Raw genomic sequence first — 72,089 nt, 5'->3', positions numbered from 1 at the left:
CGACGAAGAATATTGTATCCCATCTTTGACGCTTAGGTTCGGTCAGAGACCTCGACCATTGGTTTTATGTTGTCTTGTCCTCGATGATCATGGTGAGTGGTTGGAGGCGGCTGGATGTGTTGAGTCCTCCCCTCCTGCCGGGGTCTGGGCATCAGGATAATGGCGTGACGGATGTGAAGGCACTTCATTCGATGGAACTTTGGAGAGATCCTGAATGTTGCTCGACGATGCTGTCATCACTTTGGCCTCTCCAAGTGCCATAGATGGTGTTATTATCCTGCAGTTCATCAACAATCTTGAACTTTATTCCCTTGTGATTATGCTGTTGATTTCATGTTTTTTTTTCCTGGTGACGGTGTAAGATATATAAGTAGGGAGGCAAGGTTTGCCTGTTATCCTTTTTTGGCAGCATCCATACTGAGTCGATAATGTGACATGTGATTTGTGCATAGTCAAGCCTTTTTTATGTGCTGTAATCCTTGAATTTACATAGAAGGAGTGTATTTTAGACACGCCTCACCTCGTTTTTGGAGAAGATGAGTAAAGCCACAGCAGGGTGGTGGGTGGATCATTGATGTGGGGTGGGTGGTAAGGTTAGGTAAGTCTTCACTTGGATTGCGGAAAGCCCCCAGTTCGAGCTATCTGTATCGTGTTTTTATTTTGTATTTTTGTTACTTTGAGTTTAGAAAATCCGTACTTATCTCTGTCTGGTCAGATCGTTGTGGTTGGTGTCTCTGGAGTTGTTGAAGTAGAAGGAAATGCATGGCAGCACGTGCCTGGGTGTGGTCGGTTAATCCTTGCTGATGTGTTGGAGTGAGAGTCTGTATCCTGGGATCTGCATTGTTGGAGCCATTTTTCAGTTTGAGGGTAAGCTAGTTGGGGGAGGTGGGTGCCCTCCTCCTAGTGGTCTTCTATGGTGGCTTCCTGAGTGCCCTTCTCTTTGAAGTTGGGTCTTCCCTAGGAAGCAGTGTTTTAGTCTCTGATGAGGCTACATTGTTCTGTCCCCGAGTATCGTTTTGTAATGGCATACAGTGCTGGTCTGTGTCTGACATTGTTTGGTTGGTTGGGATGGTTTTCTGGACCAATACTGGAGGAACAAACAAGAGGAACAAATAAGGCCATCCTAGACTGGGTACTGTGTAATAAGAATGGAATCATTGGCAATCTAGTTGTGCGATACTCCTTGGGATCAGCGACCATAGTATGAACACATTTTTCATCAAGATGGAAAATGGCGTTTTGATTCTAAGACTAAGGTCCTGAATCTTAATAAAGGAATCTACAATGGTATGAAGTGCAAGTTGACTATGATCGATTGGGAAATCTTACTTCAAGGGGTGACTGTGGCAAAATTTCAAAGAGTGCATTGGGGAACTGCAACAATTGTTTATTTCTGTTTCAAATGGGAAAGGTGGCCAAACCATGGCTTACAAGTGAAATTAGAGATAGTATTCGATCCAAGGAAGAAGCATACAAATTGGCCAAGAATAAAAACAGTTCTGAGGACTGGGAGCAGTTTAGAATTCAGTAAAGGAGGACCAAGGGATTGTTTGAGAAGGGGAAAATAGAGTACGAGAGTAAGTTTGCAAGGAACATTAAAAACTGACTGTAAAAGTTTCTATAGGTACGTGAAGAGAAAAAGACTGGTGAAGACAAATGTAGGTCCCTCAGTCAGAAACAGGGGAATTTATAATGAGGGGCTGGTTTAGCACAGTGGGCTAAACAGCTGACTTGTAATGTAGAACAAGGCCAGCAGCGCGGATTCAATTCCCGTACCGGCCTCCCCAAACAGGTGCCGGAATGTGGTGACGAGGGGCTTTTCACAGTAACTTCATTGAAGCCTACTTGTGACAATAAGTGATTATTATTATTATTATTATTAAAGAAATGGCTGAAAACTAAATACATACTTTGTTTCTGTCTTCACAATTGAGGACATAAATAAGATGTCAGAAATGTTGAGGAATGAGATTTTAGTGCGAGGGAGGAACTGAACGAGATCAATATCAGTAGAGAAATGGTGTTGGGGAAATTGATGGGATTAAAGGCTAATAAATCCCCAGGGCCTGATAATCTACATCCCGGAATACTTAAGGAAGTGGCTCTAGAAATAGTGGGTGCATTGATGTTCACCTTCCAAGATTCTATAGAGTATGGAGCAGTTTCTACAGTTTGGAGGATAGCTCATGTAACCCCGTATTTAAAAAAGGAGGTAGTGGGAAACATTCTAGAATCCATTATCAAAGATTTTATAGCAGAGCAGTTAAAAAATAGTGGTAGGAGCAGACAGAGTCAGCATGGATTTATGAAGGGGTAATCATGCTACTGGAATTCTTTGAGTATTTAACTAGTAGAGTCGATGAGGGGGAGCCAGTGGATGTGGTTTATTTGGACTTTCAGAATGCTTCTGACATAGTCCCACATAAGAGATTAACATGTAAAATTAAAGTGCATGGGATTAGGGATCATGTATTGAGATGGATAGAAAACTGGTTGGCAGACAGGAAATAAAAAATTAAAATTAACGGGTCTTATTTCCAAATGGCAGGCAGTGGCTAGTGGGGTACCGCAGGGATCGGTGCTGGGATTCCAGCTTTCACAATATATACTCATGATTTAGGTGAGGGAATAAGATGTAATATCTCCAAATTTGCAGATGGGTGGAAGGCTGAGGAGGCAGAGAGCCTCCAGTGTGACTTGGACAAGTTGAGTGAGTGGGCAAATGAATGGCAGATGCAATATAATTTGGATAAATGCGAGGTTATCCACTTTGATAGCAAAAATGGAAAGGCAGACTATTATCTTTTCAAAAATAAATTTAGAGTACCCAATTAATTTTTTCCAAAATAAAGGGAAATTTAGTGTGACCAATCCACCTGCCCTGCGCATGTTTGGATTGTGGGGGCGAAACACACGCAAACACGGGGAGAATGTGCAAACTCCACACGGACAGTGACCCGGGGCCGGGATCGAACCTGGGACCTCGGTGCCGTGAAGTAGCAGTGCTAACCACTGCACCACTGTGCTGCTACGACAGACTGTGAGAAATGAACATTCTGTGTTGTTTTTGTGTTGTTTTTACATGTATAAACTCTGGTTCACAATTAAGATGTCAACAATGAAGCATGATGGGAAAATTAACATGTCAAGTTCTGAGTAAGCTATAGTGAGCGAATTATTATAACGATGTACCAGGATGATCTTCGGGGAAGAACGGGATGTACAATAACAGAACTTGCTAAGCAAGGGGGAGATAGCATGTGCAAGCAGGGGGCCTCATTCTTATCTTTAACTGCCGGTCCAAGGATGTACCAGGAGCGGATAGAAATCACTATGCAAGGGGAGACCAAATAAGGGATCACTAATAAGGGAACTGCCCTTTCTATACTGTGTGGGATGTGTTTCTCAGGGATGGGTTCCCACGGATTGTATTTTCATGGATTGTATATAACAAAGTGATGCTGTGTGAATTCTTTGTGTCTGCTATTGCTTACTGGAGGCACCCGCTCTTGCAAGATCGATTGAAATAAATACTTCTTCAGAATTTGACTAAGTGTAAATTATTAACAGGTGAGCAGTGTTTCTCACACAGACTATTATCTGAATGGCCATAAATTAGGAGAGGGGAATGTACAATGAGACCTGGGTGTTCTCATACACCAGTCATTGAAGGTAAGCATGCAGGTGCAACAGATGGTAAAGAAGATAAAAAATGGTATGTTGGCCTTCATAACGAGAGGATTCGAGTACAGAAGCAGGGATGTCTTGCTGCAATTATACAGGGTCTTGGTGAGGCAACACCTGGAATATTGTCTGCAGTCTTGGTCCCCTTACCTAAGGAATTATGTTATTATTCTAGAGGGAATGCAGCAATGGTTTACCAGACTGTTTCTTGGGATGGCAGGACTGACGTCTGAGGAGATATTGAATATATATATATATATGTTGCAGTAATATTATCAAAGAACCGAGGTTCAGGTATCCAGACTGCATCTGCTAAAGCTGCAATTAAGAAATGAAATGAAATGAAAATTGCTTATTGTCACAAGTAGGCTTCAAATGAAGTTACTGTGAAAAGCCCCTGGTCGCCACATTCCGGCACCTATTCGGGGAGACTGGTACAGGAATTGAACCGTGCTGCTAGCCTGCCTTAGTCTGCTTTCCAAGCCAGCGATTTAGCCCTGTGCTAAACCAGAGATCATAAAAGGAGAGGTCATGATTAACTTTAACCATTTACTTGTTTACCAGGAGAGGCCTAAAGTAACCTTTTTATGAATGCTGGAATTTTCTGGAGAGTAGATCATTTGTGACATTGTGTTTAGACTTAGGTAAGCAGATCATGGGATCTGAGTGGGATGGAGATATTGTAATTAATGGGGAAAAAACATACAGAAGCAAGGAGTTTTAGCTGCAGGGTTTAGTCTGACAAAGACTGAGGGATCTGCAGGCTGTTTCTGAAAGGGTTGCTCTCTCTTTCCAAGCAGTCTTTCCAAGAAACTACACAAAAGTACAGCAAGTATCCCTGTGTTTGCTAACTCTATTTACCAGCGGCTTTCGACCTGTAATGGACTTTGCTTAATTGGAGAGATTGTGTAAATTAGTAAAGTGTTTCCTTTTATTTTAAGAATTGTTAAACTGTTAATTGAAAAGCTATTTTCTGTGATGTTAATGTGGTTACTCCTGTGTTCATAATAATGTTTGTTTTGACAGAAAAGATCCCCAATTGTCAGTGGAATCACTCCTCGAGTGGATCATAGAATTTACAGTGCAGAAGGATGCCATTCGGCCCATCGAGTCTGCACCGGCCCTTGGAAAGAGCACCCTACTCAAGCCGCCTCCACTCTATCCCCATAACCCAGTAACCCCACTTAACCTTTTTGGGCACTAAGGGCAATTTAGCATGGCCAATCCACCTAACGCGCACATCTTTGGACTGTGAGGGAAACCGGAGCACCCGGAGGAAACCCACGCAGACACGGGGAGAACGTGCAGGCTCCGCACAGACAGTGACCCAAGCCGGGAATCAAACCTGGGTCACTAGAGCTGTGAAGCAACTGTGCTACTGTGAAATATCCTTCCTCATGGTATTACAAATTGAAAAATTATTGTGGTTTCACCAGTTTCCTAATTATAAATTGGAGTCTGGTCCGATACTGTAACATTCTCCTTACTTGGGTAGGCAGCGTCCGATTTGGTTTATTGGGTTACGACGGATTTCCCTTATCGTATCAGGGACAGGGTATCTGGCCCCTCCCAAGATGCCCAATTGATGGGTGTCTTGATGATTCCTCTTCTCCTTGGTGATGGGGTCTTCTTGGTTAAGGACAACGTGACTCTGCTAGTGTCGGTGAGGTTGGCATTCTGCCTTGGGTACAGTTAGAGATGAGTGAGGCCAGTTGGCAAATGAGTCTCGGCATATTCTCGGTATCCAGGGTGTATTGACTTCTATGAGCAAGCGTGTGTGGGACTGGGCCAGGTCCTGTACTGTGGTTGGTATCCTGTTGTCCCCTTATGTTTGGGACTTTCCTTTTTAGCCAGGATATCGTAAGAGGCTAAGTGAGGTTATGAATGAGCAGCTTCTTCCCTCTTTTATCATGTGGTGAGGGGGTATGCGCCACGGGATCATGGACTCATGGCTGTGTCCTGGCCCCTTTTATCCTGAGACCCTCGCTCCTGGTGGCTTTCCTTTATAATCCTGTCTCGGTTAATGTGTTGGGAGGCGCTAACCGTATTGACTATCGTCTGAATTTATTGTATGAATATTTGCTCTCCCTTTCTGTATCATTCTGCACTGTGCCAGAGTTCGGGGTTTTGTTGCACCTGGTGGTTATATATAAAATATCCTTTTGGGAACTATTGTCCTCACAAATCTTTTCAGTAAATTTTTATTTCTGTTATTATGGGGTTAACAAATCCGTGACTGGCTCCTTCAATAGTACAGGCAGGTGTAATATCTTAGTAGAGGACGTCACAGAGTGTGATTGGTGCCTCTGGTGTGACTGGAGTTGAGGGAGATATGTTCTGGTGCTGGTCAAGCATGGCGCGAGGATCATATCCTGAATTCATAGAATGATAGAATCCCTACAGTGCAGAAAGAGGCCATTCAGCCCATCGAGTCTGCAGCAACACTTTGAACGACTACACTACCTAGGCCCAATCCCCGTCCTTTCCCTTCAACGCCACCCTCAGGGGCAATTTAGCATGACCAATCCAACTAACCAGCACATCTTTGGACTGTGGGAGGAAACTGGAGCACCCGGAGGGAAACCCATGCAGACACGGGAGAAAGTGCAAACTCCATACAGACAGTTTCCCTGGTCAGAATCGAATCCGGGTCCCTGGTGCTGTGAGGCAGCAGTACTAACCACTGTGCCACCATGCTGCCCCGTTGCAAGCAATCACCACTGTGTGCCATTTTACCATGTTGTCATGGCCTTACCCTCCTTTCCCATGTTTTCTAGTGATGCATATGGAGGCACCAAGTTGGGTTTAGTGGTTCCACTGAGCCAACTATATTGTTGTTCTTCTGTACTCCTCTGTATCTACGTATGCTGAGTCAACTTTATTGCGCAGTACCAATCCTGTGGTTTTGTTGCGTTATTTATTCAAATTTTTTTGTTGAAAATTCGGAATCACTTCCAATGGTAACACGCAGTGAGCTTTTCAGCCCTCCAGCCAAATGGACACTCTGCATTTCACGAACTCTGGCCCCTTGGACATCCCCAATTTTGACTGCTTCATCATTGGTGACTGTGGCTTCAGCTCCCTTGGCCTTAAATTCCTGAATTACCTCCTTAAACCTTTCTTCCTCTTCCTTTCCTCAATGCTCCTTAAAACCCCATGAGTCCTAATGTCTCCATCAGTTTTTGATTAGGCTCTTGTGAATTGTCTTGGGACCTTGAGATGTTTAACAACATTAAAGGCAAGTCATAAGTACATGTTGTGCTGAATTAACAGGCAAACACTTAACTGGCTCGTGTTAAACTTCCTGTAGTCTGCTCATCTAATGGAGCGATTAACTCATTTAAAATAAATGAATTAATATGTAAGATGTAATTTCAAGGCCTTCAAGATTTAAAGACTGGTTAAGGTTGGCCACCATCTTATTGGGACAGCAAACAGTTTCTCCAGGCTTAATTAAAAAAATGTTTGAAATCTAAAATTAAAAACTGTTGGAAAGAATAATCCAGGCCAGTCAGCATTAGTAAACAGGAGCAAATTTACCTTTAGGGTCTGGACCTTTTTTTATACTTGGAGATTGGAAGTTAGATGATCTTTATAAAAATAAGGTAGGAAAGGGAAGAGCTAAGGATGCTAAGAATACTAACTCCCACCATAGAGAGCAGTTAATGGCTGAAATATATTTATTGGATGCCGCTTGTAGTTCTGTGGCAGCAATCTCACCCCTTTCATTAGGGTGGACTTCTATTTTAGGCACATGAATAAAAAAGCCAAGGCTTCCATTTCTATCCAGTACTGAGGGTGTGCTCCACTGTTAGAGATGCCATCTGTGGTAGCGAGGCCCCTTTAATGGGGTGGGCTCAACAGACCACATGACTTGCTCAGTGTCAATTGTGGAGGAGCGGGCGAACCCTGGCCAATGGGGAGTTTACGCGGGGTTCTGGTAGCAGGATCCCTGGCAGTGTGGACCAGGGACCCAAAGTGTTAAGACCTGCTGTATAGTGTTCTGTGCCTGTTACTTTTAAATATATTTTACAAAGTGCTTCACAGGAAAGATGTGGGCAGCACAGTGGCACAGTGGTTAGCACTGCTGCTTCACAGCACCAGGGAGCCGAGTTCAATTCCGGCCTTGGATCACCGTCTGTGTGGAGTTTGCACTTTCTCCTGGGGGAATGGGGAATCCTGCGATGGGAGCCACTGCTGTTTGTCAGTCTAACAACCTGTCCCAATGCATACAGATGTTGAATTCTATGGCAGGGACCTTGGACCCAGAACTGCTCTCATGGTGCTGCTTGGCAGCCTGGGTGGCGAGACGCCAGAGACGGTGGCAGGAGCAGCGTCAGCAGATGCTCGAGGCGGCAGACCATGTGACGGACCCTGCCCCACATCCTGGGGACCCGGCCACCCATCAGGCCAGGGAGGCACCCAGAGGGGGAGCCCCGCGACTACCCAGGGTGCTCTTTCAGAGGGTCGGTGCAGACCCGGTGGGCCGAATAGCCTCCTTCTGCAATGTAGTATTGATTCTAGGATTTCAAACACTGAGCCACAGTCAAAAACTTTGAAAAATAGGTTTCAAGGAACATCTTAAAGCAGGAAAGAGGCTTCGCAAAGAATTTCAAGAGTTCAGGTCTTTGACAAATTGACGCAAAGCCAGCAATGGTGGAGCGATGGATATTGCGGATGTGCAAGAATAGAGATCATGGTTGGTTGTAGGACCGGAGGAGGTTACTGTGGTAAACACCACTAGTGATATATTGTATGTATTACAGCACTGCCCGTATATTATAGGTACGCTGGTAAATCCCTGCCTGCTGGCTCCTCCCAGCAGGCGGCATATAAAAGTGTATGCTCTCCTGCGCTGCTCCCATTCTGGTTCCAGCTGCAGGAGGCACAACATCTTGTGCAATAAAGCCTCGATTGTTTCACCATTCTCGTCTCGTGGTAATTGACGGTACATCAGTTACCGTAAGGGAAGGGTGAGGCCATAATGGGATTTGAAAACAAGGATGAGGATTTTAAAATCAAGGTGCTGCCAGATCAGGAAAAACAACAACGTTCAAGCTCAAAGATCTCTGAGGATTATAGGGCTTGAGGGGGTTACAGACAGAAGAAAAGGCTCTCCGCTGCCTCTTCACTTTGCTCTGTGACAGGAGTAAATATTCCCGGCACTTTTATCTCTTCTTCATTCCTTCTCCCCCCTCCCTGTTATGATGCGCTCGTGGCTTTCAGCCTCCAGTTCTGGCAACCAGCCTGCATTCAAATTGTTAACTTTTCCTGTGTGTGTTTCCACATTTCCTGACCTGCGTTTTAATGTTTTCTTTAAACATTGTACATCTGCCGAGGGCAAGATATTTGTGCAGTTTGTGCAGGCTCAGTGAGTTGAAATGCACGCGGGATTAAGTTGCTTTTAGGAACAGTTATTCAAACTCCACCACTTTCGACTCTTTCCCCCCCTCCCCAAATTTTTCTTTGAACTCCTCCGGTACCATTCCCCTGTGGAAGCTGTAATTGTCCTTAGTTAATGTTAATCCACAGATGCAACTAAAGGAAATGGCAAAATAAATAAAAGGATGTTTCTCCTACCCCAAGGCATCCAGACATGAACTTCATATGGGCCTATGTACAGAGAGGCGGGAAGATTCATCCTTGGCATCTACTTTGCCTTTTAAATTGCGGATAACAGATGACATCCCTCGATTACATTAAATTTAGAGTGCCCAATTATATTTTTCAAATTAAAGGGCAATTTGGTGTGGCCAATCCACCTAACCTGCACATCTTTGGGTTGCGAGGGTGAAACCCACGCAGACACGGGAAGAATGTGCAAACTCCACACGGACTGTGACCCAGGGCCAGGTCCTCAGCGCCGTGAGGCAGCAGTGCTAACCACTGTGCTACCATGCCGCACTCCATTACATTCTTGAAAAGGCTTTCAGTTTTGTTTCTTTCAGTACAATACATTCATGAAGTTATTCGCGGCTACTTATCATAGAATTTACAGTGCAGAAGGAGGCCATTCGGCCCATCAAGTCTGCACCGGCTCTTGGAAAGAGCACCCTACCCAAGGTCAACACCTCGACCCTATCCCCGTAACCCAGTAACCCAACCCAACACTAAGGGCAATTTTGGACACTAAGGGCAATTTATCATGGCCAATCCACCTAACCTGCACATCTTTGGACTGTGGGAGGAAACCGGAGCACCCGGAGGAAACCCACGCACACACGGGGAGGATGTGCAGACTCCGCACAGACAGTGACCCGAGCCGGAATCGAACCTGGGACCCTGGAGCTGTGAAGCAATTGTGCTATCCACAATGCTACCGTGCTGCCCTGGATAAGAATATTTCTAGATGAAACATATTTATTTCTTAGATCATAATATCCTATTAATATCTGTAAATGCAATCATTAACTTTGTCAGCACCATTGTTCTGAGCCTTTTGTAAACCTAACAAAATAACAATGCTGTGTTGTGCTTGACTTGGCCCTGTGAGTTTTCTGTTTCTAAGAAACGGCCTCCATATCCCCCCTACTTATTGTGCAACCTGATCCTCTCTAACAATATACTACTGCTGGCATAGCCTTAATCTGTCACAATCAATACTGGTCCTAGCACATTCTTAAATTACCCTCTGCTTTTCACAAACCCAAGTTATATTTACTGAAGAATCTGGGATAGATTTGATATGTCCTCAACAATGGTTGATATTATTGGGCTGAAATTCTATCTATAGGTAATTGGAGTTCCACAGTGTTCACTGCAATGTCTACATTGTTTGGTGCTATTTGCAAAAGGGCTGAGGGCCGAGTAAAAGCAAAACGTCAGCAGAGAGACCCGTCCGAGCCTCATTCAGGGAGTTTAAATATGATATTAGATTGAAAAGAGAAGCTGACAATCTTGCAAAAAATAGTAGCAAGCTTGAGGACTGAGAATGTATTAGAAACCAGGAAAGGGCCATAAAAGTTGATAAAAACGGGAAAATAGAATGAGAGTAAACTAACCAGAAATATAAATGATGTGCAGATGCCGGCGTTGGACTGGGGTGAGCACAGTAAGAAGTTTTACAACACCAGGTTAAAGTCCAACAGGTTTAGAACATAGAACATAGAACAATACAGCGCAGTACAGGCCCTTCGGCCCACGATGTTGCACCGAAACAAAAGCCATCTAACCTACACTATGCCATTATCATCCATATGTTTATCCAATAAACTTTTAAATGCCCTCAATGTTGGCGAGTTCACTACTGTAGCAGGTAGGGCATTCCACGGCCTCACTACTCTTTGCGTAAAGAACCTACCTCTGACCTCTGTCCTATATCTATTACCCCTCAGTTTAAAGTTATGTCCCCTCGTGCCAGCCATATCCATCCGCGGGAGAAGGCTCTCACTGCCCACCCTATCCAACCCCCTGATCATTTTGTATGCCTCTATTAAGTCTCCTCTTAACCTTCTTCTCTGCAACGAAAACAACCTCAAGTCCATCAGCCTTTCCTCATAAGATTTTCCCTCCATACCAGGCAACATCCTGGTAAATCTCCTCTGCACCCGCTCCAAAGCCTCCACATCCTTCCTATAATGCGGTGACCAGAACTGTACGCAATACTCCAAATGCGGCCGTACCAGAGTTCTGTACAGCTGCAACATGACCTCCCGACTCCTGAACTCAATCCCTCTACCAATAAAGGCCAACACTCCATAGGCCTTCTTCACAACCCTATCAACCTGGGTGGCAACTTTCAGGGATCTATGTACATGGACACCTAGATCCCTCTGCTCATCCACACTTTCAAGAACTTTACCATTAGCCAAATATTCCGCATTCCTGTTATTCCTTCCAAAGTGAATCACCTCACACTTCTCTACATTAAACTCCATTTGCCACCTCTCAGCCCAGCTCTGCAGCTTATCTATATCCCTCTGTAACCTGCTACATCCTTCCACACTATCGACAACACCACCGACTTTAGTATCGTCTGCAAATTTACTCACCCACCCTTCTGCGCCTTCCTCTAGGTCATTGATAAAAATGACAAACAGCAACGGCCCCAGAACAGATCCTTGTGGTACTCCACTTGTGACTGTACTCCATTCTGAACATATCCCATCAACCACCACCCTCTGTCTTCTTTCAGCTAGCCAATTTCTGATCCACATCTCTAAATCACCCTCAATCCCCAGCCTCCGTATTTTTTGCAATAGCCTACCATGGGGAACCTTATCAAACGCTTTGCTGAAATCCATATACACCACATCAACTGCTCTACCCTCGTCTACTTGTTCAGTCACCTTCTCGAAGAACTCAATAAGGTTTGTGAGGCATGACCTACCCTTCACAAAGCCATGCTGACTATCCCTGATCATATTATTCCTATCTAGATGATTATAAATCTTGTCTCTTATAATCCCCTCCAAGACTTTACCCACTACAGACGAGAGGCTCACCGGTCTATAGTTGCCGGGGATGTCTCTGCTCCCCTTTTTGAACAAAGGGACCACATTTGCTGTCCTCCAGTCCTCTGGCACTATTCCTGTAGCCAATGATGACATAAAAATCAAAGCCAAAGGTCCAGCAATCTCTTCCCTGGCCTCCCAGAGAATCCTAGGATAAATCCCATCAGGTCCCGGGGACTTATCTATTTTCAGCCTGTCCAGAATTGCCAACACCTCTTCCCTACGTACCTCAATGCCATCTATTCTATTAGCCTGGGGCTCAGCATTCTCCTCCACAACATTATCTTTTTCCTGAGTGAATACTGACGAAAAATATTCATTTAATATCTCGCCTATCTCTTCAGACTCCACACACAATTTCCCATCCCTGTCCTTGACTGGTCCTACTCTTTCCCTAGTCATTCGCTTATTCCTGACATACCTATAGAAAGCTTTTGGGTTTTCCTTGATCCTTCCTGCCAAATACTTCTCATGTCCCCTCCTTGCTCGTCTTAGCTCTCTCTTTAGATCCTTCCTCGCTACCTTGTAACTATCCATCGCCCCAACCGAAACTTCACACTTCATCTTCACATAGGCCTCCTTCTTCCTCTTAACAAGAGATTCCACTTCCTTGGTAAACCACGGTTCCCTCGCTCGACGCCTTCCTCCCTGTCTGACCGGTACATACTTATCAAGAACACGCAGTAGCTGATCCTTGAACAAGCCCCACTTATCCAGTGTGCCCAACACTTGCAGCCTACTTCTCCACCTTATCCCCCCCAAGTCACGTCTAATGGCATCATAATTGCCCTTCCCCCAGCTATAACTCTTGCCCTGCGGTGTATACTTATCCCTTTCCATCATTAACGTAAACGTCACCGAATTGTGGTCACTGTCCGCAAAGTGCTCTCCTACCTCCAAATCCAACACCTGGCCTGGTTCATTACCCAAAACCAAATCCAACGTGGCCTCGCCTCTTGTTGGCCTGTCAACATATTGTTTCAGGAAACCCTCCTGCACACACTGTACAAAAAACGACCCATCTATTGTACTCGAACTATATCTTTTCCAGTCAATATTTGGAAAGTTAAAGTCTCCCATAATAACTACCCTGTTACTTTCACTCATATCCAGAATCATCTTCGCCATCCTTTCCTCTACATCCCTAGAACTATTAGGAGGCCTATAAAAAACTCCCAACAGGGTGACCTCTCCTTTCCTGTTTCTAACTTCAGCCCATACTACCTCGGAAGAAGAGTCCCCATCTAGCATCCTCTCCGCCACCGTAATACTGCTCTTGACTAGCAGCGCCACACCTCCCCCTCTTTTGCCTCCTTCTCTGAGCTTACTAAAACACCTAAACCCCGGAACCTGCAACATCCATTCCTGTCCCTGCTCTATCCATGTCTCCGAAATGGCCACAACATCGAAGTCCCAGGTACCAACCCATGCTGCCAGTTCCCCTACCTTGTTTCGTATACTCCTGGCATTGAAGTAGACACACTTCAAACCACCTACCTGAACACTGGCCCCCTCCTGCGACGTCAAATCTGTGCTCCTGACCTCTATACTCTCATTCTCCCTTACCCTAAAACTACAATCCAGGTTCCCATGCCCCTGCTGCATTAGTTTAAACCCCCCCAAAGAGCACTAACAAATCTCCCCCCCAGGATATTTGTGCCCCTCAGGTTCAGATGTAGACCATCCTGTCTGTAGAGGTCCCACCTTCCCCAGAAAGAGCCCCAGTTATCCAAAAATCTGAATCCCTCCCGCCTGCACCATCCCTGTAGCCACGTGTTTAAATGCTCTCTCTCCCTATTCCTCATCTCACTATCACGTGGCACGGGCAACAACCCAGAGATAACAACTCTGTTTGTTCTAGTTCTGAGCTTCCACCCTAGCTCCCTGAAAGCCTGCCTGACATCCTTGTCCCCTTTCCTACCTATGTCGTTAGTGCCAATGTGGACCACGACTTGGGGCTGCTCCCCCTCCCCCCTAAGGACCCGGTAAACACGATCCGAGACATCACGTACCCTTGCACCTGGGAGGCAACATACCAAACGCGAGTCTCTCACGCTCCCACAAAATCTCCTATCTGTGCCCCTGACTATAGAGTCCCCAATTACTAATGCTCTGCTCCTCTCCCCCCTTCCCTTCTGAGCAACAGGGACAGACTCCGTGCCAGAGGCCCGTACCCCATGGCTTACCCCTGGTAAGTCGTCCCCCCCACAAGTATCCAAAGCGGTAAACTTGTTTCTCAGGGGAACGACTGCAGGGGATCCCTGCACTGACTGCTTTTTCCCAGTCCCTCTTACAATTACCCACCTATCTCCAATCTTTGGTGTAACTAATTCCCTGAAGCTGCTATCTATGACCCCTTCTGCCTCCCGAATGATCCGAAGTTCTTCCAACTCCAGCTCCAGTTCCCTAACTCGGTCTTGGAGGAGCTGGAGATGGCAGCACTTCCTGCAGGTAAAATCAGCAGGGACACTAACTGCATCCCTCACCTCAAACATCCTGCAGGAGGAACATTGCACTCCCTTCCCTGCCATTCCTCTAACTTTCTACCAAGATCTGGCTAACAACTAAATTAAATTTTTATAAAAAATAATAATATAATAAAATATGGTACTTACCTCAGACCAATGGGTTTTATTATTAGGTTAGAGGAGGAGGGCGGGTGGGAGACACTACACGTGTAGTGTCTCGGGTTTCCTCTCCACCTGAATTTATTGGTGAGGGTCTTCCCAGACGTCCGCGGGTCGACTTCCTGTTCCCGCCTAAAAAACTAATTAAAAAAAAAGAAGAAAAATTCTCAGCTCCTGCTGAAATTGACTAACCAGCCAGCTCCACTCCCGCCGAAATCGACTGGCCTGCCCCTGCAAAGACAAGTGCTTTTAAAGGTTGACTTACCTCCCAGCAACCTCCTTCCGCAATGCTCCCGCTGAAACTGACTCACCAGCTGTTCTCACGCCGAAATCGACTGGCCTGTCCCTGCAAAGACAAGTGCTTTTAAAGGTTGACTTACCTCCCAGCAACCTCCTTCCGCAATGCTCCCGCTGAAACTGACTCACCAGCTGTTCTCACGCCGAAATCGACTGGCCTGCCCCTGCAAAGACAAGTGCTTTTAAAGGTTGACTTACCTCCCAGCAACCTCCTTCCGCAATGCTCCCGCTGAAACTGACTCACCAGCTGTTCTCACGCCGAAATCGACTGGCCTGCCCCTGCAAAGACAAGTGCTTTTAAAGGTTGACTTACCTCCCAGCAACCTCCTTCCGCAATGCTCCCGCTGAAACTGACTCACCAGCTGTTCTCACGCCGAAATCGACTGGCCTGTCCCTGCAAAGACAAGTGCTTTTAAAGGTTGACTTACCTCCCAGCAACCTCCTTCCGCAATGCTCCCGCTGAAACTGACTCACCAGCTGTTCTCACGCCGAAATCGACTGGCCTGCCCCTGCAAAGACAAGTGCTTTTAAAGGTTGACTTACCTCCCAGCAACCTCCTTCCGCAATGCTCCCGCTGAAACTGACTCACCAGCTGTTCTCCCGCCGAAATCGACTGGCCTGCCCCTGCAAAGACAAGTGCTTTTAAAGGTTGACTTACCTCCCAGCAACCTCCTTCCGCAATGCTCCCGCTGAAACTGACTCACCAGCTGTTCTCACGCCAAAATCGACTGGCCTGCCCCTGCAAAGACAAGTGCTTTTAAAGGTTGACTTACCTCCCAGCAACCTCCTTCCGCAATGCTCCCGCTGAAACTGACTCACCAGCTGTTCTCCCGCCGAAATCGACTGGCCTGCCCCTGCAAAGACAAGTGCTTTTAAAGGTTGACTTACCTCCCAGCAACCTCCTTCCGCAATGCTCCCGCTGAAACTGACTCACCAGCTATTCTCACGCCGAAATCGACTGGCCTGCCCCTGCAAAGACAAGTGCTTTTAAAGGTTGACTTACCTCCCAGCAACCTCCTTCCGCAATGCTCCCGCTGAAACTGACTCACCAGCTGTTCTCCCGCCGAAATCGACTCAAGGTTTGTTTCGATGTCACTAGCTTTCGGAGCGCTGCTCCTACCTCAGGTGAATGAAGAATCCAGATACACGGAACAGCCATGGGGACCAAATTCGCACCCCAACACGCCAACATCTTCATGCACAAGTTTGAACAAGACCTACTCACCGCACAGGACCTTCAACCGACATTATACACCAGATACATCGATGACATTTTTTTCCTTTGGACCCACGGCGGAGAATCACTGAAACGACTACACGATGACATCAATAAGTTCCATCCAACCATCAGACTCACCATGGACTACTCTCCAAAATCAGTTGCATTCTTGGACACACTCGTCTCCATCAGGGACGGTCACCTCAGCACGTCGCTTTACCGCAAACCCACGGATAACCTCACGATGCTCCACTTCTCCAGCTTCCACCCTAAACACATTAAAGAAGCCATCCCCTCTGGACAAGCTCTCCGTATACACAGGATCTGTTCAGCCGAGGAGGAGCGTAACAGACATCTACAGACATTGAAAGATGCCCTCGTATGAACGGGATATGGCGCTCGACTCATCGATCGACAGTTCCAACGCGCCACAGCAAAAAACCGCACCGACCTCCTCAGAAGATAAACATGGGACACAACTGACAGAATACCCTTCGTCATCCAGTACTTTCCCGGAGCGGAGAAACTACGACATCTTCTTCACAGCCTTCAACACGCCATCGATGAAGATGAACATCTTGCCAAGGTCATCCCCACACCCCTACTACTTGCCTTCAAACAACCGCGCAACCTCAAACAAACCATTGTTTGCAGCAAACTACCCAGCCTTCAGAACAGTGACCACGACACCACACAACCCTGCCATGGCAATCTCTGCAAGACGTGCCAAATCATCGACATGGATACCACCATTGCACGTGAGAACACCACCCACTAGGTACGCGGTACATACTCATGCGACTCGGCCAACGTTGTCTACCTCATACGCTGCAGGAAACGATGTCCCAAAGCGTGGTACATTGGCGAGACCATGCAGACGCTGCGACAACGAATGAACGGACATCGTGCGACAATCACCAGGCAGGAATGTTCCCTTCCAGTCGGGGAACACTTCAGCAGTCAAGGGCATTCAGCCTCTGATCTCCTGGTAAGCGTTCTCCAAGGCGGCCTTCAGGCCGCGCGACAACGCAGAATCGCCGAGCAGAAGCTTATAGCCAAGTTCCGCACACATGAGTGCGGCCTCAACCGGGACCTGGGATTCATGTCGCATTACATTCATCCCCCACCATCTGGCCTGCGAAATCCTACCAACTGTCCTGGCTTGACACAATTCACACCTCTTTAACCTGGGGTTACCGCCGGCGTAATCGGCGGGCCCTTCGGCTGCTTCCGCGCTCGCTACGTGATCATGCACCGGTGCCACACCCTCCTGTTGTCCCTGATGTCGACTTTGTGGAGCTTCCTGCCACTCTGCCTATTCCTTTATCGCCCGTGGCCAGGCCCATTCCTCAGCCAGTAGATCCTGACCCATCCTTGAGGCGGTCAACCCGAATTCGTCGCCCACCTACTAGGCTGGATTTATGAGCCTGTTTGCACATTGGACTCACTGAATTGTTGTGCAACAATGTTAACGTGTTTCTCTTTTTGTCGTTCCAGGAGTTCTCTTTCGATATTTGATGATTGCACTTGTTTTGTTTGTGGTACAACCTCGTTGTTATGTTGCACCTGACACCTTCCTATGTATATAGTTTAGCCTCATGTACATGTTGTAAATATTGCACACACATACTCAGCCGCACTCAGTATACACCAATATTTATTACCACATAGGCACATATTCTTGTGAAAAGGGGGGTCGTCACGATATCCATATTAACATATCATGGTGCAGTCACACACACACATTGATGGACAGGTCGACGGACCAATCAACACACACGCAACATCACAGCCAATCACCAATGAGAGCACACGCACTATAAAACAGGAAACACCACAGTTCCCGCTCATTCCACCAGGAGATAGCTCAGAGCACAGAGCTCACAGCGTGCCACTCAGACATACACCATGTGCTGAGTGCCTCTCTAAGATAGTGCTAGGGCTGGGTCCACAGGTTAACTGGTGAAGTAGGAACCACAGCCAGAAGGTAACAGTTGTTATTATACAGAATAATAAAACAGAGTTGTACCATCTACCACCGTGTTGGTTCGTTTGTGTATCGGAACACCCAACACGACATACTGGTCAAAGTATCTGAGATTTAGCAGATGTAACAAGAATGCAAGCACGTGCATTATCTTCATCTGGTGATGTGGAGATGCCGGCGTTGGACTGGGGTGAGCACAGTACGAAGTCTTACAACACCAGGTTAAAGTCCAACAGGTTTGTTTCGATGTCACTAGCTTTCGGAGCGCTGCTCCTTCCTCAGGTGAATCTGGTGGTCGCACATGAGCTGTATGTGGAGTGAGTGGAACCCCTCTCTGTTAACATAAGGCATTCCCAGATGGCCGGTGAACGCAGGGAAACATGCATGGCACCTATTACCCCCTGGACCTGGGGCAGCCCGATGATGGCGGAGAAACCTGCAGTCCGGGCATCTTTCTGGGCTTTGTCAAAGATGATGTAGTTTTCTGCCCAGGCAAACAGGACATCCACATGAGTCCCCACCCGAAACCTGGATTGATCCTGAGGCGGACATGTTCAGGGCTGCGGTGACCCCGAAGGCCACCAGGAGCAGGTGTCCTCCTGCTCCTCCATGTGGAGCCAAGCCTGCGAGGACATGACACAGATGCCGCACTATCTCCTTGTTGAGGCAGAGCCTTCTGCAGCACACGCTGTCCGTCACCTGTTGGAATGACCAGCGACGCCTGTACACCCTGGGCTGTCACAGGACTCCCTCTCAGGGTCTCTCTCTGGCCGAATGGGCGGCTGGGTCCTCAGGGAGTGGGCTGAGTGCGGCACATGGTCCGCCGCCTCGAGCATCTGCAGCCGCTGCTGCCGCTGTCTCTCGCATCTGGTCTGGTCGCCCGGACCATTAGGGCAAGTTCTGGGTCCAAAATCCCTGCGTTCAATATCTGTAAGACATTGGGAGAGGAAGTTAGACTGGCAGACAGGGGTAGTCCCAACCCCGGTACCCTCCAATCCCCCATTGATTCACCCCCCCCCCCCCTCGGCCCCCTGGAATGCCCTGCCACGCATACCCAGCTGCAGCAGGCCCTCCTCACCGGAGCCCAGACCCTGTACCGTGGTCACCCGCTCATAACATCACCAGGACCGGGCGCTGGTCCCTTCCCCATGGCACTCACCCACCCTACGGCGGTGGACATGTCCCCAGAACTGTGTCCCATTCCCCTGAGTGTTTGGATTTTGGCTGCTGTGTGTGTGATGTTGCCTCCCGCAGTGTTCAGGCACAGTGTCCGGGCATCACGGTTTGTTTGGGATTCTAGGCGATGACTCCCATATGTTACATGGCTCGCCCGCCCACAGGAATCTACTTGGGATTAGTGAAATGCTTACTTAACCACGATTGGCAATTCCCGATTAGCAATCGCCTTCAGCCGCATAGCCAGAGGCCTCGGCAGTCGGTGGGGGTTACGGGTGGTCGGTGGGGCAGACGGGCAGGAACAAGGATTGTCCCCAGAATGGGTACGCACGATCCAGGGGTTGGCATGGTGGTGACCTTCCCATGGCAGCCCACCCCTGCGGAGGGTCCCCCATCCCCAACCGAGGCACCCTCCCCCGCAGCCGAAGGTCGTCGTCCCCCAGCCGAGGGTCCTCCACCCCAAGCCGCGGGTCCTCCGCCCTCCAGCCGAGGGTCACCCACCCCCAACCGCGGGTCCCCCATCTTCCAGCCGAAGGTCCCCCATGTCGTGTTGGGTGTTCCGATGGACAAACGATCCAACACAGGAGGAGATGGTGTAACTCAATTTTATTATCAACTGTAACACTACACTGCTAACTTGGGTACGTGCATTACCAGCTAAACTGTGGACCCTGTCCTATTACTATCTGGGTGAGGCACTCAGCACATGGTGAATATCTGAGAGGCAGGCTCTGAGCTCGGTGCTCGGAGCTGGCTGCTGCTAGAATCCCTGGGAACTGTAGTGTCCCCTGTTTTTATAGTGCGTGTGCTCTCACTGGTGATTGGCTGTGATGTTATGTGTGTGCTGGGTGGTCCTACTGCATGTCCATCAGTGTGTGTGTGATTGCACCATGATATGCTGATCTAAATATCATGACATCCCCCCTTTTCGCAAAGAATATGTGCCTACATGATAATAAATAAAGAAGTGTAGTGAGTGCATCTAATCATGTGTGTGCAATATTTACAACAATATGTATATGTGGCTATACTATATACACAGGAAGGTGCCAGGTGCAGAAAATAACTATATTACACCAAGAACGAAACAAATGTTATTAACAAACGATAACAAAATCCTAAACAGTATGGCAAATGTCAAAAACAGTATGTCAGAACAAGTCAGTGAGTCCAATATGAAAAGGTTCATAAATTAAGTCTCTCAGGTGGGCGACGAATTTGGGTTGACCCCCTCAAGGATGGGTCAGGATCCACCGGCTGAGGAACGGGCCGGGCCACGGTCGAGTGAGGAGGGTGCAGGGTGTCCGGAAGGTCAACAAAGTCCATGGCAGGAGGGCGTGGCACCGGTGCAGGATCACGTAGCGAGCGCGGAACCAGACGAAGGGCACGCCGATTGCGGTGGCGAATAAAGCCACCAGGCAGACGAACCAGGAACGAGCGGGGAGCTATCTGTTGGAGAACCTCAGTGGTTGCTGACCAGCCGCCCTCCGGAAGGTGTATGCTGACATTATCTCCAGGCGCCAGGGCAGGAAGATCAGTCACCCGAGCATCATGTGTCGCCTTCTGTTGCTCACGCTGTTGCTGCATCCACCGAAGTACCGGAGCATGGTCGAGGTCTGGGACGTGAATGGACGGCACAGAGGTCCTGAGGGTGCGACCCATAAGCAGCTGGGCCGGCGATAGGCCCGTGGACAGTGGGGCCGAGCGATAGGCCAGCAAGGCGAGGCAGAAGTCAGATCCTGCATCAGCAGCCTTGCAGAGGAGCCTTTTAACGATGTGGACGCCCTTTTCTGCTTTGCCATTCGACTGAGGATGCAGAGGACTGGACGTCATGTGTGTGAAGTTGTATGAGCTGGCGAAGGAAGACCATTCCTGACTCGCAAAGCAGGGGCCATTGTCTGACATCACGGTGAGCGGAATGCCGTGGCGAGCAACGGTTTCCTTGCAGGCCCGGATGACAGCCGGTGACGTGGTGTCGTGCGGGCGTATGACCTCTGGATAGCTGGAAAAGTAGTCGATGATGATGATGTCCCTGCCGAGCGCATGGAACAGGTCCACGCCCACCTTCGACCAGGGGGACGTGACCAACTCATGGGGCTGAAGGGTCTCACGGGGTTGTGCCGGCTGAAACGGCTGACAGGTGGGGCAATTGAGCACAGTGTTAGCAATGTCCTCACTTATTCCCGGCCAGTACACAGCCTCTCAGGCCCTCCTCCGGCACTCCTCAACGCCGAGATGGCCTTCGTGCAGTTGTTCTAAGACATCTCTGGGTTGTTGCCCGTGCCACGTGATAGTGAGATGAGGAATAGGGAGAGAGAGCAATTAAACACGTGGCTACAGGGATGGTGCAGGCGGGAGGGACTCAGATTTCTGGATAACTGGGGCGCTTTCTGGGGAAGGTGGGACCTCTACAGACAGGATGGTCTACATCTGAACCTGCGGGGCACAAATATCCTGGGGGGGAGATTTGTTAGTGCTCTTTGGGGGGGTTTAAACTAATGCAGCAGGGGCATGGGAACCTGGATTGTAGTTTTAGGGTAAGGGAGAATGAGAGTATAGAGGTCAGGAGCTCAGATTTGACGTCGGAGGAGGGGGCCAGTGTTCAGGTAGGTGGTTTGAAGTGTGTCTACTTCAATGCCAGGAGTATACGAAATAAGGTAGGGGAACTGGCAGCATGGGTTGGTACCTGGGACTTCGATGTTGTGGCCATTTCGGAGACGTGGATAGAGCAGGGACAGGAATGGATGTTGCAGGTTCCGGGGTTTAGGTGTTTTAGTAAGCTCAGGGAAGGAGGCAAAAGAGGGGGAGGTGTGGCGCTGCTAGTCAAGAGCAGTATTACGGTGGCGGAGAGGATGCTAGATGGGGACTCATCTTCCGAGGTAGTATGGGCTGAGGTTAGAAACAGGAAAGGAGAGGTCACCCTGTTGGGAGTTTTCTATAGGCCTCCAAATAGTTCTAGGGATGTAGAGGAAAGGATGGCGAAGATGATCCTGGATATGAGCGAAAGTAACAGGGTAGTTATTATGGGAGACTTTAACTTTCCAAATATTGACTGGAAAAGATATAGTTCGAGTACATTAGATGGGTCGTTTTTTGTTCAGTGTGTGCAGGAGGGTTTCCTGACACAGTTTGTTGACAGGCCAACAAGAGGTGAGGCCACATTGGATTTGGTTTTGGGTAATGAACCAGGCCAGGTGTTGGATTTGGAGGTAGGTGAGCACTTTGGGGACAGTGACCACAATTCGGTGACGTTTACGTTAAGGATGGAAAGGGATAAGTATACACCGCAGGGCAAGAGTTATAGCTGGGGGAAGGGAAATTATGATGCCATTAGACGTGACTTGGGGGGGATAAGGTGGAGAAGTAGGCTGCAAGTTTTGGACACACTGGATAAGTGGAGCTTGTTCAAGGATCAGCTATTGCGTGTTCTTGATAAGTATGTACCGGTCAGGCAGGGAGGAAGGTGCCGAGCGAGGGAACCGTGGTTTACCAAAGAAGTGGAATCTCTTGTTAAGAGGAAGAAGGAGGCCTATGTGAAGATGAGGTGTGAAGTTTCAGTTGGGGCGATGGATAGTTACAAGGTAGCGAGGAAGGATCTAAAGAGAGAGCTAAGACGAGCAAGGAGGGGACATGAGAAGTATTTGGCAGGAAGGATCAAGGAAAACCCAAAAGCTTTCTATAGGTATGTCAGGAATAAGCGAATGACTAGGGACAGAGTAGGACCAGTCAAGGACAGGGATGGGAAGTTGTGTGTAGAGTCTGAAGAGATAGGCGAGATACTAAATGAATATTTTTCGTCAGTATTCACTCAGGAAAAAGATAATGTTGTGGAGGAGAATGCTGAGCTCCAGGTAAATAGATTAGATGGCATTGAGGTAAGTAGGGAAGAGGTGTTGGCAATTCTGGACAGGCTGAAAATAGATAAGTCCCCGGGGCCTGATGGGATTTATCCTAGGATTCTCTGGGAGGCCAGGGAAGAGATTGCTGGACCATTGGCTTTGATTTTTATGTCATCATTGGATACAGGAATAGTGCCAGAGGACTGGAGGATAGCAAATGTGGTCCCTTTGTTCAAAAAGGGGAGCAGAGACAACCCCGGCAACTATAGACCGGTGAGCCTCACGTCTGTAGTGGGTAAAGTCTTGGAGGGCATTATAAGAGACAAGATTTATAATCATCTAGATAGGAATAATATGATCAGGGATAGTCAGCATGGCTTTGTGAAGGGTAGGTCATGCCTCACAAACCTTATCGAGTTCTTTGAGAAGGTGACTGAACAGGTAGACGAGGGTAGAGCAGTTGATGTGGTGTATATGGATTTCAGCAAAGCGTTTGATAAGGTTCCCCACGGTAGGCTATTGCAGAAAATACGGAGGCTGGGGATTGAGGGTGATTTAGAGATGTGGATCAGAAATTGGCTAGCTGAAAGAAGACAGAGGGTGGTGGTTGATGGGAAATGTTCAGAATGGAGTTCTGTCACAAGTGGAGTACCACAAGGATCTGTTCTGGGGCCGTTGCTGTTTGTCATTTTTATCAATGACCTAGAGGAAGGCGCAGAAGGGTGGGTGAGTAAATTTGCAGACGATACTAAAGTCGGTGGTGTTGTCGATAGTGAGGAAGGAAGTAGCAGGTTACAGAGGGATATAGATAAGCTGCAGTGCTGGGCTGAGAGGTGGCAAATGGAGTTTAATGTAGAGAAGTGTGAGGTGATTCACTTTGGAAGGAAAAACAGGAATGTGGAATATGTGGCTAATGGAAAAGTTCTTGGAAGTGTGGATGAGCAGAGGGATCTAGGTGTCCATGTACATAGATCCCTGAAAGTTGCCACCCAGGTTGATAGGGTGGTGAAGAAGGCCTATGGAGTGTTGGCCTTTATTGGTAGAGGGATTGAGTTCCGGAGTCAGGAGGTCATGTTGCAGCTGTACAGAACTCTGGTACGGCCGCATTTGGAGTATTGCGTACAGTTCTGGTCACCGCATTATAGGAAGGACGTGGAGGCTTTGGAACGGGTGCAGAGGAGATTTACCAGGATGTTGCCTGGTATGGAGGGAAAATCTTATGAGGAAAGGCTGATGGACTTGAGGTTGTTTTCGTTGGAGAGAAGAAGGTTAAGAGGAGACTTAATAGAGGCATACAAAATGATCAGGGGGTTGGATAGGGTGGACAGTGAGAGCCTTCTCCCGCGGATGGAAATGGCTAGCACGAGGGGACATAGCCTTAAACTGAGGGGTAATAGATATAGGACAGAGGTCAGGGGTAGGTTCTTTACGCAAAGAGTAGTGAGGCCGTGGAATGCCCTACCTGCTACAGTAGTGAACTCGCCAACATTAAGGGCATTTAAAAGTTTATTGGATAAACATATGGATGATAATGGTATAGTGTAGGTTAGATGGCTTTTGTTTCGGTGCAACATCGTGGGCCGAAGGGCCTGTACTGCGCTGTATTGTTCTATGTTCTATGTTCTATAAGCCGGTGCATGCTGTGCGTGATCATGATGCGGTCCAGCTTCAGGAGGACACCATCAATGACTGCCAAGTCGTCCCGAATGTTGTAAAACTGTGGGCATTGTCCCTTGAGCCACCCGTCCATCATGTGGCGCATCACACGTTGCAGAAGGGGGTCGGTCGCAGTCTCACGTCGAATGTGGGCCAGGCGTGCATCAGTGGCCGGCAGATTGGCAGAAATGAAGGCTACATGTGCGTCGACTTGTCAAATGAACCCCTCATGGTCGGACGGCGTGTTGACTGCCCTGGACAGAGCGTCTGCTATGATGAGGTCCTTACCCGGGATGTAGACAAGTTGAAAGTCGTACCTCCGGAGTTTGAGCAGAATGCGCTGGAGGCGAGGGGTCATATCATTCAGGTCCTTTTGAATGATGCCAACCAGTGGGCGATGGTCAGCCTCCACAGTGAACTGGGGAAGGCCATACACATAGTCGTGGAACTTGTCAACTCCAGCCAACAGGCCTAGGCACTCCTTCTCAATCTGCGCATAGTGCTGCTCTGTGGGGGTCATGGCCCGTGACGCAGAGGCGACTGGGGCCCATGCTGAGGCGTCATCCCGTTGCAGGAGGACCGCCCCAATGCCGGACTGGCTGGCGTCAGTCGAGATTTTCGTCTCCCTTGCTGGATCGAAAAACGCCAGTACCGGGGCGGTGGTGAGCTTGACCTTGAGCTCCTCCCATTCACGCTGGTGGGTGGGAAGCCACTGGAATTCAGTTGTCTTCCTGACAAGATGCCGGAGAGCTGTAGTGTGGGAAGCAAGGTTAGGGATGAACTTCCCCAGGAAGTTGACCATTCCAAGAAAGCGTAGCACCGCCGCCTTGTCTAGGGGCTTCTGCATGGCCGTGATGGCTGCCACCTTGTCGGCATCCGGCCGCACCCCCAACCGGGAGATGTGGTCCCCCAGGAACTTAAGCTCAGTTTGTCCAAAAGAGCATTTGGCTCGGTTAAGACGCAGGCCCTGGTCCCGTATCCGTTTAAAGACGCGCTGGAGGCGACTGATGTGCTCCTGTGGTGAGGTGGACCAAATAATGATGTTGTCTACATAGACGCGCATCCCTTCGATGCCCTCCATCATCTGTTCCATGATGCGATGGAACACGTCAGAGGTCGATATGATGCCAAATGGCATCCTATTGCAGCAGTATCTGCCAAATGGAGTGTTGAAAGTGCACAGCTTCCTGCTGGACTGATCCAATTGAATCTGCCAGAAGCCCTTTGAGGCATCAAGCTTGGTGAATATTTTTGCCCGAGCCACCTCGCACGTGATCTCCTCACGTTTGGGTATGCGGTAGTGTTCCTTCATTATGTAGCGATTTAAGTCTTTCGGGTCTAGACAGATCCGGAGCTCGCCGGAAGGCTTCTTGACGCACACCATGGAACTGACCCATGCAGTTGGCTCCATTACCCGGGAAAGCACTCCTTGGACCTGAAGGTCCTGCAGCTGCTGCTTGAGGCGGTCCTTGAGGGGTGCTGGGACCCTGTGTGGTGCGTGAACTACCGGGGTGGCATCCTGTTTAAGCCGGATTTTGTACGTGTCGGGCAGTGTGCCCATGCCCTCGAAAACATCCTGGTTGTGCGTGAGGATTGAGTTGAGCTGCGCCCTAAATTCTGCATCTGGGAAATCGGACGTGCCTTCTGGAGAGAGAGAGTGTACACACCGAACGAGGTGGAGGATTTTGCACGCCTGTGCGCCTAGCAGAGAGTCCTTTGAGGAGCCCATGATTTCGAATCGTATTATGGCTTTACGTGAGTTGTGTGTCACTTCGAGCTGGCACGACCCCGTGGCGGGGATGACGTTGCCATTATAGTCAATGAGTTGACAGTTGGATGGCAGTATAGGTGGTTTAACCTTCAGGGTCTGGAATGCTGACCATGCGAGGAGATTGCCGGAGGCACCAGTGTCCAGGCGGAATCTGATTTGGGATCGGTTGACCGTCAGGGTGGCACACCACTCATCGTCCGGATCAATGCTGTGCACTGACAGCAGCTGGTGCTTTCGACTCGGGGACAGCGTGTTCTTGTTGATGACAGCAACGCGGAAGGGCTCCCTGTCCTCAGTGTCACTGGTCTGTGTGATGTCGGGATCGGACTCAGTGAACGTGGGTTGAATTGCCTGAACGTTTCTGCGAGGCTGGTTAAACGGGTATGAGTTGACAGGTTGAGTTGCTCGACAGCAGGCAGCATAGTGGCCCAACCTGCCACAGCGTAGCCATTGTCGCGCTTTGGCAGGACATTGCCGTTTTAAATGGGCGGAGCCACAGTTGCCGCACGTCGTGCATTCGTTGCGCCACCGCGCATGCGCGGTGCGGTTTTGCATAGCGCGTTCCTCTGCGTTAATGTCCCCTCTTTTGGCGCGTACAAGCGCGGGAGGCCTCGGAAAGAGCGCGAAATGGCCGGCCTCCTCCAGGCCGCGGCCCGGGAGGTACTTGATCGTCTGGACCCGGCCGCCTGGATATGTGAGAATCGGCTGGTGGAGTTCTCATGCAGGACACAGGTCTCGATGGCCGTCGCTAGGGTGAGTTGCTTGACCCTAAGGAGCTGCTGGCGCAGGGTGTCCGACATGACCCCGAAAACTATCTGGTCGCGTATCATTGAGTCAGAGGTGGTCCCATAGCCGCAGGTCTGCGCGAGGACGCGGAGGTGTGTTAAATAAGACTGGAAAGGTTCGTCCTTACCCTGCAGGCACTGCTGTGACAGGTACCTTTCGAAGCTTTCGTTTGCTTCAACGCTGAAGTGTTCGTTGAACTTCGGGAGCACTGTCTTGTATTTGGTTTTGTCCTCACCGTCCGCGAATGTAAGGGAGTTAAAGATGTGGATGGCGTGTTGCCCCGCCGTGGAGAGAAGAAGGGCAATCTTCCCGGTGTCCGATGCATTCTCCCTGTCTGTGACCTCGAGGAAGAGTTGGAAGCGCTGTTTGAACAGTTTCCAATTGACCCCGAGATTGCCAGCGATTCGGAGCTGCGGCGGCGGGTTGATGTTCTCCATGGTGCAGGACGGCGGATTGCTGATACGTTGCAGGTAGGTCTCACAGGCGCTGGTTTGCGTCCACCTCTGGTATCATGTCGTGTTGGGTGTTCTGACGTACAAACGATCCAACATGGCTGGAGATGGTGTAACTCAATTTTATTAACAACTCAACTGTAACACTACACTGCTAACTTGGGTACGTGCATTACCAGCTAATCTGTGGACCCTGTCCTATCACTATCTGGGTGAGGCACTCAGCACATGGTGAATGTCTGAGTGGCAGGTGTCATGATATTCAAACACACATCACAACACACACATCATGATAGACAGACCAACAGACCAATTAGCACACATAACACGACACACGACAGCCAATCACAGACAAGAGCAGACACAGTATAAGACAAGAAACACGACACCTGCTGGCCAGTCCATCTGGAGACAGGACAAGGCCAGGGAGCTCGGTGCTCTGAGCTGGCTGCTGCTAGAATCCCCGGGAACTGTAGTGTCCCCTGTTTTTATGGTGCATGTGCTCTCACTGGTGATTGGTTGCGATGTTGTGTGCGTGCTGGTTGGTCCGACTGCATGTCCATCAGTGTATGTGTGATTGCACCATGATATGCTGATCTAAATATCATGACACCCCACCTGCCTCCGAGCACTGGGCGACAACCCCAGCACCCCCGGGCTTTTTGCCTGTGAGCAAAGATGGTTACTCACCTCCTCGGCTCCCCACAGAAGCCCTTCCGCCAAGTTCACATTTCTAAAAAGGAGTACTAATCGGCGCCAGCGTGGGGAGGCCGATCAGTGACAGGAGGCCGTTGGATATGGGGTGGCTCCCATTAATTGTATGGAAATAGGGCTTAAGTGGTGATAATTGGTTTCTCGGCACGTTATGGCGGGATCCTGTTTTTGCCTATGGGATCGGGCTGGTTGCATTGCAAACTGTTTGGCGCCTGGTGCGGTTCTTGTTTTCTGCCTCTCCCACTATTCACCGACCTCATTTTGCGAGAGCGAGAGCGCAACGAGGCCGGAGAATCACAGCTATAGTTGGCAAATGTTACACTGCTTTTTAAGAAAGGAGGGAGAGAGAAAACAGCAAAGCACAGGCTATTTAGTCTAACCTCGATAATTGATAAAAAGCTGGATTCTATTATTAAGGAAGTATTAACAGTGCACTTAGAAAAGTTTTATATAATTAGATCAAGTCAACATAAAGGGAAATCCTATTTGAGTTTATTAGGTTTTAGAGGATGTAGAGTTGTGGTAGTACCAGGTATTGCGGTACCTAAGAGGCTGATGACCATTGGTTAGACCCAGGAGTCTACCATTGGCTGTTGTTACGTAGCTCCGCCCTGACAGGCGGAGTATAAGAGATGGTGCCGTCCCAGCAGCCTTCACTTTCAGTACCGAAGCTGCTGGGGAACAAGTTCTAGTAGATTAAAGCCTTCAGTTATGAAATCACTTTGTCTTGAGTGTAATTGATTGCGCATCAATTTAATCTACTAGAATTAAGCTGGAAGGATGGATCTCCGAATCAAACCGGAGTGACTTCAACTCAGCCCCCACGCGGAGAAATCGGCTGCAATATTTAAACACTGGCTGGCGTGCTTTAAAGGCTACCTCGAGACGGCCGTCGGCACCCCCTCAGAAGGACAGAAAACGTATCTCCTGCGCTCAAAGGTCAGCCCTGGGATCTACCCCCTTATCGAGGAGGCGGAGAACTATGATGCCTCGATCGAACTGTTGGAAGGACATTATATCCGCCCTGTAAATCAGGTTTACGCACGTCACCTGCTTGCTACTAGACGGCAAAGCCCCGGGGAATCGTTGGAAGATTTCTACCGGACACTACTGGTGCTGGGCCGAAACTGTGGCTGCCCGCAAGTTTCGGGGAGCAAGCACACAAAACCTTTAATCAGGGATGCTTTCGTAGCAGGTATGAGCTCCTCAGATATCCGCCGAAGACTCCTAGAAAGGGACACCCTGGGACTTAGAGAGGCACGGGCCCTGGCAGGGTCCTAGGACGTTGCCTACAAAAACGCGCAGTCCTATGCGCCCGACCGTGCGGTGGCCCCCTGGGATGCGTGGCACCCCGCAGCGGCAGCCCCACAGACCTTCCCCCTGACCCCGCAGGCCTGCGCTACGAGGCGGCCCGCTAACGCCGCCGGGCCCCGCTGTTTCTTCTGCGGGCAGGCAAATCATCCCCTCCCGCGCTGCCCGGCCCACACCGCCACCTGCAAAGGCCACTTTGTGGGGGTCTGCCAGGCCCGCGCCGTGGCCGCGGTCTCCAGCAACTCCGGACTGCCGCGGCAACCCCCCCTTCAGGCCCCGACCGGCTAGTGCTCACCACCACCCCCCTATCCTAGGGCCACGTGCGGCCCACGGGCATGGCCATCTTGCCCCCCGGACACCACGCTGGACGGGTGGGCGCCGCCATTTTGTCCATTGACGCCGACATCTTTTTCATCCCCAGACACCATGTGCGACCCATGGGTGACGCCATCTTGGATGGGGCCCCAGGCCCCCAGCACGGTTGACTACACGCTGCCCGATCAGAACTCGCAACTGCTTCATCTGGCCTCGGTGACACTGGACCAAAGTCGACCCTGGACACTTGCAACAGCTACAACGACGGTCTTCATCAACGGCCACGAGACGTCTTGCCTGATTGACTCTGGGAGCACGGAAAGCTTTGTTCACCCCGACATGGTAAGGCGCTGTTCACTTCTAACCCACCCAGTAAACCAAAGGATCTCCCTGGCCTCCGGGTCACACTCTGCGGAGATAAAGGGGTTCTGCCTAGCGAACCTCACTGTCCAAGGCAGGAAATTCAACAATTTCCGCCTGTATGTCCTGCTGCACCTCTGCACGGCTACCCTCCTGGGGCTGGACTTCCAATGCCATTTGCAAAGCCTGACCTTTAAATTTGGCGGCCGTATACCTCCCCTTACTGTCTGCGGCCTCGCGACCCTGAAGGTCGACCCGCCTTCCCTGTTTGTGAACCTCACCCTGGATTGCAAACCCGTCGCCACCAGGAGCAGGCGGTACAGTGCCCAGGACCGGACCTTCATCAGGTCAGAGGTCCAAAGCTGCTGGGGGAAGGGGTCATCGAAGCTAGCAACAGTCCCTGGAGAGCTCAAGTAGTGGTGGTAAAGACCGGGGAGAAGCATAGGATGGTCATTGACTACAGCCAGACCATCAACAGGTTTACGCAGCTGGATGCGTACACTCTCCCCCATATAGCCGATCTGGTAAACAGGATCGCACAATACAAGGTCTTCTCCATGGTGGATCTCAAGTCCGCCTACCACCAGCTACCCCTCCGTAATAGTGACCGCAAGTACACTGCCTTCGAAGCAGATGGGCAGCTCTATCAATTTTTAAGGGTTCCCTTTGGTGTCACTAATGGGGTCTCGATCTTCCAGCGAGAGATGGACCGAATGGTTGACCGGTACGGCTTATGCGCAACGTTCCCGTATCTGGATAACGTCACCATCTGCGGCCATGACCAGTAGGACCACGACACCAACCTCCGCAAATTCCTCCAGACCGCGAAAATCCTTAACCTGACATACAATAAGGATAAATGCATGTTTAGCACCGACGGTCTAGCCATTCTAGGCTTCGTAGTGCGAAATGGAGTTATAGGCCCCAACCCTGAATGCATGCGCCCGCTTATGGAGTTCCCCCTCCCTCACTGCCCCAAGGCCCTGAAGCGTTGCCTCGGGTTTTTCAGTTATTACGCACAGTGGGTCCCCAACTACACAGACAATGCCCGACCCCTAATCCAGTCCACAACTTTCCCCCTGTCGACGGAGGCCCGCCAGGCCTTCAGCCGCATCAAAGCAGACATTGCAAAGGCCACGATGCGCGCCATTGACGAGTCCCTCCCCTTCCAGGTCGAGAACGATGCGTCCGACGTGGCTCTGGCGGCCACCCTCAACCAAGTGGGCAGGCCCGTGGCCTTCTTCTCCCGGACCCTCCATGCTTCAGAAATTCGCCATTCCACGGTCGAAAAAAAGGCACAAGCCATAGATAATGCACAGCAGGGCAAGATTAAAAACCACAAGATCTTGCGGTGGAGGATAGAACTCTCCACCTTCAACTACGAGATCTTGAAACGTCCGGGGAAGCTAAATGAGCCTCCTGATGCCCTGTCCCGCGGCACTTGTGCCATTGCACAAGTGGACCGCCTCGAGCCCCCCACGAGGACCTCTGCCACCCGGGGGTCACTCGTTTCTTCCACTTCACCAAGACCTGCAACCTGCCCTACTCCATCGAGGAGGTCGGGACAGTCACCAGGGATTGCCAAATCTGCGTGGAGTGCAATCCACACTTCTACCGGCCAGAGAGGGCGCACCTGATAAAGGCTTCCCGTCCCTTTGAGTGCCTCAGCATGGATTTCAAAGGCCCCCTCCCCTCCACCAACCGCAACACGTATTTCCTGGACGTGATTGACGAGTACTCCCGGTTCCCATTCGCCATCCCCTGCCCAGACGTGACCACAACCACCGTCATCAAGGCCCTCCAGGGTATCTTTACACTGTTCGGTTTCCCCGCGCACATACACAGTGATAGGGGGTCCTCCTTTATGAGCAACGAACTGCGTCAATTCCTGCTCAACAAGGGCATCGCCTTGAGCAGGATGACCAGTTACAACCCCCGGGGAAATGGACAGGTGGAGAGGGAGAACGGAATGGTCTGGAAGACTGTTCTACTGGCCCTACGGTCTAGGAATCTCCCAGTCTCCCGCTGGCAAGACGTCCTCCCGATGGCCCTCCACGCCATCCGGTCGCTGCTCGGTACAACCACAAATCAGACACCTCATGAACGTTTCCTTGTTTTCCCCAGGAAGTCCTCCTCCGGGACCTAGCTCCCAACCTGGCTAGCGACGCCCTTACCCATCCTGCTTCGGAAGCACGTGCGGGTGCACAAGTCGGACCCGTTGGTCGAGAGGGTCCACCTGCTGCACGCTAATCCCCAGTACGCCTACGTGGCATTCCCTGACGGCCGGCAAGATACAGTCTCCCTTTGGGACCTGGCGCCCGCCCGAACCCCACGCGCTCCCGAACCATTACCCCCACCCCCACCCCCCCCCCCCCCCCACAGCAGTGGGAGGGGTCAGTACTCCCGCCACTCCTGCCTAGGCCCGCCCACCCACCGACGCCCCCTACAGGCGTCCCCCCCTCCCCCCGTGTCAACCGTTTGCCCCAACAGCGCCGCCTAGGGGTGACAAAGCTGCCAGGGAGGCCAAAACCACACTCCCGGAGTCGCAACCTCCGGGACCCCCACCAGAATCACCACCGAGGCCCAGACGCTCCAGTAGGACGACCAGGCCACCCGATCGACTGATTGCTTCGCTGTGACTTTAACTGTGAACGAACACTTTGTAAATATCCTCGACTGCACGGTACCTCCATACCTGATCATACCATGTTAAAGGCGACTGTTACCACTGGCTACCGCCCCCGCTGGACTGTTTTTTAACAGGGGGTGAATGTGGTGGCACCAGGTATTGCAGTACCTAAGAGGCTGATGACCATTGGTTAGACCCAGGAGTCTACCATTGGCTGTTGTTACGTAGCTCCGCCCTGACAGGCGGAGTATAAGAGACGGTGCCGTCCCAGCAGCCTTCACTTTCTGTACCGAAGCTGCTGGGGAACAAGTTCTAGTAGATTAAAGCCTTCAGTTATGAAATCACTTCGTCTTGAGTGTAATTAATCGCGCATCAAGAATAGATAAAGGAGAGCCAAAAGCATTCGATAAGATCCCACACAAAATATGGGCTCATAGAATCGGGGTAAATGATAGCATGGATAGAGGATTGGTTAATGGACAGGAAGCAGAGAGCAGGTATAAATGAAACATTTTCAAGTTGTCATTCTGTGAATAGCAGAGTACCACAATTAGGGTCAGCGTTGGTGCTTCAGTTATTTACAACCTAAATTACTGACTTAGATGAAGAGACACAGATCAATGTAGCTAAGTTTGTTGAGGGTACAAAGGTGGGTGGAAAGATAAGGGGCGGAATTCTCCATTTCTGAGACTAAATGTTGACACTGATGCAGAATTCATGGACTTTCACGACAGCAAAACTGGTGCCAAACCGGGATTGATTCAGCAACTATGGAGGGGCTAGCTCCGGCGCCATGTGGAACACAATCGATTCCAATGGAAAATGGTGCAGGATTCGCTGGGTCCATGATTGGCACATGTGAGGCTGACAAGCTGCAGCCGCATATACACACTTCACTCCCCATACACACCATCCCAGCCAACGGCAGCACGGGAGCACAGTGGTTAGCACGGTTGCTTCACAGCGCCAGGGTCCCAGGTTCAATTCCCGGCTTGGGTCACTGTGCAGAGTCTGCACGTTCTCCCCGTGTCTGCGTGGGTTTCCTCCGGGTGCTCCGGTTTCCTCCCACAGTCCAAAGATGTGCAGGTTAGGTGGACTGGCCATGCTAATTTGTCCTTAGTGTCCAAAGAAAAAGGTTAGGCGGGGTTACTGGGTTACGGGGATAGGGTGGAGGTGTGGGGCTTAAATGGGGTGCTCTTTACAAGGGCCAGTGCAGAATGGCCTCCTTCTGCAATGTAAATTCTATGTTCTAGGTAACAAGGTGGCACTGGTGGTGCTGGAGCGTGCCCATACAGCTGAAGGGTTGGTTGGGGCCAGAAAGCCTAGAGGAGTGGCCTGGGGGGGTCACCTATACGACCCGTGGCCCTGAATTCACAGTGGGCTGTTAGCGGCGTGCGCAGCTGCATGGCTGCCTTGCAGGCTGCGGCAATGGTGTTCCCTGCCCATCCACCCTGACCCCACAGCCCACCTCCTGGCCACCCCCCTCTACTCCCCCAACCAGCAGCACAACTGTCAGTAAACTACAGCGATGATGGGCACTTTCCTACCCTCTCTCCCCCAGCTGCCACAACGCCAGTTTCACGATTTTTAAAAGCGCAAGTGAACCGCGTCATCGAGAACTTAGCCCAGAGGCGGAGCATCGCGGAGGCCGCAGAGAATACCGGGTCGGACCTGCTAATGACATGCAAACGGTGTTTACTGTACATGCATTCCAGGCCGCATTAACGCCTCTGTCGAGGAGACAGAGAATTGCAATTTGATGTCAAATTGGCGCCTGCTGCGATTTTGGTATCGGAACCTATTCCCCGCCCAATTCCGTTTCGTGATTTCGCCGTCAGCCAACTCTGAATTTTGACCGAATTAAGCAGGGTATTCAGACTTTGGATTTAACGGACACCCAGGCCAGGCTGGCCACCTACACGGGGGAATCGTTGGATATCGCTGGTACTGTGACACCAGTGGTTTATGGGCACCAGTCGGTGCGCCTCCTGCTCATTGTGGTAAAGGGCCAAGGCCCCAGCCTGTTGGGTCATGGTTGGTTGCACCATCTGCAGCTGAGGTGGCAGCACATCCTCCAGATGGGGTCAGGAGGCCTGGGCGAGAGATTGGGCAAGTACCCCGAAGTGTTTCAACCCGGAGTGGGGAAGATCAAAGGGGCCGTAGCTCGCGTGCAGGTAGACCCGGAAGCCCCGCAGCGATATTTCCAGGCCCATCCGGTCCCCTATGCTTTTCTGGAAAAGGTAGAAACCAAGGTCAGTTGATTGAAGACCTTGGGTATCATCAGGCCCTTACAGTTCGCTGATTGGGCAGCGCCGGTGGTACCGGTACTGAAGCTGGACAAAACGGTCCATTTGTGCGGGGATTACAAATTGTTGGTAAACACAGCTTCGTTTTTCAGCAGGCGAAGAAGCAGTTGACGTCTTCAGGGTTACTGAGCTATTACAATCCCGCCAAACCTTTGCTCATAACATTCGATGCTTCCCCCTCTGGGATTAGGGCCGTTATGTTCCACCGGATGGAGATTGGAAGGGAACATCCATTCGCCTTTGCCTCCCGTATATTGGCCATAGCGGAACAGAGGTACACACAGATCGAGAAGGAAGGTCTAGCGATGCCCTTCACAGTAAAACGTTTTCACCAATATATCTATATGTCACTATTATTATGGACCTTTGCTCGGACCTCTCAAGGAGGATACGGTGATTCCGCCCATTGCCTCTGCGAGGGTCTAGAGCTAGACCCTGTTATTAGCCGCCAACTGGTATTCTTTTGAACATAGACCACAAACTCAAATCACGAATGCCAATGCACTGAGCCAGTTGCCTTTACCAACTGGCCCCTTATCAACCCCCAGGGCAGTCATGGTGGTCGTGACTTTGAACTTCATGAACGCCTTGTCTGTCATGGTATCTCAGATCCGTGAATGGACCCAGATAGGTTTGATCCCATCAAAAGTGTGGCATGTGGTGCTATGCGGAGACAGCATCTACATCTTCCAGACGAGCTACGGGCATTTTCATCCAAGCTGTCTGAGTTCAGTGTGAAGGAAGGTATCTTGCAGTAGGGTACGCACATCGTCGTCCCAGGCAGAGGGCAGGAGTTGATCTTGAGGAACTTATACAACGGACATCCAGGATGTCCAAGATGGAAATGCTGGCACAAAGTTACATATGGTGGCCGGGTCTAGATGCGGCCATTGAAAAAATGGCCCAATAATGCTCTGTTTGCCAAGAGCATCAGATCAGAATCTCCCACTGGCCATGCTCCTACATCACACAGGGCTCCCCAGGGTTTGTAGGCGCTAACTGGTAGTGCTGAAGACAGCTGGTATGTTAGGATTGTTTTTGGTAGAACTGAGAACATTAAAGATAATCTGATAGAAAGTCTGGAAAATTATGAGAAAATGAACTGGTTGTTTGTATTGTTTAGGAAAACAATTGTGCGGGGGACTGAGTTTTGGGGAAACCATGAGTGCAAATTGATGGGCCGCCTGTTTCAGCAGAATGGAATTCTGCTCAGGTATCGCCCCACTGATGCTCACTGCCCAGACTTCGGCTGTAGAATTTACATTTGGTGAGTCATTTGGGGGAGAGAGTTGGAAGAGATTTACTAAAAATCCAAAGTAGTTAAGGCCTGGCTCTCACTAATGAGAGTATAAAGCTTTTCATTGTTTGTTTTGAAGGCTCCGGCTGTGGGCCCAAAATTCCCAGTGACGTAAGTGCCAAGTGCAAACGGCTCTTAAACATTCTCATTCCCAAAGTTTCAAGATTGCATTGTACACTTTTAATTGTTCAGTTAAAAAATATATATATGAGTAAAGGAGGGATACTGTAGAGTAACCTATTAGCATTCATCTTAAAGAGCGCAAGAGATAGGGAGAATCAGAATTGCTTGACAGGTCACAGAGTTTACTGGAATCCTTTGAGGAAATTAATTTACCCAGTGAATTTTTCAAATAGTATGTTTGTATTCATACATGCAAGAAACAAATGAAAAAACACACCTTGAAGAGTTTCTCATGCTTTTTTGACAAATTCCTTTCAATAGTTTACACTTGGAATCCTGTTGGACCTGATTCTTCCCCAATGCACATATCCTTCAAAACTTTGCTCATGTCACATTATAAGATCAGAAGGCGACTTCACTTTTAGTGCTCCAGCATCACAGAAATTTTAAATTCCATTTAAGATATGATGGTGTAATTTTCTCAATTCCCCACTGAACATTTCACCCCGCTTAACTCTGACACTGCATTGAAGGGAGTCTCCACCATTTTGCAGATCACGCTGCTAAAGGGAAGGGTCATGATTAATTGCAGAACTTATTTTTAAACAGTTTTTTTTAGAGCACCCAATTAATTTTTTTTCCAATTAAGGGGCAATTTAGCGTGGCCAATCCACCTTACCCTGCACACCTTTTGGGTTGTGGGGGCAAAACCCACGCAGACATGGGAGGATGTGCAAACAGATGAGCACATGAACAGTGACCCAGGGCCGGGATTCAAACCTGGGACCTCGGCGCCGTGAGGCAGCTGGGCTAACCCACTGCGCCACCGTGCTGCCCTCCTGCAGACCTTAGTTTTGTTACTGCACATGTTGATTAAGTTTCTTCACAACCTTTTGATGCACTATCAATTACGACGAGACGAGAGTAGAATGTAATTGAGGCTTTATTACAGCGATGTGTGGCCTCCTACCGCAGCTTACGAAATGGCTGCTGTTCGGAGAGCACACACATTTATACTCCGCCTACTGGGCGGAGCCAACAGGCAGGGATCTACCCCTGTACCTGTAGTACAGGGGCCTTACCGTAATACCCATACATACAATATAATACAACAGTGGTGACTACCACACTTTTTTATTTCACTTGTGGCTGGTTTTGCTTTCGGCCTATCTGATTTTAACAGCTGCAATCACAATCTCGCAATCACAATTCCTTAGGGGAAACCTCGCTATTCCACACAATCTCCCCCCCCCCCCCCCCTCCCCACACACACACACAACCCCAGTACCCCAGGCGGGATTCTGCATTCCCCGCGCCGGGTCAAAAACAGCGCCGGTCGGAACATGCAAACAATTAATTTGCAATTAATGGAAACAATCTCTACCACCAACGCCCTTATAGATCCTTACAGATTCCTGACTGTTTAAACTGTTGACTGCTGCCAGCATCTTTGAAATGCTCTGAGGTCACCTGATAATGTTGATATCCATCCACCAGGCCCATCCTAGAGACCTTCATGTATCAGCAGTATAACCAAGCGGATAGGCGGGTGTTGTGTTAGGTACACTGGGTCTAACACTGGCTGCAACTGGATGCAGTTTAGATCAGAAAGATACTCCAGACCTTGAAGTTAGTTCAATCAGGTTTATTGAACTAATAGCACAGTTAGCACAGTTCTCTGTGAGTTCGACTCTGCTAACCTAAGTGTGGTTACTCTGTCTGACTGAACCAGACTAGCCCTTAGCCACGTGCTGGAGGTGTGATACTGTACATACACCCTGACTCGCTACATGTTGGAGGTGTGAGATTGTAACAACACCCTTGACTGACTCTCTAGATGTTCATCAGTGGAAAGAGGCGGAGTGTGAGTGCCTCGTGTCTTTTATAGTCAGATCCCACCCCTGAGTGTCCTGCCTGCTTATTGGTCATGTCCTGTTCTCTGTGTCCATTAGCTGCTTGTCTGTATATCATTATGTGTGTGTCTGTATATGCCAGTACGGGTGCAGTGGTGAGCTTGGCTTTCAGCTTGGCTTTCAGCTCCAACCACTCTGCCTGATGGGCCGCCTTCCACTTGAAGGCAGTGGACTTCTTCACTAGGTTTCGTAGGGCCGTGGTGTGTGAGGCCATATTTGGGATGAACTTGCCCAGAAAATTGACCATGTCCAGGAAGCGCAATACAGCCTTCTTGTCATCCAGGACCTTCAGGGCTGCGATGGCCTTGACCTTGTCTGTGTCGGGGTACATGCCCTGCTGAGAGATCTGGTCTCCTAGGAACTTGAGTGTCGACATGCCAAAGCAACATTTGGCCCTGTTCAGCTTCAGGCCATTGGCATGGACACGGTGGGATACCTGCTGGAGACGGGAAACATGCTCCTCAGGGGTCGTGGACCATATGATGATGTCGTCCACGTACACACAAACCCCTTCGATGCCCTCCATCATCTGCTCCATGATGCGATGAAATATCCCCGATGCCGAGATGATGCCGAACGGCATATGGTTATAGCAGTACCTGTGTTGAAGGTGCAGAGCCTTCTGCTGGACTCATCCAGCTGGATTTGCCAGAATCCATGTGGCGCTTCTATCTTCGTGAAAAACCGTGCATGTGCCACCTCACTGGTGACTTCCTCCCGCTTCGGTTCGGTTACCCTGGAAATGATCCCCTGCTGCTGCAGCTCCTTGAGCTGTTCCTTCAGGCGCTCCTTCAGTGGACCCGGGACCCGGCATGGTGCATGGACCACTGGCTTGGCATCAGGTCGCAGTAGAATCTTGTACCGATATGGCAAAGTGCCCATCCCATCAAACACATCTGGATACTGAGCGAGGATGCCGTCAATGGCAGCTTGAAGATCCACGTTGGAGGATGTCGTTGAATAAACCCGCTGCACCAGGTTTAGCTTTTTGCAGGCATGCGCGCCCACTAAGGATGCCCTGTCCGGCTTGACAGTTTCTAACTTTAGCCGTGCATGGGTACTCCGGTTGGAGACGAGTAGATGGCAGGACCCCAGTGTCGTGATGGCATTACCGTTATAGTTCAGGAGCTGGCAGGCTGCTGGAAGGACCTTGGGGGGCTTCTTGATGCGTTTGAAGTCTGCCTGGGAGAGGAGGTTGGCAGAAGCACCTGTGTCCAGCTTGCACAGGATGGAGCAGCGGTTGACCTGCATCACCGCACGCCATTCGTCCTCCGAATCCACAGTGAGGATGGACTGAATGCGAGATGAGTTAGGTGTGGCATGTTCACGTATGGTAATGATGCCCATTCAGTAGGCGGACTCCAGGCACTCGTCCTCTGGGTCCGTTGTACTGCCAGGATCAGAATCCTGTAATTGTCGTTTCACATTCTGGATGTGCCGTCGCTGGAATTGGGAGCGCTGGCCTCCGACTGGTGGTGCAGACCTGCACAAGGCTGCATAGTGTCCAGGCTTCCCGCAGTTTAAACATCGCCTGCCTCTTGCGGGGCAGTGTCCCTTTAAGTGGGCGTTGCTACAGTTAGGGCACGTCATGACGTCGGCGATGTGACGTGGTGTACGTCGTCGCACATGCGCAGTGCGGTCGGCAGACGTCTGCACCTGCGCAGTGTGAGTGTCGGCCGCTTCGTTATCCCGTTCGCATCGCGCATGCGTGGGGCTCCGGGAAAAGCGCTGGAGATGGCCGCTGTCTTCAATGCTGAGGTGCTGCATCCGGGAGATGGCCTGCACACTCACTACCTCACGGGAGGCAAGTTTCTCATTTTCAGCCGATTTGTATTGAGAATACCGATTTTTTGCGTGCTCATGCAATGTACATGTTTCAATCGCGACTGGCAGGGTCATATGCTTGATTTTTAAGAGCTGTTCTCTCAGAGGATAAGAGTGAGCTCAAACATGATTTGGTCTCTGATCATGGAGTCAGCAATATCACCAAAGTTGCAGGACAGCACTAGCAGGCGGAAGCTTGTTAAGAAGGCATTGAAAGATTCATCTTTACCTTGAAGACGTTGTTTGAATATGTAGCGCTCGAAGATTTCATTGGTGTCCACTTCACAGTGACTATCGAACTTGTCCAGGATGGTCTGAAACTTTGTCTTGTCCTGGCCTTCGGTGAAATTAAACGAGTTGAAGAGTTCGATGGTTTGATCACCCGCTGTTGAGAGGAGAAGCGCGATCTTTCTTGCATCAGACACACCTTCGAGGTCTGAGGCTGCGGTGTACAGCAGAAACCTTTGCTTGAATATCCGCCAGTTGGCACTGAGATTGCCGGAGATCCTGAGCTGGTGAGGTGCCTGAATCTTCTCCATGGTGCCGGGATACATTTGCTGGTCGTCACGGAACGGACTGAGGTAAGCCACCTTGAATTAGTAGTCTCCTGGTATCATGTCGTGTTAGGTACACTGGTCTAACACTGGCTGCAACTGGATGCAGCTTAGATCAAAAAGGTACTCCAGACCTTGAAGTTAGTTCAATCAGGTTTATCGAACTAATAGCACAGTTAGCACAGTTCTCTGTGAGTTCAACTCTCTTGCTAACTTAAGTGTGGTTACTCTGTCTGACTGAACCAGACTAGCTCTTAGCCTCGTGTTGGAGGTGTGAGATTGTAACAACACCCTTGACTGACTCTCTAGATGTTCATCAGTGGAAAGAGGCGGAGTGTGAGTGCCTCGTGTCTTTTATAGTCAGATACCACCCCTGAGTGTCCTGCCTGTTCATTGGTCATGTCCTGTTCTCTGTGTCCATTAGCTGCTTGTCTGTATATCATTATGTGTGTGCCTGTATATCATGACAGCGGGGTCATGTTCAATCGCCGGACAATTGGGTGTTGCCACTCCTCATTGCACTCCTTACATGTCCAGCTCCACAGCAGAAGAAGCATGGGATTAACAGAGCTAACCCCACATAAAGGCACCAGTGCCCTCTGGAATTCTCCCTGGCACACAGCCCCTCTCAGAGTGACACCCTCACTGGTGAGACCAACAGCTAACCCACTCCTAAAGATCAGGTGATGCCTCCAGGCCCTGCAGGTGAACTACAGCCCATTGGCATCACAGGGTAGGAGTGTATGGATCCTGGACCTGCCCAGGAAACCTGAACAGCTCCGTCACAACCTATGTATTAAACCCAGGCTCCAAATCACACTTCAGCCATGTTCCCAGCAAAGGTACACACCCCTCAGTTACCCCCATCCATAGGATGTGCTTGCACTCCAGGCGCATAGTATAGAGCTGCATGTCTGCAGAGTAGGAATGTCTCCATCAAACAACCAACCGCCACCTATTGACAGGATGACACAAGGCTCACTCAATGAGAGCACGCGCAGTAGACCCCACTGGGAGAATCAGGAGAGGGCCACAGAGTCCATCGCTAACACCACCGGTACCCCATTTGGCTGGGATGGGTGAGGAGAGAGGCTTCCCACATGAAGGGCCAGGTATAAGTCACTGATAGGGACAGGGCAGCAGTGACAAGTACATTATCTAGAAGGGGCTGGGGGAGGGTGGTGGGGAATGGTGAGGGTAGCTGAGAAGTTAAACTCAGGGTGACCATGTAATTTGGATGGTCAAGGGAAGCATCACCTCGCTGACAGTCTCTGTCTCTGACCCCTTCCCCCCGCACAGAATTGGAATTTGGAACTCAGTCTGCCATGCTAGATATCTACCTGGCCTCTGCTCCTGGAGCAGATGCGCGGTGGCGAGAGCACATGGGCCAGCCCAGGGAACACTCTGCATGACAGGAGCCTGCCCCAGAACAGCAGGGGCCAGGCCAATGAGGCTCATGTGCCACCAGGCCGAGGAGGAGGTACAAAGGTGGCGAACATTAGGCCACATTATGTTTATTTCCAGATTTCTTCAAAACTAAATTCAATTTCTTGAACATTTGAGGTGGAATGTAAATTCATGTTCAGCGGGTTATTAGTTCAGAACGCTACACCAGTAACGACACTATAGTAGACCCAGTTTCTTGAATAATTGCAGAAAATACTGGATCTACTCACAGGTGCAGAGAGAAACAGGGCTACCGTTTTAGGCCAATGACCTTTTATCAGAACTGCACAAGCTTAGAAGTGTCATAGGCCTGAGATTCATGAGAGGCCTATGTGATACAGATGGGGCAAGACTGACCTATGAGTCTGAGAGAAATCACCTGAGCCTTAAGAGTGCATTATCAGATTGTGTCAACAATGCAGTTTTCTGATCTGACAGGGGCTGTGTGCCAAAAAAGGTTTCATCAGCTACTGGTGCATCTGTTACTTATGTCAACTAGGCTCATTCATCTGCTGTGGAGCTGTGAATCAAAGGAGTTCAATGAGGTGTCCCAACATCTGGGGATCCTGAAATTAACCATGGCCTCACCCACATTTTGAATGGAGCACTATAAGGGTTTCCGGATGAGCGGGGTGCATGGAAATCTACATGAACAGGAAACGTCACAACTCTTGCATGAAACTGACAACAATCACTGCTATAACCAGTCAGGTGCCTGAAAGTAACATCTAAGGAGTGAGTTTCTAGTCTTTAATAATAATAATCTTTTTTGTCACAAGTAGGCTTACATTCACACAACAATGAAGTTACTGTGAAAATCCCCTAGTTACCACATTCTGGTGCCTGTTCGGGTACACTGAGGAAGAATTCACAATGTCCAATTCACCTAATAAGCACGTCTTTCAGGACTTGTGGGATCGCACCATGAAGTGGTTCAGCCACGACACCCCCATCCTGGAGGAGGACCCCCTGCGTTCAACCCCTGCCCCACCGACACAAGCCACTACCCGCAGGCCAGCAGGCAAACCCCGGATCTGCAACTCAGAATAAATTTGGAAGGGCACTTCCCTCCTTCCTCCCCCTAAGAGGTGCTAGGACCCTGTTTTTAAGGACTTGCAACAAATTACGCCTGGGTGACAGGCGGGGGGGCGTGAGCATCACAGGAGGCCACTGAATTGGCTTCCCTGGACAGCCCAGTGGCGCAGTGGTTAGCACTGCAGCCTCACGACGCCGAGGCCCCAGGTTTGATCCAGGCTTTGGGTCACTGTCCGTGTGGAGTTTGCACATTCTCCCCGTGTTTGCTTGGGTTTCACTCCCACAACACACAAATGTGCAGGCCACACTAAATTGCCCCTTAAATGGAAAAAATGAATTGGGTGCCCTAAATTTATTTTTAAAAAAGAATTAGGCTTCCAACCCAATAACTGCATTCAATCGAATGCAAATGAGGTCTTCGCATTTTCCCAGCGGGTCTAGGCAGGAAACCTCTTGGGTCCGGCGGGCAGGGTGGGCTGGGAGACTCACAACAGTTTGGACGCCCAGCGTGAAACCCGTCTTTTGCCTGATACCCGATTCAACAGTCTGTTGTGACTACCGCCGCTAGCTAGCAGACCAGAGAATCCACATTGAATTTCATTCGAACATTGCTGTAGGCAGAGGGCAGAGAGGGCCATGCGATAGCAAGGTGTAGAATTATAATTATCGGCAACCAGAAGTTTTCTGACTGAACGATGGTGCGGCACAAAGTTGTCACTCAATCTGCAATTGGTCTCCCTGTTGCACAGCAGACTGCATTGTGAGTAGCAAATACAGTATACTAAATTGAGAGAAGGACATGTAAACCACTGCTTCAGCTGGAAGGAGTGCTCAAGGTCTTGGACAGAAGGGGGGGATGATATAGAAGGGTAGGTGTTGTATCTCCTGTGATTGCATGGGAAGGTGCCATAAGACGGGAATGAGGTGTTGGGGGTGATTGAGGAGGGAACTGCCCATTCAGAATGCTGAAAGGGAAGGGTGCCCACATTAAAAGGTACACTAAAAGCTTATTGCCCACTTCTGTATTGCATGTGGCCGATAAAACCCGTGTGCCAATAAACTTTGTTGGAATTTTATTTTTGTTGGCACCCTCTGAAAATTACCAACAGCATTATTAGTTACTGTGGGTAAGATAAGGGTGCCCACATTAAAAGATACACTAAAAGCTTATTGCCCACTTTTGTATTACATGTGGCCAATAAAATCTGTATGCCAATAAACTTTGTTGGAATTTTATATTTTGTTTTGCAATATCCTCTTTTAAGAAAGCATCATTACTTGGTGTTGCATGGAATCAGCATTAGTTTCTGTATCGTGATTTAATTATCATGGTTGTTTTTTAAAAAAAAAGATTGCTGAAAGGGGAGGAGAAGGAATGGTATGTTTGGTGGTGGCATCATGCTGGAGTTGGTGGAAACGATGGAGGATGATCTTCTGGAGGCTGGGGGAGTGGACAGTGAGAATAGGGGAACCCTATCAAAGTTCTATGGGGTGGAGAAGTGCGGAAAATGGGATTGACGCAATTGGGAGTCCTGTCAGCCACATTTCCCCACTTCCGTTCCTCTCACTAAACCCAGCTTTCCTTGGACTCAAAGCTGTTGCATTGTCATAAAAACTCAATTGCTTCAGTTTGGAACCGGACATCATTATCAAATTTGCTGAAAAGGGAAACTCTGTTGTTCTCTGAGGAAAAAACCTCGACCTGGCTGATGTTGAATGCCAACCATCAGATTTCTCCTCCTATCTTCCTCTAGGCCTCATTCTGCCCGATTACTCACTCTCTACCCGCCTATATTCACGACCCTTCTGATGTTCCCACAGCATTTGGCAATTTGTTTCAGTCACCCCCAAATGCCTTGTTTTCACCAAGGACGTCCCACCCCCATCAACCTCATTCCCCAAATTTTACGGTCTGTCTTCCCTTTTGGCAACTTTTAAGAAGAATTTTCAAAGGAATTTGTCCCTTCTTGGATATGAGATTTATCTCTTTTGTTTGTCTCTCCCCAGAGCGGTTGGGGAGTGCGGGTGGGCGTGGTGAGGAATTGTACAGTCAGGATGCTTCATCCATCGTGGTATAGGAATACTTGATTGACTAGCTGGTCTTTTCCCAATTTGTATGTCTTTCTGTCTGTCCCTATTTCTGGTAACAAGTTTTCCACAGCTGTCTAACATGAACCCGGTCTTCTGCAGTTTTCTGGATTGTGCTTCTAGTCATTGTATTTCTTGCAAAGGTCCTATCGTTTCTCTTTGTATTTCCAAACACAACTTTAAAAAAAAATGTATTCATGAGTGCTGCTGGTTAGGTCAGCCTTTATTGCCCATCCTGAATTGCCCTTGAGAAAGTGGTGGTGACCTGCAATCTTGAACCATTGATTGCATTCCATGTTGTTTAGGTACACCCATGGTGCCTTAGAGAGGATGTTCCAGGATATTGACCCAGTAACAGTGACATAGTTCCAAGTTAGGATGGTGTACGGTTTTGAGTGGAACTTGCAGGTGGTGGTGTTCCGATGTATCTACTGCCCTTGTCCTTCTAAGTGGTAGAGGTTATCGCGACACCCTGGGCTAGTGCGCGGTCAATTCCAGCCCCACTTGACCCACAGTCGCAAAACAGGTGAAATTAGATTTGATTTAAAATACCTAAGGTCCTTGGTTGAGCCCAATAAACTTTTTATAAAATACATTTTTTTCGGGATGTGGGCTTCGGCAGCATTTGTTCTCCGTCAATAATTGCCTTTGAGAAGGTGGTAGTGAGCTGGCTTCTTTAACCGATGCAGTCCATGTGGTGTAGGTGCACCCACTGTGCTATTGGGGAGGGAGTGTTACTCCTTCCTTTTGACTTTTCTCAACTTCTGACTTTGACGCAAACCTTATAAATTGTCTCTTGCTAATCTTTCCATTTCCATTTCCAAATATTTTCAATTTTTCAAGTTTCCTCATATCAATTTCCTTTTAAAAAGCCGTTTCTTCATCTTTTTTCTGCATCTCCATTTTTAAAAATTCTCTCTCATGCATCCAAATTCTCTCCAGATTGGTTTCCCCATCAGAAAGCACTTCTGATGCTACACTATGTGGGCTACATGCTTGTGGGCTCTCCTTTGTTTCTATCAGACCAAGCACTCAGCGATTACATCATGGGCAGGATTCTCCGCACCCCGATGGCGAAATCGCGTTCGGCAACAGGGGGAGAATCCGCTTTTGCGCATGAAATCGGGATCGGCGGCGGTTTCACAATTCTCTGCCCCCTGAAAACCGGCGTACTCCGCACCGAGTATCACTGCCTCAGGCCATTGCCTGAGGTCCGCCCCGCTATTCTCCGTCCCGGACCGGCTGAATTCCCGTCGCCGTGGACCACTCATGGTCCCACCGCCCGTGTTCCTCGCGTGGCGGCTGCAGACTCAGACCGGGACCGCAGTCAGGGAGGGCCGATTGGAAGGCGGGGGGGGGGGGGGGGGGGGGGCTTCATTGGGGACTAGGGGCTATGCAGGCGGTTCGGGGCGGGCCAGCGGCCGATGCGGGGCACTCTTTCGGCGGTCCAAGTCCGCGGGCTGAGTCCGCCATGGCGCGGCCGCTGGAGGCCGCCGCCGTGCGCATGCGCGACTTCTGACCCGGACGTGCGGGGGGGGGGGGGGGCGTATCGGCAGCTAGATCTGCAAACTCCACGACAGCTGCCTGCTCGCACCAGCAAAACGGGGAATCTGTGGCCTATTAACGCCAGTTTTCCTGGCGTAAAAGACCAGTTTTCACGCCGGCGTGGGGTCTTAGTCCCAAAAACGGAGAACCCAGCCCCATATATTGCTATCTTCTTAGCTTTAACCATCACCTCTAATTTTAATTCACTTGCCAATTCAATTGACATATCTTTTTGAACCCCTTGTAAATAAACCAAACACACATCCTCCACCTGAAGAAAGGCCTTGGTAGCTTCTAGAGCCATCCTGCTTCGTTATTTCAAACCAGGTGCCTCTTCAACAAATACTGTCCCCGCCACTGCCTCGTGTTCCAAAGATCCCAGGACTGCGCTCCCAAATGATGTCACGACACCCTGGGCTAGTGCGCAGACAATTCCAGCCTCACTTTAAAAAAATATATTTTTTTATTCTCCTCCTTTTTCACATTTTCTCCCGCATTTACACCCATCAACAATAAACAATAATCAGCAACAGATATGTCAATCCCCATAGTAACAACGATCCCATCCGCCCACCAACCCCCAAACATCAGCCCGCATGTTTACATAAACAAATGACAAAAAGGAATCAGGGATTACCCGTAGTCACCCTTAATCTACCTGCACCCCCAGATACCTAAAATTAGTCCCTGCTCTACGGAATGGCAGCCCCCCCACCCCTGTCCCCACCACCGGCCGAGACACCACAAAATACTCACTCTTGTCCAGGTTCAACTTGTACCCCGAGAAAGACCCAAATACCCGCAGTAGCTCCAATATTCCTCCTATCGACGCACTCGGCTCCGACACATACAGCAGCAAGTCGTCGGCATATAAGGACACCCTATGCTCTATGCCCCCCTGCACTATTCCTTTCCATGCTTCCGAACTTCTCAATGCGATGGCCAGCAGCTCAATCGCAAGTGCAAACAGCAGGGGGGACATAGGACATCCCTGTCTCGTCCCACGGTGGAGAGAAAAGTATCTCGAACTGATATTATTTGTGCGGACACTCGCCTTCGGTTCCTTATATAATAGCTTTACCCAGTTCACAAACCTTGGTCCAATCCCAAACCGCTCCAGCACTGCCATCAGGTACCCCCATTCTACCCGATCAAACGCCTTCTCGGCGTCCACCCCACAACTACCTCTGTTTCCTTTCTTTCCGCCGGTGCCATAACAACGTTCAAAACCCTCCTAATGTTCGAAAACAGCTGCCTCCCTTTCACGAACCCCGTCTGATCCTCCCCTATCACCTTCGGAAGGCACTCCTCCAGCCTACCCGCCAGTACCTTCGCCAACACTTTTACGTCCACATTCAGAAGTGATATGGGCCGATACGGATCCTTATCTTTTTTTAGTAACAGGGAAATCGATACCTGCCCCAAGGTTTGCGGCAACACCCCCTTCCCCATCGCCTCCTCAAACATCCCCACCATCAGGTGTGCCAACCTATCCTTAAATTTTTTATAATATTCCACCGGAAACCCATCCGGCCCTGCCACCTTCCCCGACTGCATCCTCCCAATCGCATCCTTTATCTCCTGCTCCACTATTGCTCCTTCTAATGTAGCCCTGTCCCCCTCCCCTAGCCTCGGGTACTCCAACCCATCTAGAAATTCCTGCATCTCACGGTCTCCCCCGAGTGTCTCTGACTTGAACAACCTCTCATAAAACTCCTCAAAAACCTTGTTAATCAGCACTGGGGCCACCACCAACTTCCTTGCCCTATCCTTCACCTGAAGAATTTCCTTTGCCGCTGCCTCCCTCCGGAGCTGACTGCTAACATGTTCTCCATGTTCATAAACTGCACCCCTTGCTCGTCTCAGTTGGCGCACCGCCTTCCTGGTGGACAGTCGGTCGAAGCTCGCCTGTAGTTCCTTCCTCTTTTCCAGCTTCGCCGGGTCCCCATCCTCTGCATACCTCCTATCTACCTACAACATCTCATCTATTACCCTCTGCCGCTCCAACCTCTCCTCTTTATCCACCCTGGCCTTAAACTAAATTACCTCACCTCTCACCACCGCCTTTAGAGCCTCCCAGACGACTGCCTTCGACACCTCACCCGTACAATTGAAACCTGCATATTCCTTAATTACCTTTTCAATTTTCTCACAGAATACTTGGTTCCCCAAAAGCCCCACATCCAGTTTCCACCCCGGTCTCTGCGCTGCCCCCTTCTCTAGCACCATATCCACCCAATGTGGAGCGTGATCTGACACTGCAATTGCAGAGTATTCCGACCCCTTGACTCCAGCCAGCAAAGCCTTCCCCACCACAAAAAAGTCGATCCGCGTGTATACCTTATGGACCGCTGAAAAAAACGAATACTCCCGTTCCCTTGGGTGCAGGAACCTCCAAGGGTCCACCCCTCCCATTTCCACCATTAGCCCAGCCAGCGCTTTCGCCCCCCCTGATGGGACCAGCGAGTGTGGCCGTGATCTGTCCAACTTGGCTCCTGCACCAAGTTTCAGTCCCGTCCCCCCACAATCGGCTCATGCGTGTCCAAGTCGGGAATAGCCCCAAACACCTTCCTCGCGAATCCCACATCATCCCAATTGGGACCGTATACACTTAACAGCGCCACTAATCTCCCCTCCAGTGCCCCTGTCACAATCACATATCTACCCCCCTGATCTGCCACCACCTTCTCCATCTGGAAGCGTACGCTTTTGCTGACCAGCACCGCTACCCCTCGAGCCCTTCCATCAAATCCGGAGTGAAACACTTGGCTAACCCAGCCCTTTTTAAGTCTCACCTGGTCCTTCACCCTCAAGTGAGTCTCCTGCAGCATTGCTACATCGGCTTTCAAACTTTTAAGATGTGCAAGCACCCTTGACCTCTTGACCGGATCTCCTAGCCCTCTCATATTCCACGTGATTATCCTTACTGGGAGTCTCTCACCACCCCCCCCCCCCCCCCCCCCCACCTTTCTTATCCACCATCACCATACCACCGAGCCCTGCCCCATAAGCCTGACCTGCCCCTGTCCATTGTTAACATCGAACCCCTTCCCCCCTCCCAAGAACCCCCCCTACAAAAACATCCCCCAACATCCATCCCTCCACCCCCTCTTGCTCGCCTCGTAGGCCCATTGAAGCCTGCTATCCAGGCTCCAATGTCCGCAGTCCTCCTCTCACCTCACCCCCGTTCACTAACTGACTTTAGTTAGCTAGCGCGGGTGGCTCCCCCCGCCAAGACCTCTCGCCCCCTTTCACCCAGTCCCAGAGAAAGAAACACCAAAACAAACCCAACAATCCAACCCCTACAATTCACTAACATAACATTTAACCGTCGCAACACAGAACGCCATAAACTTGAACTCTGTAACAATGCAACGAGAAGTAAATTTCAATACAAATCAGTAAAAAGGAAGTTGTAACATTTGTACATTTTCCAGCCGCTCAAACACAGTCCACAGTCTCTCTTTCAGTTCCGCTCTTCACGTCTGTCCCAAGCCTTCTGCCCTCACGAACGCCTCAGCTGCCTCCGCTGTCACAAAATAAAAGTCTTTGGCATTATATGTTACTCTCAACTTCGCCGGGTACACCACACTAAATCGCACCCCCTTCTTGTACAAAGCCGCCTTCACTCGCCTAAACGCCGCTCGTCTTTTTGCCAACTCCACCGTCCAGTCCTGGTAGATCCGAACCGCAGTACCATCCCACAGCACCTCACGCTTCTGCTTCGCCCAGCTTAATACTTTCTCCTTCATGCAAAACGTATGGAAGCAGATAATTACTGCCCTTGGAGGCTCGTTCACTTTGGGCTTCGGCCTTAATGCCCGATGAGCTCGGTCTAGCTCGTACAGGGTGGGGCTCTCACCCTCCCCCATCAGCTCCGCCAACTTCTTAGCGAAGTATTGCGTTGGCCTTGGGCCCTCTGTCCCTTCGGGCAAGCCCACAATTCTCAAATTGTGCCGCCTTGAGCGGTTTTCCAAGTCTTCCAGCTTTGCTCGGAGTCCTCTGTTAACCTCCACCACCCTCCGCAACTCGTCCCCCATCGAGGTGACCTGGTCGCTGTGTCGTGTCACGGCCTCCTCCACTTCCTTCATCTTCTCGCCCTGCTCTCTCACCTCGGCCGATGCCTTTGCCACCTCCACCCTGATCGGGCCGATTGCCTCCTCCACCAATGACCTCAACACGACCGCCATCTCTTTCCTCAGCACCTCCATGTGCCTTACCAAACGTTTTTCCAGCTCCACCACCATCACCTCGGTCATCTTCTCCACCGTAAGTAGTGCGGTCCCGCCTTGCAGTTCGGCTTCTGCCATCCTGTCAACACTTTTGCTTTTGCTCGTCTTCTCCTTCGGCGGCGACCCCACATTTCCTCCTTTCTTCGACGCTGCTTTTTGCATCCTTTAGCGGCTTATTGTTTTTTATCTTCTTTCCTTTCTCCTCTCTCCCCCTTCACCCTCCTGCCTTTCATCAATCTGACATTCTTCTTTTTTGAAAAAAAACTTTCACCAAACTTCCTTAAATCTTCTTTCTTTCTCCTCTACATTCACCTGGGACCAGGCTTCAACCTTCTTTCTTCTTCCTCGGTGGGAGCCATCCGACGTGGAGCACCCTCCCTACATGGCGCCCTGGCCTCGGGCCTGCCGCCTCGGCCTCCTCGTGGCTCTGCCTCCGCTGCTCTGACCTGCCGGGCCCGGCGCCTCAGCCCCCGCCGCCCGACACCTGCGCGGGATTCTTCGCCGGTTTTTAAACCGGCCCCGTTGGCTGCTCTTGGCGGCCCCCAAAGGCCGACGATAGATGGGGAGTGCGTGAGGACTCGGGGATTTCCCCGAAATCGCCGCGAATCGCGGCCACCGGCGGGAGCTCTTGTTATTGCGGCCGCCCTGCTCGCCCACGCCACCGGAAGTCAATTCCAACCTCACTTGATATGGGATCGCAACACAAGTGAAATTAGATTTTATTTAAAATACCTAAGGCCCTTGGATAAGCCCAAATAAACTGCAGTCACCAGGTTTGCAACTATGATATGTCTGGTATTATAATTAAACAGTAAGAAAATGTAACTATCTACAACCCCTTTCCCAAACCCTCCTTTCTAACTTGCCCACTCTCTAGACACACACACACACATACAAGGGAAACAATGCAGAGGTAAAAGGGTGGTGGAAAGGGAAAGAAAATATTAATAAAAATAAAAGGATAAGCATCTTTAAAAAAAAATTTAGAGTACCCAATTATCTTTTTTCCAATTAAGGGGCAATTTAGCATGGCCAATCCACCTAGCCTGTACATCTTTGGCTTGTGGGTGTGAAACCCATGCAGACGGAGGAGAATGTGCAAACTCCACACGGACAGTGACCCAGGGCCAGGATTCGAACCTCAGTGCCGTAGTCCCAGTGCTAACCACTGCATTGCCGTGCTGCCCTGAGGATAAAGATCTTTGATGCACTGGCTGACCTCCAGTCAATACGTTTCTGAAGTTCAGGCATTTGTTTGGTACTTTTCTCTTCAAAATTTGCGATGGTTTTCTCTGGCAAGGTTGTCTACCTTCTCTGCAGACTCAGCACCATTTCAAGTTTATTGCAAAGGATGCGGCCGACACTCACTGCTTTCAGAACAATAAGGCAGTTCTTTCACTTCCAAGCTCTAAACATTTCTTTTTTAAAATAAATTTAGAGTCCCCAATTCATTTGTCCCAATTAAGGGGCAATTTAGTGTGGCCAATCCACCTATTCTGCACATCTTTGAGTTGTTGGGGCGAAACCCACGCAAACACGGGAGAATGTTCAAACTCCACACGGACAGTGACCCAGAGCCGGGATCGAACCTGGGACCTCGGCGCTGTGAGGCAGCATTGCTACCCACTGTGCCACCGTGCTGCCCCCGGGTCGAAACATTTCTGCCCAGTTCTCTCAGAAAGCATCACAGGAACCAATCACTGAGCATTGTCAGGTAGAACACTGGCCAACCCACCGCTTACCATTTAACCAATCGGACCAATCCCTTCCAAAGCTGGTTCCTCAGATCCACTCGGTGTTGAAGTCGGACTTCTCCTTTCCAAAAGACAAAGCCAGGGAACATGTAAAGGCACATCCCATGGATCCACAGACCGAAACAATTAAAAGAAATGGAACAAAGGAAATAAACAGGAAGGACTTTTACAAGTTCAATGTTTAGAAAGTGCTGTCAAAGGAGGTGATTTTCTGCAGTGCATCTAGTAGATGGTACATACTGCTGCCACTGTGCACTGGTGGTGGAGCGAATTAATGTTTAAAGTTGTGCATGGGGTCTCAATCAAGTGGGTTGCTTTGCCCTTTAGGCGTTTGCCTCATGACTTAATTTGCTACTCTATAAAATGTTCTTGCCTCAACAGAATTTGCCTTTTGAATGTCGTTCACAGGGCTAATCCATTTCCCATTCCTCGACACCCTCCTCCTTAGCTCATCTTCCACATTCGCCAGGCCATTCATTACTACATCTGTCGCCCACAACATGAGGTCACCAGCAATCGCTTTCCCCTCTCCTCCCCCTCCTCCACTTTGGAGAGGGCAGTTCCCTTCAGGATATCTTCATTTATTCTTCCACTACAGCGAGCCCTGCTGCCTTTCTGTTGGCAACAGATGTAACATCTGTCCATTCACATCTTCCAGTGGCACTGTCCAAAGCTGCAAACAAATGTTGTGTGTGAGATGTAATTTACGAGTGCGTCGTCCAGTCTGGAGTTCATGGTGAGGTCTCCCCTACACTCAGGAGACTACTGTGGACTGGCTGACCACTTTGCTAAGCACTTTCTTTCTATCCATAAATTTGGCCCTGATCTCCCTGCAGCGTACCTCTTTCACTCCCCCCAATTCCCACTCTCTGCCTTGTGGAGACTGCTCCGACTAATCTCAAACATCAGGGACATTTTATCTTCCTTCTGCTTATTCTTCAGCCATCTGAGCTGAACTATGATTTCAGTGACTTCAGATCCTAGCCATACCCCTATTTTCCATTTCCAGGACTTGCTTTGGTATGGGATGGGTTTAAACCCTTCGTCAGAACATTGATTGTGTTAGAGATCTGGAAGATGAATCTTCACCTGTGTTTCTCTGACATTTTCCGCATTTTATGCTGTCATTTCACATCTTGTGCATCTTCTGACATTTTTCCCCCTATTCCCCCATTTTTTGGGTTGCTTATCTCCATCTTGACTATTTGCACCTTCATTATGTTTCCGATGTTGCATTGCCTCATGCTCTTCCAATTAATCCACCAGATTTGTTTGCCAGATGATGCGACAATCAATTCACACGAGACGGAGAGTTGAAGTGAACAGTGGTTTTAATCAGCTAGAACTGTGCCTGCCTGCGACTGCTCTGCACTGAGAGCCGCCTGCAGGGCAGCAGCTCTATATACCTCCCCCAAGGACACCAACATGATACAGTGTGATGTAATGTGATACAATCGTCCATTGATGGAGCCCACAAGGGCAACAACATAGTACAATGCAATACAATGGTGAATGGTTGCCGTGATACATTCATCACACCAGATACACAACCCAGCAATCAATGCTCAATGATTGGAAGGTGTGTTTTCACTTCTTATCGCCTTCAAATCAAGCAAGCAGCTTGCTCATCTTCATACTTTCAGTTTTGATGAAACAGCTACAACCAAATGTTTGGTCTATTTTATTTTACACGCTGAAGAATTTGCTGCTTATTTCTGGCATTTAACTAAAATTTCCAGCATTTGTTTTCTATTTATCTGTACTTCTCCATTTGTGTGCTTTGGGCAGTCAAATTATAGTGTGTAACTGACCTAAGATAATTAAAGGCTTGAACAACTTTGCTGTAGAAATCTGCAACAACTATCCTGCATATGAATCTATTTTCCTGCTGTAATCTTGGAACTGTGAAGAGGACGATGTAGAACTTCAAAGGAACATAGCCGAGTGGTGAAGTGGGCAGATAGGTGGCAGATGAAGTTCACTGCGGAAAAGTGTGAGGTGATGCAGGACAGGGCGAGAAAGCAGTTAATAAAGCATATAGTATTCCGGGCTTTATCATAAGTAAAGTAGGCTTGCATTAACACTGCAATGCAGTAGGGCAGCACGGTGGCGCAGTGGTAGCACTGCAGTCTCACGGCGCCGAGGTCCCAGGTTCGATCCCGGCTCTGGGTCACTGTCTGTGTGGAGTTTGCACATTCTCCCTGTGTTTGCGTGGGTTTCGCCCCCACAACCCAAAGATGTGTAAGGTAGATGAATTGGCCACGCTAAATTGCCCCTTAATTGGAAAAAATTAATTGGGTACTCTAGAATTAAAAAAAGACACTGCAATGAAGTTACTGTGATAAGCCCCTAGTTGCCACATTCGGGCGCCTGTTTGGGTACACCTGTGGTTTTATTTTGAGCAAGGTTGTGCCTACTAAAGAGTGTTCAGCAGAGTAGGAAAACAGTACCATCCATATAATGATAGAGAGTCACATGATGGTAGACTGTGAGTATTATCTGGAAGGAGCCATCACAGTCACAGCATCCATGAATGGCTGCTCCTTTGATATGTACATAGTTATGTGTTAACAATGAACAGTTTCTGTTTAACTAAGTAAGCTTCCTGACCTTTCCTTGAAACAGCAAAGGTTACTAAGCTACTTCTCTTTCATGCCATTAAAAGATCTTAATCATAGTAACAAAACCATGGGTGAGATGGTGGCATGGTGGTAATTTCACTGGATTAGTAATCTAGAGTCCTTCCTGTATCGTTGCAGTCCATGTGACATAAGTACACCCAAGTGCTGTCAGGGAGGGAGTTTGAGGATTTTGACCCAGCGACAGTAAAGGAATGGTGATAGATTTCCAAGCCAGGATGGAGGGGATTTTCCAGGTGGTGGTGTTCCCTTGTCTCCCTCGTCCTCCGAGCTGGTCGCAGTGGTGGGAATGAATGCTTGAATAACAGTGTTTTGTCATGGATGTCGTGGGGTTGAGGTTCTTGAGTGTTGTTGGAGCTGCACTATCCAGGCAAATGGAGAGTATTCCATCACATTCCTGGCCTGTGCCAAGTAAATGGTGGACGGGCTTTGGGGAGCCAGGAGGTGAGTTACTCAACACAGGGTTGCCAGCCTCTGACCTGCTCTTGTAGTCCAGTTCAGTTTCTGGTTGATGGTAAACCCCACAATGTTGATAGTGGGGGATTCAGCGATGGTAATGCCATTGAATGTCAAGGGGTGATGGATAGGTTTTCTCTTGTTGGAGATGGTCATTGCCTGGCACTAATGTACCACAAATTTTACTTGCAACTTGTCAGCCCAAGCCTGGATTTTATCCACATCATGCTGCATTTGGACATGGACTGATTCAGTATCTGGGGAACGATGCTGAACATTGTGGAATCACCAGTGAGCATCCCCACTTCCGACCGTATGATGGAATGAAGGTCATTGATGAATCAGCTGAAGGTGGTTGCACCCGAATAACTCCTGCAGTGATTTCCTGGAGCTGAGATGACCTCCAACCATCACAACCATCTTCCTTTGTGCCAGGTATGAATCCAGCCAGCAGTGACTTTCCCCCCAATTCCCATTGACTCCAATTTTGCTAGGGCTCCTTGGTGCCACACTCGGTCAAATGCTGCCTTGAGTTCAGCTCCTTTGTCCATGTTTGAACCAAGGCCATAAAGAGGTCGGTTCCAGATGTTCATCGGCAATGAAGAACCACAAAGCATCCAGCATGGGTCTGACCTTCCATCTGTTACCCCTGATCCTCTCTAGCCTGTTCAGTTGAAATCATTTATACATGTAAATATCTCATAAGCATTAATCAGGTTGGAGAGCCGGCCGCCCAACAGGCCGAGGAGGAGGAGGTGCCAAGAAGGCGCCGCATGAGGACTCGAATGTACGGGCAGCGGCTGTCATTCGAGGACCTGCCGGACAGGGCATGCCGTCGAAGACTCTGGCTGAGCAGGGGTACTGTGCAACATATCTGCCAGATCATTGCGCACCTCACAATACAGGGGTATGGAGGAGGACACCCGCTCTCGGTGGCTATTATAAAACATACAGTGCAGAAGGAGGCCATTCAGCCCATCGAGTCTGCATTGACCACTTAAGCCCTCACTTCCACTCTATCCCAGTAACCCAATAACCCCTTCTAACCTTTTTGGACGCTAAGGGCAATTTCGCGTGGCCAATTCGCCTAACCTGCACGTCTTTGGACTGTGGGAGGAAACCGGAGCACCCGGAGGAAACCCACGCAGACACGAGGAGAGCGTGCAGACTCTGCACAGACACTGACCCAGTGGGGAATCGAACCCTGGCGCTGTGAAGCCACAGTGCTAGCCACTGTACTACTGTGCTGAGGTGATAGTTGCCCTAAACATTTACGGCACGGGGTCCTTCCAGCCGCCGAGTGGAGACCTTTCCGGGATCTCACAGATATCAGTGCATCCGCACCGGCATGGAGGCCCTAAATATCCAGTCGGTACAATACATTCACTTCAATGAGGACCAAGCCCACCAGGATGCCCAAGCTGCGGGGTTCACCGCCAACATGCCGCGGGTCCAGGGGGTGATCGATGCGTGCATGTCCCCCTACAAGTGCCTGCAGATGACAGGCCGCTCTACACAAACCGAAAGGGGCTCCACTCGATGAATATGCTGTTGACATGTGACCATCAGCTGCGCATCATATACATCAATGCCCAATACCCGGGCAGTGTGCATGACTCCTTTATCCTGGCACATTTGACATTCCTGACATGTTCGAGAAGCCCCCCCCCCCCCCCAACCCCCTCCCCTCATCCCCTCTGTAGTCACTGAGACAGGCCTCATCTGACGAGGTGGATGCAGGGAGGGGGAGGGGGAGGGGGAGGGTGGGCAGGACATGGGACCCATGCAGGCACAGGAGGGCCAAGGCCAATGTGCATGGGATGATCTGATCGCCTCCAGGTTCACCAGCCACCCCTCCTCCTGCAACCCCCTCCATGATACATACCTGCCACACTATGGGATGCGGGCTCTGGGTTGGCAGTAACAGCGGGTCTGGTCAATAGGATGGAGGATGATGAAAACCTGCTCTGGAAATGCCCCAGGCCTTGCAAATGCTGATCCATAGCCAGAATTCTCGCCCCCAATTCCTCCACCTTGGAGGCCCCCCATGCAGCGTTGGCCTGGTTGGCACGCATGGTCGGCACCATCTCCTGCTCCTGCACACGGTTGGACTCCTCCACCTGCATCAGCTGGTGCTAGATGTTCACCCCTCATGTAGCCCCTGGCTCTATGACTACATCTCCACGATCGATAGGACTGTCCGTTCCAGAAGCCCGAAACCCGTCCGGACGGCAGCTAGTTCCTGGCGTCGACCTGACCGCCCGCCCCCTCTGGTGCTCCTACCTTCACCTACTGTACCAGATCAGCTGTGTGGTGAGCACCAGAGAGTGTCCCAGGAGCCTCTTCACTAAATTTCCCAACCGAGCTGAGTGTCTCTGGGATGGTGGAGGGTGTTGGAGGCAGCTGTGGCGAGACATCCGTGTCACCCTCCAACTCGGACTCCGGGGTGTCCTGAGTCTCGGGCGGAGGGCTGGTGTCTGAGCTGCTCTCTCGTCACTGCTTGGCTCAAGGGGAGGGTGGGGGGGAGGCTCCGGCTAGGCACTGGCTGGGGCGGGAGATGCCTGATGGACCCGCCCCATCTCCAGCAGGTCCTGCAAGACACAAGACATGCCTGCGGCCGATCTCACCCCCCGGCAAACTCCCTTTCCGCTGGGCCGCCGACCACATCCAGGGCCCTCTGCTCTGCCATGGTCAGGTGCCTCAACTCTGGCGGTCCCCCTCCAGTCTGCTCCCACTCCCAGCAGTTATGAGCTGGGGGAGGGGAAACAGGAAATGACAGTGTTAGACAGTCCAACACATGCAACCCAGGGGATGGGTAGCCAGTGGCCTCAGTGGCCAGGGTACCCTGCCGTGACGGCCTGTATGGGTGCCAGCAAGTGGTGCAGGGCGGGGAATCGGCCACCCTCCGGATGGGGAGGGGGTCGGGTTTACTGGTATGTGGGAAGGGGTTTGGTGCCAGAGACACTGTGCTGCCTACTCACCCTGGCCACCCTCAGGAGATCATGTAGTTTTTTCCAGCACTGCTGGCCGTTTCAAGGGTGTTGCTGGTGGTGCTCACCACCTCTGTCAGCTGCATGGCGGGCAGCAGCGGCTGGCAACCTCTTTCCTGAGCCGGGGTACAGAGTCAACCGCCTCACCGCCACCACGTCAAGGAGGGTCTCCAGCTCGGCGTCGGTGAATCTTGGGACTGCTCTCCTTGCTGCCAGCTGGTTGACTGGGATGGTGTGTGTGGGGAGTGAAGTGAGTATATGCGGCTGCAGCTTGTCAGCCTCCTGAGTGTCAATCTCGAACACAGTGAATCCATTGGAATCGATTGTGTTCTACGTGGTGTCGGTGCTTGCCCATTGACAGAAGCTGAATCGGTCCAGGTGCGCTGCCAGTTTTGACAAATTCCGTGCCAGGGTCAACACTTGAGTCTCAGGAATAGAGAATTCCACCCAAGCTGTTTTGAACCAGAAATCCATCTATTCCCTCCTTTGCACCTGAACCAAAATCTCAAAGGACCAAAACAGGAAAACAGTAGACATGGAAGTGGGGAGAAATGCAAAATTGGCTGCCAACTCACCATCTGTGAGGTCCTAGCCCATGGACAATAGCTCTGCAACCCTGCCCCTAGGCCCTGAATGCTCTCCCTTTGTCTCTGTGGCTGGGAACAGATGGAGTAGTCAAGGTGTTCTGACCAGAGACTTATGAGGTTTGAACATAACAGACTCCAGACTCTCACTGTCCTGCTGTTGCTGTATTATTCAGTATTCCATTTGCTTTGTTGGCTGATGTGACGCCATGACTGGACATGCTTAAGGGCCGAGTCGACCAGCAGCCTGAGATTTCTTACAACCCAGCTAATTTGTTACCATTCACTGAGGCACCTCTATCACTCAATTTTCTCTCCCAATGTATACATGTTTGTATTGAATAACATCTGCTGCAGGTCTGTCTACTTTCAGGTTTTGTATAATCAAATTTTCCAGGTCCCTGTCTTCTTCACCCTTAGCAACACCTATGTGAGTGAAAGAATAAAAGGTCCGTTCACTTAATAAATATCATATGTTGGTGTCAGTGTATCAAAAGCCCTGCCGTCTTCTTGTGAATCTCCATGTCACTCAATACATGAGAATGTACCCATCAGCATTCCAACTAAGTCAAGATAACATTTTTGAATGCTCACTACCATCTACAATTGGGGATGGGCAATAAATGTGAGCTTTGTCAGCAATGTTAACATTCCACAAATTCCCATGCCTATACTTCCTCATGAAACTATGGAAATTCGGCATGTTCACATGGACTCTTACCAACTTTTACAGGTGCACCACAGAAAGCATCCTATCGGGCTGCATCACAGCAGGTATGGCAACTGCTCGGCCCAAGATCGTAACAAACTACAGAGAGTCGTGAACACAGCCATGTCCATCACACGAACCCGCCTCCCATCCATTGACTCTGTCTACAACTCCCGCTGCCTTGGGAAAGCGGGCAGCATAATCAAAGACCCCTCCCACCCGGGTTATTCACTCTTCCAACTTCTTCCATCGGGCAGGAGACAAAAAAGTCTGAGAACAGGCACGAACAGACTCAAAAACAACTTCTTCCCCACTGTTACCAGACTCCTGAATGACTCTAATGCACTGAACTGATCTCTTCACACATCTTCTCTACTGAGTAGTACTGCACTCCACATGCTCACCCGATGCCTGTGCCTATGTATTTACATTGCGTAGTTACGTATGCCCTATGTTTTTTTCATGTATGGAATAATCTGTCTGGACTGTATACAGAACAATACTTTTCACTACCTCGGTACACGTGATTTTGTGAGGGCTGTTGTGTTATGTACTCTGGGATAACACAGGCTGCAACTGGATGCAGCTTTAACCAAAATATACTCCAGACCTTGAAGTTAGTTCAATCTGATTTATTGAACCAGTAGCACAGTTAACACAGTTCTCTATGAGTTCGACTCTCTGCGAACCTAAGTGTGGTTACTCTGTCTGAACCAGACTAGCTCTTAGCCACGTGCTGGAGGTGTGATAATGTACATACACCCTGACTCACTCTGTAGATGTTCATCAGTGGAAAGAGGCGGAGTGCGAGTGCCTCGTTCCTTTTATAGTGAGATACACCCCTGTCCTGCCTGCTCATTGGTCATGTCCTGTTCTCTGTGTTCATTAGCTGCCTGTCTGTGTCTGTCTGTCTATCATTATCTGCATGTCTGCATATCATGACAAGGGCCACAAAGAATCCAGCACGAGTTTGTAAAGCCTAACAGAAAATAACTTTATTTACAACAATATTTACACGGCATCAGCAGTTCACCACTGCTTCCTTCTCTAGCCGGTACAACACTGGCCAGCTCTATTTTATTTATACAGCTGAAATGACTAGTGATTGCCCCCTCCCCCACACCCCCTCATTGAGGAAGCTCCTACTCCCCAAGAGTCATGGAATAATTAATTGTCCCCAGCCAATAGGATTCGGGCAAGTTATAACACGTGACAATAAAACATATTCAATCCAAATGAATTTTTTACAAAGCTGTGACTGTTTCATTTACACCTGTTCCCAAGGTGACCAAGCAATACTGTAAAGACACACAGCTAGGAAATGGAGGAAGAGAATCCAGCCCCTCCAGTTCGACTCTGTTTCCTTTGGATCTTTCATGAATTTTTCAGGACTCCGCTGCTCCTTTTAAATGGTCCTTCTGTCACACCACTGCATCATGAGGATTCTTCTCTCTGCTCCGGTAAAATTCATCTGGGAGCCTTGCTGTAAATTACTTCCCAAACCTGGAAAATGACTGAAGCAATTCCTGGAACTTTACCTGCTAGAGAAGTATCAAACCATTGCCTGGTGGCCAGTTCCACATATGGCAGATGCTGCAATACCTGCGCAAGAAGCTATTCTTCAAGTTCCAGCTTGGCCACTGAGCATTAATGAGTTATTCAACCGTGAGGAGGATCATGGCTGAATCCATCCCTCTGCTTCCAGCCCGAAGTGAATTCTCTTAAGTTTCTATTCACTGTGACCTCCTCCTCGCTGGAGGATTAAAGTGCAGATTGCGTGACCACTAAGTTGCACATGTGACCCAGATATGACCCAATCTGTGGTTCACATCTTTCGTCTCCCTCCCCTTCTACTATTTGTATCAATAAGTCATTCTAGCCAAGCTCAAAGGCACCTTCAGGAACAGCCGGTGGAATTCTCCATTCCTGAAACTAAGGGCTGGATTCTCCGCCCCCCCGATAGAGAAATCGCATTCGACGGGTCGGAGAATCTGTTTTGACGCCAATATCGGGGGCGGCGGCAGTTTTCGGATTCTCCGCCCCCTGAAAAGCAGTGTACTCTAGGAGTACGCCGTTCCACGTATCCACGGCTTCAGGCCTTTGCCTGAGGCCCGCCCCACGGTGCTCCGTCCCCGACCGGCCGACTTCCCGACGGAGTGGGTTACATGTGCTCACGCCGTTCGGTAACCTCGCGTGGCGGCTGCGGACTCAGTCTAGCCCACCACTAACGGGGAGGGCTGATACGCAGGCGGGGAGGGGGGGCTTAATTCGGGGCTGGGGGCACTGTGGGCGGGGGATCGGGGTGTGCGAGTGGCTGAAGGGGGGCACTACTTTTGCAGTCCGGGTCCGAAGGCTGAGTCCGCCATGGAGCACGGAACCATGCGTTGTCCTGGCATAAAGCACCACTGTTTTCACGCTGGCGTGGGGACTCAGTCTCCGAATGCCACGGCAGGGTTCATGGACTTCTATGACAACAAAACTGATGCCGCACATGGACCGATTCAGCGACTGTTGAGGGGCTAACACCGGCGCCACGTGGAACACTGTCGCTTCCAATGGGAAAGGGTGCCGGATTCGCCGGGTCTGTGATTGACACGCCGGAGGCTGACAAGCTGCAGCTGCATATACTCACTTCACTCCCCACACACACTCATTACAACCAACAAGATGGCACTGGTTGCGCTGGAGCGCACCCATCCCGCTGATGGGTCAGTTGGGGCCAGAGGACATGTACGGGGTGGCCTAGGGAGACACCCATACGACCCATGGCCCTCAGTTCAGAGTGGGCAGTCAGCGGTGTGCGCACCTTGCAGACCGCGACAATGGTGTTCCATGGCCACCCACCCTAACCCCACAGCCCACCTCCTGGCCACCTCCCGGCCCTGGAAGAAGCTCCCTGGCCAGCGGCACAAACGTCAGCAAACTCTGGCGATGTTGGACACTTTCCCTACCCGCTCTCTCTCCCTCAGCAGCCACGGCCCCAGTTTCTCAATTTTTAAAAGCGTAAGTGAACCCTGCCGCGGGGAATTCCCCCAAATTGGAGGTCGGTGACGATGGGCACTCGAGCCGCGGGCCTGAGGAAGCGGCGGGACGCGGGCTGGAGGTTGGCCTGAGAAGGGTTATGGTTGATCGGCACGGGGGGGGGGGGGGGCCCTACCTGGCTGATCACATGGACCATGAGAGGGCTGAATGGGGCAGTCAAGAGGGATTGCGTGTTCGCGCATTTGAAGAGTTTGAAGGCGGACGTGGCAATGCTACAGGAGGCACACCTGAGAGTAGTGGATCAGACTAGGCTGAGGAAGGGGTGGGTCGGGCAGGTATTCCATTCAGGGCTGGACTCTAAAACTAGGTAGGGTAGTGACCTTGATCAATTACTGGGTGTCATTTGAGGTAGGGAGTATAGTGGCGGACTCGGGGGGCAGGTACGTTATGTTGAGTGGGAAACTGGAGGGGATGCCGGTGGTATTAGTGAATATCTATGCCACCAAACTGGAACGACGCGGAGTTTATGAGGCGGGTGTGGTGGATTTACGGGTGAGCAAGGAGGAGAGTCAGCGCCCGCAATGGAGATTGGATGTAGGACAGTTAGCGGATGAAGAGGTGTGTGGGCGGGTGAGGGAGGACATCCAGAATCAATTGGAGATAAATGACACAGGGAGATTTCGGCAGCAATGGTAAGAGAGGCACTGAAGGCAGTAGTTAGGGGGGATACTGATTTCGGTACGGGCTCATAGGGAGAAGGTGGAGCGGGCAGAGATGGATAGGCTGGTTAGGGAGATCCTCCAGGTGGATAGAAGAAACGGTACTCGGAAGCCATGGGGGCGGGGTTGTTGAAGGAATGGCAGAAGCTGCAGATGGAGTTGGTCTGATATCCACAGGGAAGGTGGTGGGACAATTGAGGTAGGCGAGAGGGGCGGTATATGAGTATGGGGAGAAGGCCAGTAGCACACCAGCTCAAGAAAAGGGAGGCGGTCAGGGAGATCGGAAGAGTGAAGGATAGAGGGGGGAACACGATTTTGGACCCAGTGAGGGTGAACGGGGTGTTCAAGGAATTTTACAGTCAGCTGTATGAGTCGGAGCCCCCAGCTGGGGTGGAGGTAATTCTTGTAGATTTTGGAGTTTCCAAAGTTGGCGGAAGGGTTGGTGGAGGGGCTGGGAGCCACGATCGGGACTGTGGAAGTAGTAGAGGGATTGGAGGCCATGCAGTCGGGCAAGGCTCCGGGACCAGACGGCTACCCAGTGGAATTTTATAAGAAGTTTTCTGGGGTACTGGGTCTACACTGGGGGGGACAAGACAAGGGTGTCCACTCTCCCCAATGTTGTTTGTCTAGGCTATAGAACCATTGGCGATGGTGCTGAGAGCGTCAATGGACTGGATGGGGCTAGTTCGGGAGGGGTGCAGACGACCTCCTCCTGTATATTTCTGACCCGCTAGGGGGGATGGGAGACATTATGCGGATCTTAAGAGAATTTGGCCGGTTCTCGGGGTACAAATTGAATATGGGAAAAAGTGAGGTTTTTGTGATCCAGGTGAGGGGGCAGGAGAGGAGGCTGGGGGAGTTGCTGTTTAAAGTGGTGGGGGGGTGTTTTTGATATTTGGGAATTCAGGTGGCACGGGGATGGGAGCAGTTGCATAAATTAAATCTGGCCCGGTTAGCTGAGCAAATAAAGGAGGACTTTCGGAGGTGGGATATGCTCCCGTTATCACTGGCGGGGAGGGTACAGACTGTAAAGATGGCAGTTCTCCCGAGATTTTTGTTTGTTTTCCAGTGTCTCCCTATTTTTGTACCAAAGGCCTTTTTTAAGTGTGTTAATGCGGTCATCTCTGTGTTTGTGTGGGTGGGTAAAACCCCGCGAGTGAGGAAAGTGCTGCTGGAGCGGAGTGGGGAGGGGGGGGGGGGGGGGCGGTTTGGCCCTGCTGAACTTTATGAATTACTACTGGGTGGCAAATATAGCTATGATCAGGAAGTGGGTAGTGGGGGAGGGGTCATTATAGGAGCGGGTAGAGGCAGCATCATGCAGGGGCACAAGTTTAGGAGCGCTGGTAACGGCACCTCTGCCATCCTCGCCGGCTCGGTACTCTACAAACCTGGTGCTGGTGGCGGCTCTGAGAGTTTGGGGACAGCGGCAGAAGCATATGGGAGTGGAGGGAGCGACCGTGGGGGCTCCAATTTATGGCAATCAAATTGGTTTGTCCCGGGGAGTTTGGTTGGGGGATTGTGGAGTTGGCAGAGAGCAGGGATTGAGAGGCTGGGGGATCCGTTTATTGATGGGAGCTTTCCTTGTTTGGAGGATTTGGAGGAGGAGTTCGAATTGCTGGGTGGGAATGAGTTTCGCTATCTGCAGGTGAGGGACTTTGTGCGAAGGCAGGTTTCGACCTTCCCGCTTCTACCGCCACAGGGGATACAGGTTAAGGTCATTTCTAAAACGGGGGTGGGGAGGGGGGGGTCTCGGAAATTTATAAAGAGCTTGTGGATGTGAGGGAACCCAGATAGGGGAGGTGAAGCGCAAGTGGGAAGATGAACTGGGTAAGGAGCTAGAGGCAGGTCTGTGGGAGGATTCTCTGAGTAGAGTCAACACACCCTCATCATGTGCCAGGCTCAGCCTGATACAATTCAAGGTGGTTCACCGGGTGCACATTATGGTGGCCCAGATGAGCAGGTTTTTTGGGGTGAAGGACAGGTGTGGGAGGTGTGCGGGAGGGCCTGCAAATCATGGCCACATGTTTTGGGCATGTCCAAAGCTTAGGGGATTCTGGCATGGATTCAGGCCGATGTCATGTCCACGGTGCTAAAAACGAGGGTGGCGCCGAGTCCAGAGGTGGCGAACTTTGGAGTGTCGGAAGACCTGGGAGTCCAGGGGCCGAGAGAGGCTGATGTTTTGGCCTTTGCCTCCTTGGTAGCCCGGAGACGTATCTTATTAGCATGGACGGACTCGGAGCCCCGGATATCGTGGGTATGGGTTAGCGACATAGCCGGGTTTCTCAGGCTTGAGAAAATTACGTTCGCCCTGAGAGGATCAGTGTTAGGGTTCGTCCGGAGGTGGCAGCCGTTTATCGACCTCTTCGGGGAAAACTAAACTGTGAGCAGATACAATAAGGGGGAATTAGGGAATAAGGTGGGTAGGGGAAGTTAGTTTAGTTTAGTTCAGTTGAGGCAGGATCAGCGAGAGGAGATGGAGGGATTTGGGAATTGTGTGTATAAGCTATGTTGAGGGGTATGGTTGTTGGTTGGGCGGGTGTTACGCACTGAATTATGTTTAAATTTGTATTTGTATCTTTTGTTGTTATAAAACCATGAATGCCTTAATAAAATGTTTGTTGAAAAAAATGCCAGCACAACCCTCTCAATTCAGACACGTTGGTTAGACAGGTGCCTTGGATGCCTAATTAAGGGCCGGCAGCAAATAAGTATGGCGACCAGACAGGGTTGACTAAAAAAAAACCTGGCAGCACTTAACATCATTTGACGGAACACATGTGTGCATACAAGTGTATGTATGCAAGATGCTCTTTTGCTAATTTATGTTGCTGGCAAGTGGCTGGTATATTTGGCCTGGATTCTGGCAATGGAGCTGGTAGAAAATTGGCAGTGTAGCTTTGCCCACTGCAAGTTGTGCAAAGTAACATCAGGGATATGGTTCAGCTGCCAACACAGACTTCATACTTATTTGAATAGCGGCAAACATTTTGTTCAGTTAAACAACCAGCTTGAGTGTTTTCGTTTAAAAAATCAAGAATATTTCCTCTAAGACTCAAGTAGCACAGATGTGTTTCATTAGTCTGGACATCTGGACAGTGCACAAATGACATTTATTTAATGACTATTGTTTGTCCTGCTCTCCATCGCTGGCCACTGAATCCTGCTGGAAACTGCGGAGTTCGAGAAAAGGGCCAAATTCGACATGCTTCAGTATCCTGCCAGGAATGGCATTAATACTTTTTTATTGCTATTGTTATTTATACAACAGAAATAAGGTGCTACAATAACTTCAACACTATAATGCTGATGCTGGAAATTCAAACCAAAATGCTGGAAATATTCAGCAGGTCTGGCAGCATTTGTGAAGAGAGAGACAGAGTTTGTTTATTGCTTGCTTTAAAAAAAAAATTTAATAGAATGTGGGCTTCGCTGGCTCAGCCAGCATTTATTGTCCATCCCTAATTGCCCTTGAAAAGGTGATGGTGAGCTGCCTCCTTGCCGACACGGTGGCATAATAGTTAGCACTGCTGCCTCACGACACCAAGGACCCGGGTTCAATTCCCGGCTTGGGTGACTGTCTGTGTGGAGTTTGCACTTTCTCCCCTTTTCTGCGTGGGTTTCCTCCGGGTGCTCCGGTTTCCTCCCACACTCTAAAGAAGTGCAGGTTAGGTAGGGTTACGGGGATAGGGTGGCGGAGTGGGCCTAGGTAGGATGCCATTTCAGAGTCGGTGCAGGCTCGATAGGCCAAATGGCCTCCTTCTGCACTGTCGGAATTCTATGGTTCTCCTTGAACCGCTGCAGTCCATGTGGTGCAGGGACATGCACAGTGCTGTTAAGGAGGGAGTTCCAGGATTTTGACTCAGAGACAGTGAAAGAACAGTGACATAGTTCCAAATCAGAATGGCGAGTGGCTCGGAGGGGGATTTGCAGGTGTTGCCATGCTTCTGCCGCCTTTGTCCTTCTAAGTGTTGCTACTTTTATTAACAAACCACAAGCTGCGAGTATGTTTCTTGCATTGACCAAATGACCACACAACCAGTATGTTAGTTCAAAAGACAGTTTATTATTAAACACAAAACTTAGCTTTCTGTGCAATGATACACACGGCCAAGCATTAAACTACACCTCGCAACTAAGATGACCTTTACTTAACTTCTGGGTGACCGGCTCTGTGCAGGTAGGTAAGGCCTTTATCTGAGTCTGCACGTGTGTCGGCTGGAAATCGTCAGGTTCGTCTCGGCTGCGGCTCGTCTCTCTCAGGTGGCGATCGCGGGTCTTGAACTTGGTTGGTCTTTATGCTGCAGTTGGTGTGGGCACAGGCCGGTCCCAAAAGAGACCGATCCCTCGTGCGCAGGGCCTCTTATCCTTCTTCTCCTTCGTGCCCTTTTGGGCGGGGTTAACTCAGGGTCCAATGGATCGATAGGATCTTGATCACCCTGATCGATTCTGGCCAATTAGGGGTGGGTACCTCGATGGCTGGGCGGGTCCTAGTTACCGTTGTCCCAAGTACGTAAGCCTTTCCAAATAAGGGGGATTGGCGCCGGTGAGTCTGCTACTGTTGCTATTCCTGTATTTGAGTTTATTGTCCTGGGGAAATCGGTGATTGACCTTTAACAGGTGCAAGTTTCAGTTCGGTCTGGTTTTCCTTTGCCTAATACACAGGGGCTGTGTGTTGTCTGTGTACCGACTTGACCACAATTCCCATTATCCTTTGCGGGTGGCCATTTTAGATGGCCACAACAGTAGACATAGTGCGTTTTGCTTTGCGATGTTCTGATCTCTGCTCTTGAATTACATAATTTTTCTCAGACGCTAAAATAGCCTTCTCCATTGTGAGTTTCAAAATGGAATGATTCCTGGTTCTGGAGCACCTGTCACAATCTCAGGACGACCCAAAGCACTTTGAACTGTAGTGAATTTGGGAAACGCAGCAGCCAGTTGACCCACAGAGAGCTCCCACGAACAGCAAATTGACACTGAAAAGATAATGACGTTTGTTGTAGAATAAATATTGAGCAAGACGCCAAGGAGAGTTCCCCGCCCACATCAGATGAGAACTCAGTTCAACATCTCAACTGAAAGACGGTACCTCTAACAGTGCAGCAATCCCTCAGTATTGCACTGGAGTGTCAGCCTAGATTTTGTCTTTGGAGTGGGATTCGGATCAAGCACCTTTTGATTCAGAGGTGAAGGTGCAACCTAACGTGCCACACTGACATGTATTGGATTGCAGAAAACAAATTGCCTTTGCAATTGCGCCATGAGTTCAATATTACAACTTCTCAAAATGAGCCTCTCCCCAGTTGGAATGGGAGCTCAAGAGCAAAGCATCTGTTATGTAGCAGCCCCATCGTCCTGCAGAGAGTTTAATTGGCAGTTGGTAAGTGCACCAATTTGATTAAAATTGCGGCGGGGTTGGAGCGTGGTGCCGCAAATCGACCAGTAACTTGCACTAATTTGGAACTCGCTTCTTCTTCCTCTGTCCCTTCTTCGTCACAAGTTGCTAAGCAATTTGCAAATTAATAAACTCACTGTTGTTATTTTGGCAGCAAAATCTGGGCCAGTGCCTCAGTTAAACTGAGTGGACAAAGAATTTTGCAGGAATATATTGAGTGATGTAAGCTCCCATTCACACAGTTGAATCAAGGTTGAATCGTGGTTTCAGCTGTGTTTCCTGAGGTCGGATGCTCTCAGTCAGGAGCTTCCTCTCACTCTGAGCCCACCGTGAACGGCAGCGTCCATGGTCTCACAGCCATGTTGTGTTAAAATACGGCCAGATAAACACAGTCAGGTATTATTAAAGGGATAGTGATGTCTGAAAAAAAAAAGCAAAATCAACAAGAGGCCTCACCACAATAATCACCTGCTTGCCAGGCCAATGTGATGAGTTTCAACCCCACTTGAAAAAATTAATTCAACCATCCTAAAAAAAACGTACACACAAAAATTCTTCTTTTCCATTTGTGGCAGCCTGCCCTTCACAAATCTGAGCCAATCCGAAACTTTACTGCCCTTCTCTTAACTCGCACCAAGTCCTGTTCAGCCATCACCGTTGTTGCCGACCTACATTGGCTCCTGATGCACTAGGGTGTCATGATATTCAAACACACACATCATGATGGACACACTAACAGGCAAATCAGAGTACACAACACCACAACCAATCACAGACAAGAACACCAACCACATAAAAAGCACGAGCACGACACCTGGAGGTCAGTAGGTCTGGGGAGAAGGAAGCATGAAAGAGCTGTTGAAACACCACAAGCAGGGAGCCCCCCACGTGCAGAGTGCAAAGACCAAGTTGTAAATAGTGAGTTTAAATAAACAAGTGTTGTACCATATGCAACTGTGTTGGCTCTTCTGTGTGTTAGAACACCCAACACCACATGGTACAGGAGTGGATCGATACCTGCCTACCAACCTGCCATTCTGGACATGGACCACACCGGCAAACCGCAGCCGATGCAAGTCACGGGGAACCTAGGCACCAACTGGAAGCTCTACAGGCAGCGATTTGACCTGTACATCCGTGCCACCGAAAAACAGAATGTCTCGGATGATTCGAAGATTGCAATGCTCCTCTTCTACGCAGGCCCCCACCCAAATGATGTCTTTAATTCACTGGTGTTCGAGGAAGGCGAAAACCAGGCCAAATATGACACGGTCATCCTCAAAATGGACCAGCACTTTCAAACTGAAGTAAACGAAACTTTCGAAAGATACATCTTTCAGCAACGCCTGCAAGGTAAGGAGGAGCTTTTTCAACCCTTTTTGACGCACCTCCGGATTCTAGCGCAGTCCTGCGGTTACGGCACCACCACAGAGTCCATGATCAGGGACCAGATTGTTTTTGGCGTTGCCTCCAGTGGCCTACGCCAGCAGCTTCTTAAAATAAAGAGCCTCACCTTAGCGTCTGCTGTGGAAGCCTGTGTCCTCCATGAAAATGCGACCTGCCGTTTTGCCCGATTTCAGGCGTCCGAGTTGGCACGGAGGGGGTCCCCAGCCGTCGAATCGGCAAGCCAGGCCGCCCACGACGTTGAACGCATCCAGGCCGTCGATTTCTTCCCGCCCCACGGCCCGGACGACAGCGGCCGCTTCCCGCGCTTTTCGCGGTCTCCCGCGCAGGTGCGCGCCAAGAATAACGGCCACAACGAGGGACGCACTGCGCAGGCGCGCCCACCGCAAGATCGCACTGCGCATGCGCAGTGGCGCAACGAACGCCGTGACGTCATGACGTGCAGCAAGTGTGGAGGTCTACACTTAAAAGGGCAATGTCCTGCAAAATACCAACAGTGCAACAGATGTGCCATGATAGGCCACTACGCAGCCCGCTGTCGTGCGGCTCAACCCATGGATCCGGCGCATCCTCGACAACCTCGCACACGAGTCAGGACCGTCCAGCCCACGCATCAAGACTTCCAGTTAAGTGATGCAGATGACCAGGATGACTTCAGAGTTGCCGTCATTGATGTCAACAAGGTCAATGCCATCAATCCAGACGATGAGTGGTGTGCCACCCTGACGGTCAACCGATCGCGCGTCGCCTTCCGTCTGGACACCGGCGCATCCGCCAACCTGATTGCTTACTCTGCAGTCCAGGCCATGAAGGTCAAA

At 50.0% G+C, this 72,089-nt stretch overlaps 2 non-coding genes across 2 annotated transcripts; both read left to right on the top strand.

The window, feature by feature from the left end:
• Positions 1 to 44,725: 44,725 nt before the first annotated feature.
• On the top strand, positions 44,726 to 44,835 carry LOC140393390 (small nucleolar RNA ACA64). The gene has a single exon (XR_011935586.1). It is a non-coding gene; the product is annotated as a small nucleolar RNA ACA64 (small nucleolar RNA).
• Positions 44,836 to 44,861: 26 nt separating this feature from the next.
• LOC140393443 (small nucleolar RNA ACA64) lies at positions 44,862 to 44,995 on the top strand. The gene has a single exon (XR_011935624.1). It is a non-coding gene; the product is annotated as a small nucleolar RNA ACA64 (small nucleolar RNA).
• Positions 44,996 to 72,089: the final 27,094 nt, after the last annotated feature.

Source organism: Scyliorhinus torazame, chromosome 16 (assembly GCF_047496885.1).
Source record: "Scyliorhinus torazame isolate Kashiwa2021f chromosome 16, sScyTor2.1, whole genome shotgun sequence".
NCBI classification, from domain to species: domain Eukaryota; kingdom Metazoa; phylum Chordata; class Chondrichthyes; order Carcharhiniformes; family Scyliorhinidae; genus Scyliorhinus; species Scyliorhinus torazame.
This window is presented reverse-complemented; position numbering and strand designations above follow the sequence as displayed.